Here is a 72,089-nt window from a genome sequence, read left to right as displayed (position 1 = left end):
AGTTTCTCCATTTTATTTCCCCAAAACTGAAAAAAAAAAAAGGTTTACTTCATTACAGAACAATAGCACAGTACTCTAGACACTGAAATACCAAACATCAGCAAACACACTTTAACACATTCACTGTATCTTTCCAGTACACTTTAGAATCATCACACATGCCCCTTGCCTCTCACTTTCTCCTTCGTGCTGGCTCTTTCTTACATGCAACATTTGACAGCACATTCATCACCTTCTCTATTTTTAGTGTTTTAATTAGCCCTGAACTTAAATCTGCTGTCACTGGGCCTATGCTGCTCGCAGTGCTCATGTCTAGAGGCGTTCATGCATGAGATCATATTTGAGTGTGTGCATGTGAGTAAGAAAAAGCCACTTTATCAGAGCCATGTGTACCTGTACAAAATGTACATATCAACTTGTTAAGTAAGTCCTGTTTAAATGAGTTATCCCTCCTGTCATTTATGATATGATACTGTTTTCTAATTCACTCCAGCAACTCATCTTTTATCTTCACTCTCTTGATAAACTCTGATATGTTTTTTTACATATGCACCTCAGTGAATATGAGTTGTGTTCAGCAGATGCTGAAGATCATTTTCTCTCTGCAAGTAGGAGACATGAACTAAACTCAAGCATCCTGCTGTGCACATGGGCTAAAGAATGCCAGAAAGAATGAAAGCAATGAAAGAATGAGCCAGAGTTTGTTTATGCAGCTGGCATATGTCTTCTTTATGTGACTGTGGCAACAAGAGAGAATTAGATGCAAAATGCCAGTCCTGCTAACAGATGACTGCTTCAGTATAAGGAACTGAAGTAAATTTGGGTAATGTAGTTAATGGAGCTACCATGCTCAGTGACATTTAGTCCTTTAAAGATCACCAAGTCAGTGTTGTAGTGTACCTCTGTGAACAAGACACACAACATAGTTCAAGGAGCAATTGTCTGCAATGTTAACTTTAATTTAGATTGCAGTTTTATGTTAGCAAAAATCTGAACTGTAAATAAAATGTGTGACTACTCCTGGTAGAACCTCAGCAGCAATCCCCTGGTTTAAAAATCCAGCTCTAGATTAATTGATGAATAATCGAATGAACGAATGGTCTTTGTTGTGTTGCATCTGAACAGTTTTGGTGGACTATAAATAACACTAGTGTAAGAGCACAAAGCCTGCTTCCTTGCAGCAGAAAATGGGTTAAATTGGTACAGCACAATGTTAATAGAGTGAGCTGCAAGCTTTAGTAAAGCCAGCATAATGAAGTCATATCACATATACCTCTAGGCCAATTGAGATTTTTTTCACTCTGAAATATGTGCACAAACATAGGAATGTGCCTGGTCACATGGAAAAACAGAATGGTAGAGCCTTCAGGCGGAATGCATGATTCACTCTGCTGGTATAATTAATCTCTACATTATGCATAATTGGTTGTAAAGTTAGTTAAGCATGAATTGAGGGGCAAGCCATTATCTGATAGCAATGGGGATGGAGTGTAAAAAGTCATCTTAGTCTAATTGTTCCAGCAATTGCTTGATTGTGTTCCCTTTTGTCCTTTAGTATGAAATCTTATGAATGTCATATTGGAAAGATCAGTTCCATAATGCTTAACAGGAAGAGAATATCAAATTGTTTATAATGTGAGTTCTTTGTTGTGAGTTCTATGGTTTATAATGGGAGTTGCTCAGCCATATAACTGAGAGACCACAATTTCACAAGGACAAAATATTTACAACAGAGATCTTTATGTTTGGATCCATCAACCATATATATAAATTACTTTTAATTAAGTTCAGACAGTCATTTCTGTTGTAATCCAACCATGATTAATGGTTAAAGCCATTTGCTTTTAATAAGGAACAATTTTCCAAATGGTTTTAAATGCCTTGAGCATTACATAAAGTATAGACATATGGTAAAAAAAAAAAAAAAAGTAGACCCCTGTCAGGGCCCGGACCACGCTGAGACAAAGAGAGTAACTATCATGTTTATTGATTTAAGGAACAACACCAGAGTCAGATAGAGTTACGAACCGTGAAGCGGAGTGAGGCCGGAAGCTGGGTAAGAGCCGCACATCGGGTATAATCCTTGGAATGGGGCTAATCCACGGAATGGGTATGATCCTCGGAAGGAGTATAATCCGCGGAACGTGGGTAATCCATGGAACCGAGATAATCTACGGAATGGGGGTGATCCACGGAATGGAGATGATCCACGAAATGGAAGTAATCAGAGTTGGAACCAGTGGGGAATGCTGGCAGTCGCTTCCTCCCAGTCCTGAGAGATCGCCATGTGTTGGTCCGCACGGACAATAGGTAGTAGAGGCCCTTCTCCACTCCGGAGCTCCCTCCACGAGGAGTTCGTACGCCGCACGATGGTGACTGATCGCGTCACGGTGTGAGCACCATGACTTGGACCCAGTTAACTGCCCGGTCGGTTCAGTTCTGGAGTTTTTGCAGGTACAGTTTGCCGCAGGGTTAACCCCTTCTACCCTGAGGGTTTCCGAGTTCGCTGGGTAGGTCCCATTGGTGACACGTTTCCTCCGTGGCGCCCGGAGGCTGAGGCCCGGGACGCGACTCAGAGTGCCTGTCTGGGACTTGGCAGTTGCCTCGTCCCGCCTGGAGTTGCCCCCTGGCATGGCCAGAGTGTTTCTTTACATGAGGCTGGGTGCTCCCACACGATGTGTCGTGTTACTGGCATTCTGCCCTCCTCTATTTATAGCCCCCGACCAGGGGTTACGACGCCCAGCTGTGTCCAGTGCGAGCACTGGGTGCTTATCTCCACAGGACGAGTCTTTGAAGGCGGTCGGTTCAGCTGTTTCGGTTGCGAGTCCTGGTCCCCGCTCCGATCGGGCCGATCGCCTGTCTATGACATCACGGCTTGCCTATTGGCTAGATTTCACACGTGGTTCAGAGCGCGGTCACGCAGGGGCGTTCCCATAGCGTTTCGACGCAGCGCCTCATTCCCTCTGGGAACTAGGGTTACGTTCGTAACCTAGAGACGTTATCAATCTTCATTTATGACTGATTATATCTATCAAACTTTGTTACAAAACTCAACTGTTCGTATACCCATTTGTGCAATTAACAATGCCAGTGGTGGCTCACTGGTTAAGGTTCTGGGCTTCTGAGTAGTAGTTTGTAAGAGCAAGGTCTTTAACCATTATTCTCAAGGGGTGCCATATCATATCATGCTTGATTTTACTGCCTTACCTGAACTTCAATCTGGGATATGCAAAGAAATAAATGCAATAAAAAATCTATGCGTTTTTGTATAAATGTAACAGCAAAAGGTTATTCTTAAGAAAACTATAGGACATAACATTGTTCTGTGAAATCTTTTGTATCATTTTGTTTCGGACCTGACTGAAGTATTTCTCAAGGAGTTACACATGGGGACCCTTCAGCAAAGTTAATATGATAGACTGGTAACAGAAAACCATTAACCTGGGGCAACACTATACAGGGTTGAATAAAAACAAACGGCTGACAAAGTTATTATGAATGTGTTGAAACAGAGTTGCAAGGTGAAAAGAAATGTAATGACATTTAGTGAATTTAGAGAAAATGCAAGGGAAAAACATGTTGAAAGATGGGGAGAGGGAAGGTCAACAGCCTGAGAGAGTATTGAGAGGGCATAGAGTCTTAAGATATGTAGAGGTGAAATGAAGCAGAAGATACAGCTTGGAAATCAAATACTGAAAAACAAACGCATCAAGTTGGAAATAAACATAATATAAACATTATTTACTATATAAAAACATGCGCTTCTTAGATGAACTAAAGTGTCTACTGCAAGTGTGTATTTCACATAAACGTATGACAAAGAAGGCTTTTGTGATGTTGATAGCATCTTAATGTAATGTATATTAGAATACTTGAGCAAACAAAGAAACAGAAAATGAAAAGAACAAAACAGCTAGCAAAGGCAAACATGATATCAGAAATATCTAAAATGTAGACGTAGGTTGTGTTTGTCTTTTTTTTACTGGTTTATTATTGGGGTATTTAAAGCAATAGCATAACAATAAAAGAAAAATTATTTTTTCACTCAATTTACAGTGAATTTAATTATGGATGAATTTCACAATTACACTATGGTTTACACTAGCAAAAACAGATGCACTACGCACAAATGTGTATTTATAGAGGTGTTGTTTATGATAATATAGGATAAGCAGTATGCTATGTGCAGGGTAAATTTATTTGTTGCATAAAAATAAGTTAAAAGTTTATATATTTAAACATATATACAACATATTTACAATGCTTTAACTCAGTCCTTCTCAAATAGTGTGGCGCGCCCCCGGGTGCGTGTGACCCCTGGCAACATACTTTTTTTTTGCTGCAGGGACTAGTGTTTTTTGCACCAAACAAGAGCATACAGGACAGAGCAGGAGGTATGCAGATAACAAACCCTTAAGAGACACCATGGAAAGATATTTAACAGGGATGAAAAGAAAGGCGGAGAGAGACAGAGATAATGAGACAAACGTAAGTTTTCCGAAAGCTAAGATGAGGAAATATGCCGAAGCGTATGTAGCGCTTGGCTTCACTGTGACTACGGTGGGAGATGAGGAAAGACTGGTATGTTTACTGTGTCTTAAAAATGTTTTGCAGCGGACTGCATGAAGCCAAATAAATTAAGGCATCACTTAAAGTAGCTCCTACATTTATACCAAAGACTGTTGAAAGAACATTTACTTATAATCTTATACTCCAGTGCTCATGTTAGTTCTCACTCTCTAGTGTTCTGTATTGTTGAAAGATTTATGATCAAACTCTTGATGTCACCCAAATGAGGATGGGTTCCCCTTTTGAGTCTGGTTCCTCTCAAGGTTTCTTCCTCATTACATCTAAGGGAGTTTTTCCTTGCCACAGTCGCCATGGCTTGCTCATCAGGGATAAATGCACACCATTCACCTTGACTGTTGATTTCTGTAAAGCTGCTTTGAGACAATGTCTGTTGTAAAAAGCGCTATACAAATAAACTTGACTTGACTTAAAGACATTACACCCCAATCACGCTGATAAGTCCCTTGAGTTTTTTCAGCAAAAACTGCTTTGTGAATGCTGCTTCAGTAAACCAGCGAGCACTGTTAGCATCATATAAGGTGGCGTACCAAATTGCTCAGTGCAAAAAAACCCACTCCACAGCAGAGAAGCTGATACTGCCTGCAGCATTAGACATGATCTCTGTCATGCTGGATGACGCAAGTGCTGCAAAAATAAAAACTATCCCTCTGTCCAATGACACTGTCGCCAGGCGTTTAAATGACATTGCTAACGATCTTAAAGAACTGGTAGATAAACACAAAGACAAACGTTTTGCCTTACAGCACTAAGTCTTTTCTGTTACAGACTAAAAAAATAATGTTAGTAAAGTTATTCTTTGTTGTAAGTTGATCTACATTTCTTTCTTTTTTCTTTTCTTTAATGTTAATAACGATACAATGTTATGCAGAGGTGTACTTATAACAATTTTATAGACAAATGATACTATTTACAGTCGCGGCAGAGAGTTGGGGGGGGGCGCAAAATGTTTACTTCTTCCTAGGGGAGGCGTAACAGAAACTAATTGAGAAACACTGCTTTAGCTGATGCACCAGCCTGATTTGTCAGCAGGCAAGCAAACTTTAGATCATTGCTCTTGCTGAGCTTGCATGTCATCATAGCATGAACCCTTACTTGTTAATGTAAAATAGGCATTTTTGCCCTGCTTAAGTCTTCTCAAAATTCAAGCCATCCTTGTTTCAGCTTTAACTTATAACTTATATTAACTTATATTATATATTGACTTAAGGTTAATTTTTTACCTGTCATTAAGTCATGAATCAGCATTCAGCAAACACTTAAACAGTCTATACATCAACATTTCCCATCTTTACTACTGAGCTTGCAATTAAGGTCCTGTTCACAACTGGTTTTCCAATCATAAGTGGTCAGCACTAAGTGGAGGTGTGAACAGGGTCAGATGCATCTCTAAGACAACATTCAATGATGGTCTGTGGGCACCACATTTGTAGTGTGTAAATCGGTTTTGATTCATCAGAAACAACATAATGCTTGTACCCATTGTCAGACAATATAATCAAAAGCGTACAATCATTGTGAAACTGCATGTAAATTAAACTGCATGGTTGAGCTTTCTGCCACTAGGTTAATAGATCTAGACAATGGTATAATAGAGGAGACAAAAGCAGATATTGTTTGTAGTTTCTAAGGTGCATTAGAGATGAACATTTGAAGCAGCCTAAAATATAGATTAAAATAAAATAAAAGATAGATAGATAGAGAGAGAGAGAGAGAGAGAGAGAGAGAGAGAGAGAGAGAGATAGAATGAATAAAATAGGATTTCTGGAAAAAAATTTGTTTAAAAATAAATATAGCAGAAGGGTGATGCAATAAAAGGTGCTTTCTCATGTGTAAATGATGTATGAAATCCAAATTCAACTGGTCACAGAAGAGACATTCTGTCTTCAGTCAAGACAGATATTAAACCAGGTATGAATTGGGTGTAAGAGCATACCAAATGTAGAAAGTAATTTGAGTGATGTGTGTCAATTCAAATTCATGACTGTATCCATAATTAAGGCTGTCCTCCATTAAGAAGGCTCACATGGCACATGCCTCGTGTCAAGCTTAATGTCAACCGAACAGCCTCACTGAACCATACAGTCAGGGAAGGAGTCAACTGATTCTTTTCATGATTAACTTTTAGCCCTAGCAACATTGGGTCATCCGTTTGGCTCATCTCTGTCTATTGGGACTGGCCACCAGAAGCCAATTATCCACATAAAAGACTATGCGGAGACCTTGCAATTACAGAAGCTTTCAGACAACCTGCAAACACTGTGTTTTATTCATAGATGACAACTGAAGTCTAACTAAAAAATAAATAAATAGCTTTCATTTTTACCTAGATGTCAAATGTTATTCGAGGTATTAGAAAAAGCAAGAGAGCTTTTTGTAAAAAAAAAAAAATGCATGAAGATAAAGTAGGTATAAAAAATTGCAGGTATTTTCTCAATGTCTGTGACATTATTTAAAAAACAATTATTATAAAAAAAACAAACAAATTATCCATGCTGATGGAAGAATTTTGCCAAGCCATGTGGTAAAATATGGCATGAACTTTAGAGACCAATGTATGATTCTAGAAGATCTAGATGGTGTAAAAACTACAGAATAAGAATACTTTATTGATCCCATAAGGATGTAGTTTGGTTGCAGTTGCTAATAGCAAAAGATAAGCTCAAGTAAAAAAAAAAAAAAAAAAAACAAATTCTACATATTAAGGTATATACAGTGAGGAAAATAAGTATTTGAACACCCTGCTATTTTGCAAGTTCTCCCACTTAGAAATCATGGAGGGGTCTGAAATTGTCATCGTAGGTGCGTGTCCACTGTGAGAGACATAATCTAAAAAAAAAAAAAAAAAATCCAGAAATCCCAATGTATGATTTTTTTTAACTATTTATTTGTATGATACAGCTGCAAATAAGTATTTGAACACCTGAGAAAGTCAATGTTAATATTTGGTACAGTAGCCTTTGTTTGCAATTACAGAGGTCAAACGTTTCCTGTAGTTTTTCACCAGGTTTGCACACACTGCAGGAGGGATTTTGGCCCACTCCTCCACACAGATCTTCTCTAGATCAGTCAGGTTTCTGACCTGTCGCTGAGAAACATGAAGTTTGAGCTCCCTCCAAAGATTCTCTATTGGGTTTAGGTCTGGAGACTGGCTAGGCCACGCCAGAACCTTGATATGCTTCTTACAGAGCCACTCCTTGGTTATCCTGGCTGTGTGCTTCGGGTCATTGTCATGTTGGAAGACCCAGCCTCGACCCATCTTCAATGCTCTAACTGTGGGAAGGAGGTTGTTCCCCAAAATCTCGCAATACATGGCCCCGGTCATCCTCTCCTTAACCTTCTGGAGTCTGAGGGTGTTTTTGGCCCCTTGAGAGATTTGGACATGCTCTTACATTTGGTTCTTTTTAGTTGCTTTTAAAATATATTATTGACAAAAGGCTTATTACACTGTATTCAGCACAAACTGGGCTACCATAATATGTAAACAACTTATATGTGTTTGTTTGTATTTTTGACAAAATAAGGTTTATGCGTGGTTTTTGAAAAAGCAAAAAAAACTCACTGAAATAAGGCCACAAAACCGATAGTAAACATGTTTCCCCAAGACTTTTTGAGAACAGAGCTTCTAATGTAGGTTTTTTTATTTTTAATCATGTGAAAATCATCCTGCCTGCTCATTCACCTTAAACAATACTTTGATTTAAAATTTAAAAAACACTTTCTACTTTGAAAGGCCATATGCGAAGAGGCGTCGACATGCTGTGACTGACAGCTTCGTAGACAATGGGTCGCATAATGAGCTGTCGATTACATAATGAGCTGTGGATCACTGAGCCAGGATCTGAGTGAGAAGTACAGTACTACAACAAGGAATGTGTTTCCTTTGTGGTTTATTAAAAATACACATTAGCAAGGACAGCATTAAAAAAGGGAATTGTGTAACAATAAAACAATACAGTACAGTATGTATAAAAAATAGAGAGTGCAACAAAAACACAATACATTACAGTAGGGTTCTGCAAATCCTAGCCTGTAGGGCTACAATACTATGCATTAAATAATAATAGTGTATCCATTTGAGGAATCAGCAAGAACAAACAACGTGAACCCCCACTTAGTTGGCTTGGCTTTCATGTACTGTGTCCTCCAAGTGTTAGCTTTGCATGCTACCATCCTCTCATCCACGGCTAAATGTCTTCTAGGATGATAAATTGCTTTGCAGGTCTTACGGATTGTGTCCATAAGCAGTTTCACTCTGAACAGACGGTCATGTTCAGATGTGCCCCTCTTTCTGTCATTTTCTTTGTCTGCATCTGGGTGACTCATGCGTACATTCCACGAAATTGTCCTGTATCTGTCCCTTGACATAATTGTTGCTGGAAAGGGAACTGTGAAAATACTGCTCTGTCGCCAGTAGTCTATGATGGAGGGCAACTTTATCATTGCCATGTTAAATAAGAGCCCAATGTAGTGATAGATCTCACTTACGGTTACATCTCTCCATTTGTATTTGCGTCACCTGGCTATTGACTTGGCAGCTTGAGCATTTGTGTTGTGGCACAAAGTTGACCGGGAAAAACATTTTAAATAGACTAAATAGAGAATGAGAGTCAGAAGACCTCAGTTGAGGTCCAGGTTCACGTGCGGGCAGGAATCGCAGAGTCTGTGGAACTGTGTCGTTATCTGTCTGATCCTTCCATGACATGGTGGACTGTGTGTGCTGCCTTTGCCCTTTTTGGAGCAGGTGCTTGATCACATCTGTTTATAAAACACACACACGAACATCAGTAATTGTGTCATTGGTAAAGTTGTTTGCATATGTCATACAATGCAATAATGATTTAAACTAAATATAATTTAAGAAAATATAAAATATGTACTTACTCAGGATGATTCTCGGTCAAACTGAAAATGGAGCGACGCCTGCGTGGCCTGGTGTGAGTTTCAGTGAAGGCAGGGGTGATGCAGCCACATTCCTGAAAATAATCAAACAATATATTTTAGGATGATGAATAAACTTGAACAATATATATTTGTTAGCATGCATTGTACAGCCTATAGGCCTATTTGTTGATGGGCAATAGGACAGATAAATGTTTGTTGATGGGCCATAGACCATAATGCATCTCAGACATTTACACCATCACCATTTACAGCTGAGCAAATAATATTGTCATTGATAAAGTTGTTTGCATATGACATACAATGCAATAATGATTCAAACTAAATATAATTTAAGAAAATATAAAATATGTACTTAGGATGATTCTCGGTCGAACTCAAAATGGAGCGACACCTGCGTGGCCTGGTGTGAGTTTCCAGTGAAGGCAGGGGTGATGCAGCCACATTCCTAAAAATAATAAAACAATATATTTTTCAGTATTTTTGATGAATACACTTGAACAATATATATTTGTTATCATGCATTGTACATATAGCATTTACACCTCAGCATTCGGGAACATCTCTGCTAGCTAACACTACATAACAGCCTTTCAGGATGATCAGTGACACTAACCAAAACTGAACTGAGGCTAAAATATAACTTTATATAACCTCAACAATATTTAGGGCATACAAACAGTTAATGTTACAAATGAGCAGATATTGGCGGATTTTTGTTGTAACATTAAAAGACAATGCTGACAAAAGCTAGGCAGAGAGGTCTACAAACAATATGAGTTTTATATGATCAGAATGTAAGACTAAATAACTTACTCATCGTAGCAACTTGCTGGAAAGTCCTCGCTCTTCAAAATGCAAACGCTCCTCGTCGGAATCGCAATCTTCTTCAGATGAAAAGGTAAATTCTCTGGCATTGTTTTATGCCACTGTCCGGGGCGTGTGTGTGTGTGTGTGTGTGTGTGTGACTCAACGTGTGAACTGTTTTACCTGTGAATAGCGGGGTGGGGTGGGGGTGTTAGGGGCGTGTCCGCGCGCAGCTCATTATCAGATAATGAGCTGCGGTGGAAAATCTGTGCCTCTACTTGGTTTTATATGATTTATTTTCATTGGGAACATATGTTTTTTATTTCACCGACTTATTCTAAAACTACACACTTTAAGCTGTCTAAAGATATATTTTTTATTTCCGTGTGTCAGCTATTGGCCGAGTTTCAGCGCTTTTTGATGACGTGTTTCTAAACAAAGTTTACGCAGACAAAGGCGACAGATGGCGCACCCTGACTATTTTATTCATTTAAAAAAAATACAACGTTTTGTTTATATAGTGAGCATACACAAATGAAAGTAGACCCTATACAGATTTAAATGATGTATTACTTTGACATTTTTGATCAAATATGACGGAGCAGTTTAAGCTCTTTTTGCTGGCATCTGAAAAAAAAAAAAAAAAAGCACGTTTGGGCGCCGGCAGCAATTCAGACTCCAGAGGGTTAATACAGTGCAGTCGCCCTATCCCATGTGCAGAAAAACACCCCCAAAGCATGATGTTACCACCCCCATGCTTCACAATAGGGATGGTGTTCTTGGGATGGTACTCATCATTCTTCTTCCTCCAAAAACGTTTAGTGGAATTATGACCAAAAAGTTCTATTTTGGTCTCATCTGACCACATGACTTTCTCCCATGACTCCTCTGGATCATCCAAATGGTCATTGGCAAACTTAAGACATGCCTGGACATGTGCTGGGGAACATTCCATGCCATGCATGATTTCAAACCATGACGTCTTAGTGTATTACCAACAGTAACCTTGGAAACGGTGGTCCCAGCTCTTTTCAGGTCATTTACCAGCTCCTCCCGTGTAGTTCTGGGCTGATTTCTCACCTTCCTTAGGATCATTGAGACCCCACGAGGTGAGATCTTGCATGGAGCCCCAGTCCGAGGGAGATTGACAGTCATGTTTAGCTTCTTCCATTTTCTAATGATTGCTCCAACAGTGGACCTTTTTTCACCAAGCTGCTTGGCAATTTCCCCGTAGCCCTTTCCAGCCTTGTAGAGGTGTACAATTTTGTCTCTAGTGTCTTTGGACAGCTCTTTGGTCTTGGCCATGTTAGTAGTTGGATTCTTACTGATTGTATGGGGTGGACAGGTGTCTTTATGCAGCTAACGACCTCAAACAGGTGCATCTAATTTAGGATAATAAATGTAGTGGAGGTGGACATTTTAAAGGCAGACTAACAGGTCTTTGAGGGTCAGAATTCTAGCGGATAGACAGGTGTTCAAACACTTATTTGCAGCTGTATCATACAAATAAATAGTTTAAAAATCATATATTGTAATTTCTGGATTTTTATTTTTTAATATTATGTCTCTCACAGTGGACATGCACCTACGATGACAATTTCAGACCCCTCCATGATTTCTAAGTGGGAGAACTTGCAAAATAGCAGGGTGTTCAAATACTTATTTTCCTCACTGTATTAATAAAATTGAATGTGTAGCAGCATGAAATGGAATTTGTAGCAGCAGTGAAAAAAAAAATGGCAGAAAAAGTCAGATAACAATAATAGTTATTAAAAGGTATTGCACAATTGTAACTTATTATTATTGCATCAAGATTATTGCATAGAATTGCACGATGTATAAACAATATGTGTGACATGTAAATCTATACATATAACAAATATATCTATACCGCATAAAATCTACATTGTGGAGCAGCTGTTTAACACTCAGAGGGAGGAGTTATATAGTTTGATGGCCATAGACAGAAATGATCTCCTGTGTTGTTCTGTGGTGCGTCATGGTTGTATGAGTCTGTCACTGAACATACTCCTCAGACTGACCAGTGTTTTATGTAGTATTTGGGAGGAGTTATCTCAGATGGAATGTACTTTGAATAGCAGCCTCCTTTTAGACACTATCGTTAGAGAGTCCAGCTTCTCTCAAACAACATCACTAGCTTTGCGGATCAGTTTGTTTTTGCCTGCTTCCCCAGCATGCCTCAGCATACAGGAGAGCACTGGCCACAACAGTCTCAAAAAACATCCTCAGCATTGTCCTGCAGATGTTGAAGTGCCTAAACTTTCTCAAAAAATAGAAGCGGCTCTGGTCCTTCCAGTAGAGTACCTCAGGTTTTTTTGGTCCAGTTTATTGTCTACGTAAACCCCCAGGTATTTGTAATCCTCCACCATCTCCACACCAACACCTCGAATGAAGACAGGAGTCACAGGTGCCACCTTCTTTCACAGGTCTACAACCAGCTCCTTTGTCTTGGCCAAATTTAGCTGCAGAAAAATTGTCATCACACCACTGTGACAAAATTCTCCAATACTGTGATGTACTCCTTTTCATCACTGTCACTGATACATCCCACTACTGCAGCATCATCTGAGAACTTCTGAAGATGGCAAGACACCGTCTGGTAGTTGATGTCTGTGGTGTAGACATTGAAGAGGAAGGGAGATAGCACTGTCCCTTGTGGGGCCCCGGTATTGCTGATCACCTTTTCTGACACACAGTGTTATAAACACACATACTGAGGTCTTCCAGTCAGGCAGTCTAATATCCAATACACAAGCAGGGAATTAACCTGCTTGCTGTCAGCTTCTGACCCAGAAGGGCTTGCTTTATGGTGTCAAAAGAACTGGAGAAGTCAAAGAACATGACCCTCACAGTACTTGCGGTTTATTCAAGTTTAAGTACATCTGGTTTAGCAGGTAGATTATGGAATCTTCAACTCCCAGTCTCTGTTGGTATGCAAACTGTAGTGGATCTGTACGTGGCCTGATCATGGTCCAAAGCTGTTGAAGGATGAGTCTCTCCAGGGTCTTCATCATAATCAAATGCAAACGTTTACCAGCCTAGAAGGGAAGATCATTTAGCATTGTTGCTTCAATACACTAAGTCCTTGATACAATTACAACAGTGCTCTCTGGCTCCCACTAATGGCAGAAGAAGATCTTGCAATGGTTTGGTTGCTCTCTGCCTCACTCTAGTGATGGAAAAAGTCTGAACTGACTGTTAGAAACAGTGGACTTGGAGAAGGTTGTGCACAAGAGCTCCCCTCATAGGTTTGATAGATCTGGAACATTGTTTTGGAGCAGGGTGGGGAGGAAAGAGTGGAATAAAATTGTCAAATCAAGATGTGCTGACAGTATGTGCCAAACATGATTTGGCAAATCAAATTGCTAGTCTCATACCCACATGGCTCAGTGCTGTATTATAACAAAGCATGAGCCTGGTTTCACTTATTTACATCATACAAACCTGCTATTTTTCAGGTATGTGGACCTTTTGTATCCCCTGTATATTTTCAAAAAGATAGTTAGCACTTAAATATATCAATATAGTCTAGTATATTGCTAATATATTGGTCCTAGTAATACTAATCACATGATTCACTAAAAAACCTTGTTTAATTTAACAAGATGGCTTCCAGCCTCATTATTCAAAAGGTTATAAAATATCACTTGATCCAGCACATCCTATTATTTCACATTTTAATTTTTATATCATGCTCTGACAGCATACTCCTGTGCACAATTTAATGAGGCCATGACATACTAAATCTAGGTCATGAAATGAGACAAGATTAGTTTGACTCAAACTCCACCCCATTTTATACAAGTATTAGTATATACACACGTGATATATTACACATTAAAATATGGCCATAGTAACAGTGCATTCACAGGGACTTGGTGGAGGCTCTATATAATCAATCCATAATCCAGAATCATTTTTTCTATAGCAATACTCCTCCCTGATTTTTCTAATTAAAATCTGCCTATTGATCTATTTTCCCTTTATTTATTACATTTCCAGTCACTTCATAAGTATGAGCATCAAAAGTATTTTCTAGCTGCTAACTGAAGCAGGACAGGGAAGTTAGCTAGCTTGATTTATAAACAACAAATATCAGAAATGAATGCAAATAAACAAAGAGAACTTTATTCTTTTGATTATACTGTTATTGGGGACCCCAAGCCATTCTGGTAGATTGAGATGTCAGTCATGTACAGTTTACTGATTTGCAGTTGGCTTTGAAATTCCACTCCCTTGAGAAGTCTTATAAATGAAAAAGAAATGACAAAGAGCTATTGTTTTAATTATGTTCAATTTATTTTTCGTGCACTGTATCCATTCCCAGTGAAGACAGCGGGTCCAGGCATACCTCTCAATTATGTGTTTTAACACCTGTTATCCAATAAGCATTTATCGCATTAAATCTCAATATACAAAAAAATAAAATTTCCCATAGGCAGCTATGTTTTCATTAAAGCTTTTGAGTTAAATTAACAAACAGTGTCATATTGCAGTGAAATATTTGATTGTTTATTCTATAAAATATTGATTTCCACCAAGAGTGCTGAATAATATGGATACTTTGGTAAACATTTCAGTGTTGCCATTTTAATTTGATGTATTTAAGGGGAAAAGCCTTAAGTGTAGTCTGTGCTTGTGAAGAATGGTCATGTCCTGATCTTGTACAGAAGCACAAACAGTGAAAGTACTCTATAAGATTCTATTCACTATTGTCGTTTCTGAAAATCACCGTCATGAGAATAGTGTGATTGATAGATTTGTTATGATAGATGTCTGTGAGTCACTAATGTGAATGAACTTGTGTTGGTCACTGCTATGGAATGTGGTAATACAGTTGCAGAAAATAAAAATGAGAATATCTCTATTGGTGATATAGCCTACATTTAGTATTGGGTTCTATAAGTCCTTCTCATAGTCATAAACATATTTTGGTTTCAAGCATCAGGCTTTGATCACTCTCTATTGTCCGGCTTCATCGATGCTTGGAAGAGCATACAGCCGAAGATCCTGCTCTGAATTACAAAAGGTTTGGAAAGTTCAACAGATCACAAATTATGAATTTAAAATACTATGACATTTGTTACACTGCAGCCACAGTACCCACACGGTTACACACCAACACAAGCAATAGGCCAGGTTATATAACATGCTGTGTAGAATAGTAATAAGTCAAAGGTTGAAATTCCTCAGTCATATGACATTGTGAGAATGTTAATAAATAGATTAATTAATTTATTAAAAATAAATCAAAGGCAAACATGACAATTTGACCATCCATGAGGAATCCATCATGGTCACAAAGTGAAGACTTTAATAATGATACGCACACACACACACACACACACACACACACACACACACACACACACACACACACACACACACACACCCCAAAAATGTATGCACTATTTCACTATAACATTTAGGATATAATTTTACTGATGTACTTTATTAATATCATTATTATTTATTTTACTCCTATTTATTGTATCCCAATATTTACTTTGTCAGTGTTAAGTTCCCCTTTTAAGTGTAGGTGCAAAAAAAAGTAACATGCAAGTATGTTGTGACGGTGTCTGCAGGGAGATAAAATAAATAAGACCAAAGAAATCATTTTATATTTTTACTTTTCAAATATTTATAATACAGTAGAAAAAATTGTAAGGTAAAACTACATACAATAACACAGCAGAAAAAGAAACAAAAATGGTAGCTTGATTAAGGGGAGAAAAAACTGCAAATAGCAGAAGTGGAAACATTTCATTAAACTAGTGGCCTGATACAGGACGCTCCCAAACAGAGGTGGATGAAATAATGGTGCCAAACAAATGAACAGAGCAAAACATCTAACCTGCCTATTCAAAACTAACCTATCCAAAAAATGGGACTTGCATCCAACTTAGTGTGTTGTTACAGAATTAATCTATGGGAAGGAATGTAGAATTGTGCCAAAACTACTTGTCCATACAAAGTATTTGTAGAAAAAAAATTGAGCAGACTAGAAGCAGATGTGTGCAAAGTTGGGAGTCTATCAGAGGGAGAACAAAAGGCACTTAGCTTTTAACCTGAGAGTATTCCAGTTATACAAACGTCCCAGAAAGCAACAAATCAGTGACCATTTGCTTTGTCACCACTCTTGCTTTTGTGATGGCAAACACTCTTGCTTTTATATGCAAAGCCTTGCCTTTCTTGGGCCATCAGCATTGCTATTTGTTGGCGCAAGTGAGCCCCAGGGACATGACTGTTGGTGAAATCTACACCTGTGTGTGTGAAAGAGAAAACAGAAAGAAGAAAAAAAAGACAACATGCTTTTCTGGCACATAACAGGCAGTCAGTCTAGTGTGTGTTCACCTATTCATTGCTACTTATTATTCATTTATTCAGCAATAATCATGAAGGTTTTTACTTTTATCATATGCTTGTTCAGGAAACACATTTATCTTTATAAAAGAAGACTAATATGAATCTGATATGAACACATAATGTGGCCGTTAGAATTACGGCATGCTTTTGACTCCATATAACTACGTTCTCCAAACATTTTGGCACCTTTGTTCCAAGTTGTCTGTCTGAGGCATAACTATTTCAGCGTTTGCTTTCATCTGTTCACCTATAAAAGTTCATCTAATTCGAACAAGGACAAAAAGGTACCTTTTTCCACACAAAGAAATATATTTTAACTTTTACTCACTGTAATGTATTTGAAATGTGTGTGAAAAAAAACATACTACTACTTTTTTCATGCAAATGCGTCTGTAGGGAATACAGTGGCTTCAGCATCTGATAATGAAAGAATTATACTTCAACATCCTGACTGCAGTGGGTAAAAAAAAAAAAAAAAATCTATGACTTGCAGGCACAATTAAAATGTTGTAATGGTTTACTCAGAACCATCCCACTTTCTTCCAGTAAACAAGCATTCATTCTTTGTAAAAAATAAATAAATAAATAAAATAATAAAGTAAAGTAATAATAAAATAAAGTATGTATTATTTAAATGTATGGGTGTTATATAGAATCAGATTATATCACGGGGACCTAAGGCAGTGTAGAATAAAGTGGACAGTAAGTGCCCAAAAATATAATAAAACACAAATGCTGCTGTAACTGTTGTACCAGTGCAACACACTAGAATCTACAACCACTACTAGGAATGGCCAACTAGCCATATAAACATTGCTCAGTGTTGGTCTTTGCTCTTTGGTGGTCTTTAAACTGTGTTTAGATGGACTAGATCTGCATATGGTCTAAAAGTTAGTAACTGCACACCTTTATATTAAACCTGTGTCTTTGGTAAACATGATAAACATGATATTATGCACTAATACATGCAAAGATACAAGCACTATATGAACAAAAGTTTATGGACACCTGACTATAAGAACTGTATGTGCTTTTTTGAACATCATTAGAAAACAACATTTTTCATTAACAAGGATGTTAATAAATTGAGGTACTGATGTAGGGTGAGGAGGTCTGAAGTGCAGCCAGTGTTACAATTCTTCCCAAAGGTGTTTAGTAGGCCTTAGGTAAAGCTATAGAGCTTCCACTCAAGATCTTCCTCTCCAACCCATGTAAACCATATGTTCATGGAGCTGGCTGCGTGCACTGTGGGCATTGTTGTGCTGGAACAGGGCTGGGTTTCCTGGTTAATACTTTGTGGTAACAGTTTGTGGAAGAACCACATGTTGCTGGAAAAGTCAGGTGTCCCAATACTTTTCTTTATATACTGTTACAGTGCTTGGCAAAGAGAAAAAAGAGTTCTGTGATGAAACTAATGCTTCATTAAACTTGACTCAATACTCAGTATGTGTATTGTGTTTCAGATTTATGCAAGTCAAATGTAAAGCAACTGGAGAAAAGTGTAGGTAAGCACTTAAAACTGATTTAAAATACATAAAAGTAGAGCAAAATAACAGTCAGGTTCGGCTTTCAGTTATGTTTTATACCAACACTTGTAAAACTACTGTATATCCTGCTGAGCACCAATGCCAAACAGATGAAAATCATTTCCTGTAATCTGTAATAACGTGTTTAATAACGTGTTAAATAACTTGCAAGACATTAAAATTACATTACATTATTACCAGAATAAAAAAATAAAATACAAAAATTATATATATATATATATATATATATATATATATATATATATATATATATATATATATATATATACACACACACACACACACACACACACACACACACACACACACACACACACACACACACACACACACACACACACACAGTGGAACCCGGTTATGTCGATGTCCAAAAAGCATCGAGGTAACCGATGATCGAGATAAACGAAAATCAAAATAGCGGCAATATATTAACGTGCTAGAAATTTCTTTATGTACATGATGTGCGTTAATAAATGAGAATGTGCATGCACGTGTTTTGGAGGTTTTAACACAACAGCGTTGCGCGATTTGTTTGATGAAGGCATGCTATAAAAATACATACAGTACATGTTTATCTGTCAGGAATCCACCTGCCACGCCCCTTCGGCCCCCTTCAGCGTGGCAGGTGTTTTCTCGGCCGCTTTCTCTGAAGCTCCCGGCTTCAATCACGCACATATGGTGCTCGTTTAGCATCATCACCAGCTCCTATTTAAACTTCCACACTCTCACTGTCCGTTATTGTTGGTATATGTTGGTTCACGCGGCGGTCGTTGTTATCGCGCATGCGTATCACGGTACGTGCCTTCCCACCGGCACTTTCTCAACGGCTGCACTTTTCTTCCCAAAACGCATCGCAGATTCCCCCCGATCCTGCCGGTGTTCATTCTATGATTTTGCTGCTCATCTCACGTTCCGCGTGAAACTTTCGCCTCCCGTTCATCGCATAACATTTAACAACAAAAGGCATATGTGCACTAACTAACAGCAGAGATTCACCAGTATACAATACAACACCTGTAGCAGCTGTAAGCCTTGATTTTTCCACCACTTCCGCGAGTTGCTCTGCGGCTGCACCGAGATAACCGACGTTAAATGGCAAATTTTTCCCCCCTTGTGCTCGAGATATTAGGGTTCGCGACATAAAAAAGTCGACATAACCGATAAAAATGCTTAGAAAAGCGAGAATTTGGCGGTTCCACTTCAAAACGTCGACTTAATAGGGTTGTTGAAGTAACCGGGTTCCACCTGTGTGTGTGTGTGTGTGTGTGTGTGTGTGTGTGTGTGTGTGTGTGTGTATGTATATATATATATATATATATATATATATATATATATATATATATATATATATATATATATATATATATATATATATATAAAAAGAAATTGCCTGAAAGCTCTGTTTGAAAACTAGGCATTTTTTTATTGTTGTCTGCTGACACTGAACATAGTTAACGCTATGTATTAAAGACAAGTTTAAAGACGCCTAACGCCAAAATCTATCACCACCTGAAGTACCAAAGGAATCAATTATCCGTGACTCAGAATGAGAGCAGCTCTGTCAATGCTGAATAAGAACAAGAAGGCATTCCAATTAAGAGGGTTTTTTTATTATATTTTATTATTTTCTAAGTATTCAGACTGAATGCATAATCAGGTGACTGAATAATTCAACACTGTGAACTCAGGTAAGGTGAAACACCTATTATTTGTTGTGTTTATTTCCTATTATATAGTAAAAACAAGCCCACATTGCAACTACTAAAGATCCACTATTCACTATGTTCTGTGAAGGCTACATAATTTACAGTGATAACTCTGAAGTGTGCAAATAAATGTAACTGCTATTTGAAAAGACTTAAGTGTAATTTTCAAATCACTTTTATAAAGCTGTAGCTCAAGTATTCTCTTTTCAATTAAAAAAGAAATGTGTATATAAATATAAAAAAAAGAACATTTTAGCCATGAATAGATAGACTTAACAGCAAATATTTCTTGTTTTATTTACAGTTACTAGTTTATTTCTATTTCTGTAAATAAGGCTATTTTACATAGGACTAATGCACAAAGTATGTTACCCGGATAGCAATTAAAAACACCAGAGATTCAAAAATAAAGCAGAGAGATTTCGCTGCTTTGGTTCTGTTACTACATAAAATGTTATCGATATTTATAGGTCAACATGCTGATGCATCCTTTTTATCAACAGTACAAATAATTTTAGTAGTAAAATGTCCATCAGTAATTCTCTTAAAAAGTCCCACTTCAAAATGGCTAGTTTGCAAAAATCCTTTTTATTTTTTCAGTTGAAGTGTAGTCCTCAAAAATTTAGTATGATACACACCACAAAAAGTAAATTAGCATCGAAAATCTATAAAAAAAAATTCAAATAATTATTACTACAATTCATTATGCAAGTCATGCTCTTTGGCATTTACATTAGTTTTGGAAACCACAACCTGCATTTCTTATTTTTTTTTAACAAATTTCGATTTTCTTTATTCTATTCACAAAGATGTTCCGGATTACCAGATATCATCAAAAAAATGTAATATTTTAGTATTGAGAAGTATAACTTAAATGTTTTCCTTTTACATTTTGTAACATTTAAGGTCCACAACTGAACATACTGTATACATCATTAACACGCTTTCATAATGATGTATTAATGCCTAGTTCAACATAAATAGCCACTGATAATGGTAGTGATTAATTATTAACATCTTGTTAATTCATTCTGTTAATTCAAATAATGTGTTGCAGTATTAATAAAGGTTTTAATTTTAAAGGATTTTAATGGTGGTTACATCAAATTATAGGCTCAGGCATTTTGAGAGTTTGAATGACCGAATACAGGGAGGGGAAATAAGTAAGTATTTGTTATGTAATCCACAGAATTTCCAGGGTCAGTTGTATATCCACTTTAAATGTTTACACTATAACTACATTGTACTTCTAAATACAGATGGAAAAAAAAAGATTTCAAAAAAAAAAAACAAAAAAAAACAAACAAAAGTATTTGGACTTTTTGTGTAATTATTTAAAATGTGGAGCAAAATCCAGTAAAGATATGTAATATTATGCCTAATGAAGCACAGAGGTCAGCAGCAGGAAAGAGCACACTGTAAATATTGAGGAAAGCATGTTGCTTTGAAACTTGCTTAAAACTTGAATATAATAAGGATGGTCTGGAGGTTCTTGAAAGTGGAAATCGAGTAATCTCGTTGAAATGTTGAAATGAAATTTTACTAAAGGAAATAGTATGCATAACATACTTAATTTTCATGTATGAACTTATAATCAACTAATAATTGTAATAATAATAATACCAATAAAATATGAATAATAGTAAGTCTTATTTTAACTGCAAAGCAACAATAACTCATTGTTCACACATTGTCAGCATACTAACATGAAAAGTGTACTTGGTATATGTATGTCTCTAAATCTAAAAGTGTCTCTGCTTTCATGAAAGATACAGTTAGACTGTATATGTAGCAGATAGATAAACTAAGGGCTGCTTTATACCTTATGATGACATTTCTATGCTAAAAAAGAAGGAGAACAAAAAAGAAGCATTGTTTAGAGATTGAATTTCAGTTTGAGGTTTTAGACACCTACTGGCTTCTGTTTCATGTTTAAATGGACCTTTTCTACTCAAGGCCACAGCTAAAGTACAGACAAAAACAAAGCACTGTAAACAAAACCTGAGGATGAGAACCAAAATACAATTAAGAAATATTGAAAGCATTCAAATAAAATAAGCATTTTAGTACAAGAGGTCCTAGAGAGCTGGAGATCTAAAGATAATGACTGACTTTCCCCCTGATCTCCTGATTATAGGCCTGCTGTGTTACTGTCATTTTGCTAAGTAGCGCTGCATAATTTAAAGCTAAAATATTATATGCTAATTAAACTGAGTCATGTTAGCTGTGATACTGCCTACGGCGTGATGTTCTGGGTACTGATCACAGATTTTAAGGATTGTAAGTGTTATACCTGTAAACCTACAAGCAGTGAGCATTATTTAGAAGGCTCCATAGGTTTCTACAACACTGACAAATATTAGACTTGTGCATAATCTTTATCATGTATAGTATTGGGTTCCTTTTGAACATACTCAGGTTGTATAACCTTATTACTATTTACACTATATATTACAAAGGTATTGGGACACCTGATTTTTAAAAGAAACAGGAGAATCCTTCACAAACTGTTACCACAAAGATGGAGGCACACAATTGCCTGTGGTAGCATTGAATTTTCCCCTTTCCTTGAAGTAGGGGACCAAACCTGTTCCAGCATGACAATGCCCCTGCACACCAGACAAGCCTCATGAAGATATGCTTTACACTGGATGGATTAGAAGATCTTGAGTGGCCTGCTATAGAGCTCCGCCCTCAACATTATTGACTGCTGGATGCACCCCAGGTCTCCTCACCTACATCAGTACCTGACATTACTAAGCACACTCCAAAACTTAGTGGTGTGTGTTCCCAAAGAGTGGAATTTATTATAACTAAATGTGGAATGAGATGTTCACATATTTTTTTCCCCCCCAGAGTTGATTACATGTACAAATGGTTTCTGTTCTCCAAATACATTGCTGAGAAGATGCAATATATGTTCTTATATGATTATATGCTACATATAAAAATCAAATAATAATAACTACTAATTCTGCATTTATTTGTGGAGAAAACTACATTATTCAGGAATAGAAAGGCATCACATATGTTATAAGAATATAAAAAAAATATTTCAATAGAATGAATAGACCGTACGACAAGTGCTTTTAAAAAAAAATTTGGTTTCTTCCGGGGCCCGACAATGTGTGTTTGACAAATTAAATTTTTAAACCTTTTAAAAGTACATAAAGTCTTTATTTTAGTTTGTTTAAAATGGCTACAAATTTACGTAACACTAAAGCTCTTCATACTGTACACAAGTCCAAAAACAGAAAAGTAGCATCGCTGATTCACCCCCAGCTCTTTTTTTAATGTGTATGTTTGTGTGCTGCTTTTCTGAGGTGTGTCTCTAACACCCCCATGTATGGCACCACAACAAAGAGAGCTCTGTGACCCCACGACCCCTTATGCAAATCAGTGAGAGCAAGTTTTCCAAGATAGCTCTGACAGACGACCTCGTTGCTGACCTCATCGCTGGACTGGCCTTGAGCAGAACCTGAACTTTCACACAGCGCAAACTAACTTAGCCATTATATAACAGCAGAACAAATCACTTGCTTAATCATGTGAGACAATGCTCTTAAAGCCACACAAATTCATTAGCAGTCTATAGTAAAAATCCTTCCCTGATGAAGCAAATGATCCAAGCGTGAAATAATTGTAATGATATTTATCATGTATAAAAAACTTTAGATAAATGATTAAATTTATGTATTTAAAAAAACTATAAGATCTTTTGTTTAGAATTACAGTGAGGTGACATTTGGCTCAACTGCATTGCTTTCTAACATTCAGACACATTTTCATTTATATATGTTGATAGAGTAGATAGAAGATAGTAGATAGTGGGTGGAGAAGAGTGAAAGGAGTGATTTGTGATAGTGGGGTATCTGCTAGAGTGAAAGGGAAAGTTTATAGGACTGTGGTGAGACCTGTGATGTATGGTTTAGAGACAGTGGCATTGAGTAAAAGACAGGAGGTGGAGCTGGAGGTAGCAGAGCTGAAGATGTTGAGATTTTTATTGGGAGTAACGAAGATGGACAGGATTAGAAACGAATTTATTATAGGGACAGTGCATGTAGGACGTTCTGGAGACAAGGTTAGGGAGGTGGGATTGAGATGGTTTGGACATGTGCAGAGGAGGTACATGGGGTATATCGGTAGAAGAATGCTGAGGATGGAGCTGCGAGGAAGAAGGAAGAGAGGAAGGCCAAGGAGGAGGTTTATGGATGTGGTGAGGGAAGACATGCAGATGTAGAGGACAGGGGGGTATGGAGACAGATGATCCGCTGTGGCGACCCCTAATGGGAGAAGCCAAAATAAGAAAGAAAGAAAGAAAGAAAGAATAGATAGATAGATAGATAGATAGATAGATAGATAGATAGATGTGCTGTTTTAGTTTTGCTGTAGTTGTAGTTTAAAACAAAAAAGTATGAAACCATTAAACAGTAGAGGATTAAATATTTAGAAAATAGAAACCAAAATACTTATCAAATGGTATGGAAAGTAAAATTAAAGACCTCAAAACAAAGAAATATAATACAAATACAACAAAAACCCAGGTCACAATATTTTACAGCCTATCAGAAGAACTCAGTTCTGTATGCAGTATATAGGAACCAACAACTCAGTCACATACACTAGTAGTGTTTTCGTTGGGGCTCAGTTGGTGCACATTCACAGTGTGAAGAGTTAAAGAAATCCTCTTAAGCAGAAACTTGGAAAACAGAAGCACTTACATCCATCCAAGATGAACCGCAAACAGCATCAACTCACGGTTAGCGTAGTGAATAATCCCCTCTGCGTGGAGAGTCAGGCCGATCCGAGCACAGTGTAACCCTGCGATCTTTACAGCAGCAACAACGCAAGACGTCCAGTCGCAAACAAAATCCCAGATCCAACTGGATCCCGTCTGCAGTCACTGTTCACACACGTTGCTAATGCGATAGCCGCTAGGCCTTGATTACACGTGATGGCGGAGATAATGTAATTTGGGCCGTAATATTTTCAAAAATATACTCCGAAAGAGGTTAAACTCCGTTTTCTTTAGCACACGCAGTCTCTTCTCGCCATGTGCGTTGCTCCTCTCTCCCGCGTTGTAACTCTCATGACCTTTAACCTTTTGGTCAACAGTCATTGGCCAACAATAATACATTTACATTTAAGAAATTAATTTACTGAATATAAAACAAACGCATATCTGAACAAAACAATGTGGCATGTAATATTACATTTTGAAATAAAAATAAAATAAATAAATTGACATCATAAAACGTTGGAAACAAAGCACATTTTTAAAGGTTCCTACACACACACACACACACACACACACACACACACACACACACTATATATATATATATATATATATATATATATATATATATATATATATATATATATATATATATATATATATATATATATACTACTGTAAAGGCATAGATGAGGAAGGTAGAAGAGTAATTTGTGTGAATGGAAAAGCAATTTGTTACCTTCATTACCTTTACGTTGCTATAGTCATCTGCTCTGCCAGAAACAGTTATAATTGAACTTTTGACCAGAGTCGATCAGCAGCGACACAGTCTGCCAGTGAAGGTAGTGAATAAAGCATAAAAAGCAGATCCTCATTTCACTGTACTTAACACAAGAATAGTGCTGCCATCTTGGATCTCGACTTTTCAAGCTGAGCTCAGTGATTAGAATTTTAAGTGTCAGATAAGATTTCCTGAAAAATGATGGCAATTTGTGTAGCACACGGTTGTAACCCCAATGTTTCATAGGGTTTTGAAAATGTGCCATTTCCATAGCACTTTTGTGCACTTCAAATCAGCACCGCTAAGATTCTTCACTTTTTTTCACCTCAGCTCTAGTTTCTCAAAAAGAACCTGTAATCGTCTGCCAGCCAAAATCATTTCTTGGTAACACTTTACAATACCGTTTAACACACCCTAGGTAACTATGGGGAATTTAAGGAACAAATAAATATTTTTTATTAACTCCTGTCATATAAAATAGTAAGTACATAATTGCTCACTAATATGTAAGTAAGAGTTTAGCTATTTAGATAATAATTCCGTAAGCAGTAGCAGTAATTACTAAGTCTTACATTTCTCCTGCACAACTAATAGGTAAATTTTGCTCTTTTGTAATAACTACAAACTAATTGTGCAATTAAATCATCTAGATAGTACTTTGTGTCAAACTTTGTGAAAAACAATATGTCCGTACAAACTCTATTTAAAGTCTAGCTATGACAGTGTTAGCAAAACGTATACCCAGAGGGTAACTCCAACCACCGTTCCCCCCACCCCACCCCCTTTGGTGTTGAATGCCTATATAAACTAAAACAATATTTTAAATACTAATCTACTAATACTAACTTGCACATTTTGACTTAAGGAGTATAAACTATTAAGATTATAATAGAACAACAGGTCAGACATGTACTGTGGATCTAAAATCTGCATATGATACAAGTCTGCAAAAAATTCAAAAATCATGGTCTACCAGAACATCATTACTGAAGAAATTCATTGCACCATGACCTGTCTATCATTATTCTGTATCTGTGTGTGTGTGTGTGTGTGTGTGTGTGTGTGTGTGTGTGTGTGTGTGTTCAATTAGACAGCATTCCAGAGTTGCCACAGTATTGCTCAACATCTTTGCTATCAAAGACCCATAAATTGGATGTAGCACCATGTTAATGGGAGAAAATATTGCTTGGTATAATTCATTTGCAAAAATTTAATTGGTATATTAAGGTCGTCTCGTTCCCCACCGGCAAGTGCATTGGCCCTGATAAGGGATTTTTCCATTAAGTTTTCTTGTTTACAATGCAATCAGTTTAGCTGCCTATTGTCTTACAGGAGAGGAGGCAAAGACAGCAGGTGGCTGGTGAGACTTCAGCTTTTCATAGCCTTAGCTCAGTCACAGATGAACCAGGCATTTTATTATAAAGGCATTTTCTTGTAATCTGTACATGTCAGCATACTGATAAATGAACAAGCAGTTTTGGAGTTTGAAAAGATAAATATGCTGATTTGAGGTTTAGGGGAAATGTTAGCTTTTCATTAAAAAATTGCATGTAGAGTAATATGTTGTTATAGTGTCTGCCAAAGTTGTATTTAATTTCTGTGTTAAGGACACAACAATTTAAGTATTTTAAACAGCATTTATTGTAAGGCATCTAAGATATGCATGATGCATATCCTCCAGTAAAGTTTACACTTAAAACTCTCTGTATTTTCCAAAAAAAACATTGGCACTCCTAGTTGTGTTTAAGTGCATGAGAAGTCAGTCACCCAGAGAGTAACAGTTCTGCAGACAAAAATGTCTTATTAAAGAGCAAAGTCAGAAGAGAACAACAAGGCTGTTTTAAGCTAACAAAACTACAGTAGCTCTCGAGAAGAGCTTCTCGAATGCACAACATGTTGAACCATCACATTGTCTAAAACAGCAGAAATCCATACTGGGTTCCATTACTATTTGCCAATACAGGGATATGCAGAAAAACAGTCTTGTCCAATTTGGGTTATTTTGGCTAACATTATTTTGTGGGGTACTGATAAATAAATCGAATGTATAAAATTCTTAAAAACTGTTTTGAATTGTGAGTTCATTAGAGATGGGCTCTGTTATAAAAATGTTATGCCTTTGGATAACATGAATGTCACAAAATATCTATATAAAAGTCACAAAATCACTAAAACTGATCATGTTTTTGTAGCTAGAATAGGAGACAGGTTCTTACAGTTGTAAGAAGTATACAAGTCTGCAGTTCTTATCTTAAATACAAAATAATGGCAATCAGAAACAAAACCAACGGGAATGCCTGCAAAGGTAAGGAAGAAAAATAAGAAATGTATATAGAAAACAAGAAGACAAAGACAGTACTGCCACCCAGTGGACCATTGGATACACACTATGCTCATGTTTATGCTGATCCTTTTAAGTGTGGGGCATCAAACAGGACCTTTCAAATAGTGCAACTACTAAAGAAATATTATATCACTTTAACAATGGATGAACAGTTGACAAAATCCAAACACTGAAGCTTAATCTTAAATAACATCTTATTGGTATTAGTTTAGTCCTACGAGTACATGGCCCTGCAAAGGTCTCTGCCCCAAACATCTAATGAAGAGTTTAATAACTGTCTGGAAAGTAGGAACAGATATTCTGGGAATTTGAAACCTTGAAATTTGACTGACAAAATGATTAAAACATGTACCATTTTTAAATATCTAATAAGGAGGAAGACAAGCCTTTGTCTTCCAAACACCATGAATCATGTTTTGCTGAAGCCCTGAATGGACTATTCATAGGGAAAAATATTTTCGGGTTCTTTGATGGATAATTGTTTAAAGTCTGCATTCGAGAACTTCCCATAAATGTCTAAAAATAGTGAATAGAGAGGACATGAAAGACATACTGGTCTTCATTAAACTGCTTGAATAAATGTAGCAGGATATTATTGTCCTGAAATATTTAACAAAAGAGTCTTACTGTAGGCACCATATCACATTAGCCATGGGGAAAGACAATATAATAGCACAGAATACGATATGCTTTTGTTCTATTCAGTTTTTGCCATTATTATTCCCGAAAACTTATTTGTGACTAAGGATAGAACAAATATTTAACACTAAATCATTGTAATTACAACACTTTTTCTTAATGTTATTAAACATCTTATATTAATTCATTACCAAACTATTAGCACTGGGGACAGAAACCATGAAGTGAACTTGGTGTTTTCACTCTTTAAGCGTCATTTATAAAATAAAAAAAAAAGAATGTAGTAAAACTGTATAAAAAAAATCTGTAAAAAAAAAAAAACTGTTATATATATTTTGCTAGTGGCAACATGTGTTGAAGACCTCCAGTAATATTAATACAGCCAATTGCACTACCTGGATCTACACAATTGTGTAGGAAATCTTTGGCTGCAGTAGCTGCAGTAGCATTATATTTTGCAGTAGCATTATATTTTCCTTCAATTGAACTAGGAGACTCAAATCTGTTCCAGCATGAGAATGCACCAGTACACAAAGCCAGCTCCATGAAGATATGTTTTACATGGGTTGGGGTTTGGAAGTATTCTGATATAGACCACCTGACTTTACTAACTTTTTAATGTAATTAATATAAAACAAAAAGCTTAAGACGTTTGAGAAATTACATACATTACAGTGTGTTGGGGAGTTATATATCTTTATATTTGTGAATTACATATGAGTTATCTTGACTATATCCATGCACTACATTAATTAGTCTTCTTATGTGTAAATTTACTCATGAGCACGAGATCTAATCTTTTATCTGAATCAGCTAGATTTTCAAAAATACCAAATTTCTTATGTAATTGCTACAATGAATGATTGCTGTATAATCCTGTAGGTATTCAGACAGTATTTGATTAGGTGGAATTAATACATGAAAACGCATTTCTTTATGCTGTAGAGCAAGACATATTCGGTGTAAAGACTTACTCGCTGCCATGTTGGATTACTTCATGTATTCTGAATTGAAACATAAGCCTTTTTACTACTACTCTAACACTCATTCACAAAACTTTGATTTTATTTATTATATTCAGACAAATCTTGGCAAGAGCTATCAAAGTGTGTCTATAACTCAGAAATTAAATCAATAGTTAAATCAGCGAACAATGCAGCAGATGAGGAAATGAAGTCTTATGGGGCATATGAAATACATTTTGAAATACTTTACATACACCATTTTTCAAGACTCCTAATGGGTAATCAATAAAAATAAATATATACATATATAATTTTAAATACGTACTGCTCCATGGGTAATTAGAAGCTACGTATAGGAAGTTATAACAAATTTTTACGAGGCCCAAATTGTTCTAATAAGAAGAGTACACTTCTGCTGAACATTTCAACTAAACCTTTACTACATAAGTAATAAGTACTTGCTGGAATTCTGGTGGATTTGTTCAAAAGATGTTTGCCATGTAAGATTCTGTGTGAAAATAACATCAGTTCTCTTTATTTTTCTTCTTTTAATTACATCTTCCCTCTTTCCTCTCCCTGTCTATTATTTTAACCGTTCCTCTCCACATATTTCCCCTCCCTCTCTTCACTTCACCACTCTTCTTGCACTCTTGTTCTCTTTTATCCTCTTGTTTATTACATTATCCTTACATTCAGCCTGCATCTCGACTGCATGGTGTTAGAGAGATTTATGAAATGATCTCACATGCACAAACATGGGCAAACATTTCTCTTATAGTCTCAAAGCAATAAAAATGGCTGGTGGTGTTTCTCTTTTAATAAGTCCCTTAGCCTCTGTAAAACAGCTTATAAGAGGCGAAAAATACATGCAATGGCTTTTCCACAACTAGCTCAAAAAATAGAAGACATGGAAACTAAAAGATACTTTTTTGGGGGGGTAAACATGACAAAAAACAATTATAATTCTTAATGAGAGCTGTAATGTTTAAAATTGAGAAAACACATCAAAGTCCAGCTCAGATACATCCTGTAACAATGTGCTTGAAAGTATTATGGTAGAAGACATACCTCTAAATTTTTAGTAAAGTCAGCACAGAGCCTTGCAATAATCAACCTTGTAAACAGCTTCTGACATAGAGAAGCCATTGTGATTATGAGTAGGGAATATCCACCATTTGAAAAAGAGTGGAACACGTGCACACACATACAGTAGAGGAATTATTTAATTTAATTTTTTAATGTAATTGTCATGTTTAAAAGCAAAAGCGGGGGGGGGTTTGTTTGTTTGTTTTTAAATAAAGAAAAATCATAAATATGTTACATAAAGTGATGTAACACAGTAAAATCTTCCCAATGTAATATCTTGATCGATTAGAATATAGAATTTGTATGAAAACTCAAGGTGGACCATGCATAAGAACCAGAATCATGACATTATACACCACAGTCTTATTTACTGCTTTCAGACTAATCCCTTTGGTGGGCTGCAGCACAACCCATGTTATAAAAATGTTCTTCCTCATGCAACTTCCAATAGTATTTTTTTCTACAAGTATGAACTCAACAATATTAGAGTTCATACAAAAACATGAGGTGAACATTCTTTCTTGCTTGCTTATTCTTTCTTGCTTTTTCCTTTTCTCTGCAAGCTTAGGTTGATTCTTAGTGGTCATTTGATGTGTGAGTAATGTCTGACTATGATCGATCTCATCTACAAAAACAAACAATTAGACACAGTTATTAGTTCTCTCTCTCTTTTATGGGTCTGTGAAGGCTTGGGCTAAAACAGTGATTTCTTTAAGTTATTAATGAGCCCCTTTGGGAGAGTTAATGCACCAAGAGCAGATTCTCTTCAGGCAAAATCCATTTAGTCAAAACAGTTGGTCTGTAATACTTCATTCTGGAATATTACGCTTTCAAAACACTGTTTAGAAGAAGTGAACCATTCATTATATGAGCTTTCAAAGTCATTTAATTATGTGCCTAACCTAGTAGTCATTCGTTACTTGTGGTGAAACGGAGAGAAATTTTTGTGCATTTTGCAATTTTTGCAATACATATTTAATTATAATACAAACATCAATTCTATTATCCATACAGCACTGAAACATAATGTTATGTCTCATGAAAATTTGGAAGCGTGATCTTGGAACAATTAGTGGCATCTCACAGGTGCCAAAAAAAACAATATGTTGGTTTTGACATAAAAAATGGGTGGTGGGAAGATAACGATTTATTATTAGATTTCCTGTCAACACCACAAACCAATGTGGTAAAAGAAAGCAGAAAGGAAAGAATTTAAAATATTATAACTGGTTTTCTGAATTCATCCGAAATATTTGACCCTAACTTTTAAATATTTATGAAAACACTTAAAAACAATTCTGTGAGGACCATGTGCTGGCTATTTGCAAGTATTTTTTAAGGTTCCTATATATGTGTGTGTGTGTGTGTGTGTGTGTGTGTGTGTGTGTGTGTGTGTGTGTGCGTGCGTGTGTGCGTGCATATATGAGGTATATTATTTCACTATTATTTTCCATGACATTTCTGAAGCAGCTTGAATAACCTTGATATCTATGGTGCAGGGGTGTAACTCATTCACTCCAATACCACAGCCTAATGTTCTGTACCTGACTGAACTCAGCACATGCACCTGACCCTGTGTTACCCGACTTGTAAGACTAGAACTGCTATAGAGGACAAAGCTTCCTCTTTTCTCAGAACACTGGGAACATACTGCAATTTGGAAAGTCAAGTGTTACAAAATAAACCCGCATGTGAGTTATGGGGAAGTTTCTCAATTCCACTTTCGCTGATGCTGAAGAATTTATAAATGTCATATTACATGACACGATAATCACGTGAGATTCACTTAGCCCATACTGCAGCTTTATCTGAGGGTTTAGGGCTTAGCTCTTTTTCATTTTGCTGATTTAGAAGGTCCATGATGGCTGGGCTCAGGTCATCAGCACTGATAACAGTTCTTATACTCACGTTTAGGAGCTATGAAGCAGTGACCCAGACTGGATCCTGCAGGCTTGTGTGTGACCCTTTCCAAGGCAAGGGCAGTACACATGAGCTGGGTGCAAATGGTTTGGTCATCCCATTGTCATCTTCTGGAGGGGGTCCTACAGGTCCTGCAGGGCCACCAGGAAAAGCAGGACCTCCAGGACCGCCTGGACCTAAAGGACAGGGATCTCTTGCAAAGGGACCAATAGCCTTTTATGTAGCACTGAAGGAAGACTTTGGGAAAGAAGACGTTCTGAAGTTCAGTACGGTGACGACGAATCTGGGTGGCCGCTATGACTCCTCCACTGGAACATTCACATGCAATTTAGCTGGCGTGTACCATTTTAGTTACCACATAGTGAAGAGTGGACTTAGCCTCAGAGCTGACCTGGTGCTTAATGACCACAAGGTAGGTAACATTCATCTTCTGTTCTAATTAGCAATAAACGTCATGATTTGTTTTTTGTTTTTTTAAAAGACAAATATAGATTATATTTATTAGAATGCATCCTTGCAATTATAATTAACATTAGTAAATATATGGACTAACCTGCCTGGAGCAAAATTTCATATAGAATTTGTGTAGAAAGAATATTCTACATTTAAAAAAATGCACAATGTGAACACAAAAGCATGCCTCTTAATCTAAAAGCTGTGTGCATGTGTTTGTGTGTGTGTGTGTGTGTGTGTGTGTGTGTGTGTGTTTAGATTGTGGCGAGTGCAGTGGCAGTAGATGCGCTCCACACTGACACAGCCAGTAACAGCGCAGTGCTGCAGCTCAGAGCAGGTGATCGGGTGTACGTGCGCCTGAATAAGAGTGACAGCACACTTAAGGACTCCCAGAACCTCTTCAGCACCTTTTCAGGCCACTTGCTATATGAGCTTTGAGACACACGCTTTTCTGATTGCTGAATCTCAAGCACATTCTATGTCTTTCCCCAACTATCTCTGCATTTGTGCTAGAAAGCATCTGTATTATTCTCTGAATAAAAGGAAAGCTTTGTCACCATGTTCTAAGACGTTTTTGTTGCTATGGTAGAATCAATTCTGCAATTGAGCTACAAGCCTGAGACCTTGGCAACACATTGGACAGAATGAGAACAGACATCACACACAAACGACATACTCACAAACACACAATTGTTCAATTGTCTGCAAAAGTTTCTAGACCAAGTCATTGATCACTGGCCTCTTCTACAGTATATTATAGGTGATATCTTGTGTAAACTCAAAAAGCACACAATGAAACATTCACTTACACAGAGATAGCACAGGCAACAAGGCAGGAATTCTACTTGTTGACAACGTGTGCTGGTAGTGGAAGCAATTCAACCCACCACAGCTACTGTTGCATTCCAGAATCACTCTACATATAGATTGCTTCTTAATAGTGTCATCACTCTTTAAACATAACAGCGGTTAAGTATGTGTGTGCTCTTCTCTGCCTTAATGAGCTCCTCTGAGCTCTGTGGCTTCACACTAAAGCAGGGCTTGAACCTGTGTTAATGGAAAAAGCTTATCCCTGATATTCGCCCACCTCTGACCCGCGGCTGTTATTTTGCATTCCACCCTCAATCATTTCACTCTGCTATAACTGAGCTCTCTGCTAATATTGAACATAATGAAAATTATTTTCAGAGCATGAACTAGCCATCAGTGGCCATGGCTGTGTTTACTGAAAGGGAGTTTTTCATTACAAGACTTTCTTCATCTACAAAAATGTCACCGCTATTTGTCATGTTTATTGCACAACAGGCTCAGCAAAGCACTTTATCCATGGCTTCTTCCTGTGTACACTTCACTTTAATATTCCAACACTGCTAGTAAGACTAACGGTCTTAGTCTGCTATCTAAATGAACTGCGGTTTCTCTTGTTGGAATAAAATAAATGCTAAACAAATATAACTGTGAAATTTTTTTTGTATTAACTGTTAGCATAAGGAACCTCGGACAAACAATTAAAAACTAAAACAAAAGATGACATTATTATACATAGTATTAATAACCAATAACTGTTCAAATTAAATTATATTAAGTTATATATAACCCTAACCCTAACCCTAGACTTATAAGATTCATATGTGCTTTTTGAACATACTACCGGTAGTCCCCATTTACTGTTATAAAAACCTCCACTCTTCTGGAGGGATGTTCCACTAGATTTTGGAGTGTACTTGTGGACTGTAAACTAATAAAGTTTACTGATGTAGATGAGGTGAAGAGGCCTGGGGTGCAGCATTCTAATTCTAATTCATCCCAAAAGTGTTTAATGGGGTTGAGGTCAGAGCTCTATTGCAGACCACATAAGATCCAACGCATGTACACCATATCTTCATTTTGTGCACAGGTATCCTGAAACAGATTTGGGTCTCCTAGTTCAAGTGAAGGTCAAATCTAATCCTACCACATCCAAATAAATCACCTGTGTGTCACTAACGTTTTGGTAACAGAACCATATATGGCTGGAAAAGACAGGTGTCCAAATACTTTTTCATTTTTTTAGTATGATACTGTTAGATTTTGTATGATACACAACTGAATTTCCAAATATCATGAGCTAATTCGTCAGCATGTCTATTTGGGATGATCTACAATAGAAAAATATATAAATCTCCACATCACCCTGTCAAAATGGGAGGTTTTTGTGAAATGTAACCTTGGTCAGTCGTGTCAGAACTTTGTCACGCTCTGTGTAAAATTTGTGTCTAAAAATGATATGAAAAACAAGCATACATTTTTGGACAAAAATAAAAAAACTTGAATGCCATTTTAAAATTAGGGGTGCATGTACGTACAGAATGAACCAATCGCATGCAATCTCATGTTCCAATCTAATTTTTATACTGTCATCAACACCATTATATGATTTTTCCACATCTTCAAGGTTTTAACTGACTTCTTTAGCCATGGTCTTCACAAGTCATGCTCAGCATCTCACTTGAAGAAAGGAATCGATCAGGAGAGGGGTATACAACAATTTTTAAAACATCAGATGTACTATGGAACACTGTAAAGGCCATTGTCAACATATAAAGACATTTTTCAAAATTTACAGGACAAGAAAAAACATACCAGGGAGGCTGCCAAGAGAGCTAGGGCAACATTAAAGGATGGTGGTGAGTCTTTAGTCAGAACTAGGGTTTTTTTCAAGGTGAAGGTAATCATGAATAGCTACAAATACCAGTTAATGTTTGTGAAAAACCTTTTTGTCTCATAGAAGATGAAAAGAAATTTCCCCTTTCAGCAGAACTACAATGGTCCAAAGAATACCTTTAAATCATTCAAATGATTTGTGTTTTTGAATGACCTCACTCACAGTAAAAATCTGTGGAGATGCCATTACACTTTGATCCATCTAGATTTTCTTTGTAGAAATGAGATTAGTCAAAAATGTCACACTGATTCTTACTGCAGGTTAATTACTGCTAAAAAAAAATCTTGAAAGCTGCTCCAAAAAGCATTGTACAACTAGTGTGTACACTGGATTTTTTATTTTTCATTATTTACCTAAAAACATTTACATTCTTTCTCACATGATTTATCTTGGTTTAAATCTTTTCACAATAACCATTTTAAGACGGTTATGTAGACTTTTTATATCCATTGCACAACGTTCATAAACTAACATTTAAAAAAGAATTAAATTTAATAAGAAATAAAATATATAATCATTTACATTTTTGTCTTCACTATTCTGCAACAGGAAAGTCGAGACAGAAGACTTTACATGTAAGGATTTCTCTGTAAGATGACAATCTGCATTTGTTCACTTCAACAGAGTGAAAACTAGAAGCTGGTAAAGAAACGACAGTTTATAGCTGCTATAGTGTAAGTGCTAACAGGGACTAACTTGACTATAAACAGACAAAATTGTAATTTATCAGTAAATTAGAAATGATTGAGAAAGTTGCTTTCATCTACCCCATCATTGTTCATTTTCTTATAGCATGCCGTGTTGTCAAGATATTTTTCAAATGAACCATATGCTAAATACTTTCCATCTGCTTTATCTCTCCCAAGCATGTTTTATTTTTATGATTTTAGCACAGTTTTAGTAAAAAAAAAAAGAAAAACATTTATTAATTAACTAAGATAAATAATAAAGTTACAGCCACTCACACAAAAGAATACTAGCGATGTATTGAGAACAATAGATAATATACAAGAGTGAAATGAATTTGGTCTGATGATTAGTTGGGATGCTGGAACACAAAAAGCAACTCTCTGTGAGAGAAAGTCTCAAAGACCAGCAGTCTCCATTAGTCCTGTTTACACTTATTGTCACTTCATTCTTAAGATACAAAATACAACTCCCAGTATTCTCATATTATGTTAAAATATTATATCAAATTGTGTAAAGAACCCAGCAGTCCCTTGGTAATACTCAGAACAACCATGACAGGGTTCTATTAGTCACTAGCAATATACCAGCACCAACATCCCCTAAAGAGACAACCTGTAAAACATGGAAAAATATGTCTCTGAAAGCTTTACATTCATTCAAGTTACAGCATGTTATAGTAGAAATATATATATAAATTGCTAGCAGTTTGTGAAAAATGCAATTTCAGAAATAGAAATCAAGCATTTTAGAGTCAGGTGGCATCAGCTACGCTTTTTGCAGGTGTTGCTGGTGCATCTTAGGGCTTGAAAGTCCCCTTAGAAATATTATATTACATAATACAACAGAAGAAAAAAAACATAGGCTTTTCCAGTGCTTTGACAATGAGATGCAGCTGATAGTAGTACACACAACAGCAAACCAATCAAATATAAAACACGCATACACGCATACTCACATACTCTACACACTTGATCTGAAAAAATAAAAGCAGTCCTTTTTCTGGCATAGACTCCAGAATGTAATACATAAGGTTTTAGTGTTTGGTGTCAGATTTCAGTGGCTAGTGTTCACAGATATCCAGGGTATACGTATTTTTTTTAATCTTAATCGCCACTCCTTTCACTTCCCTCCCCTCTGTGATTTGCTTGTGCATACATCAGCAAGAGTTTTGAACTTGGGTCCAAGCGAATCAAGGAAATCCAGTGACTCCGGTTCACCAAGGATACTACAGCACCCAACAGACCCTGCAGGAGAGCCCACTCCCTCATACCCATAAGGCCTCAGGATGTCGTCTGCAAATCGCCCATCTGTCTCTCCTCGAAAGTAGGCCAGTTTCTGCCACAAAGAAATGGCGTAATAAGGTGAAATGAAATTAAGTGAAAGGGTCACCAATAAGACACTAAAGAGCAAAGCTGTTCTTTAAAAGCCACTAAAGCAGCAAAAAATGTTTACAGATAGCAGAGGCGAAAGTGTTCCATGAAAAGCGAAAGACAACAGGATATAGTGTATGCTATACGATACTTAAAGGAGATACCTAATGCAATCCCAGAGCACAATCAGAACCGAGCGAATAACTTCATTCTGAGCTAAATAAGTTTTATAACGGATAGTAATTATTGACGTGTATTAGAGTATTTATAAGCTGATACAACGTTACCAGCTCCACTTACTGAATCAAGCTGAATCCCACTTTCCCTCCACATATCCATTGTTGACATGGTGGAGTGTTTCTTATAGGAGTTCCCGTACATGCCTGTGTTGTACTGCCCAGAGGACAATGTGTTGGTGGTCATGAGGCCCTGCATGTTGTTCTGGTACATGCCGCTTCCATAAGTTTGCTTCTGTCCAAAGGTTGCTCCGTTTGAGCTCATAATGGTGTGCTGCTCCAGGAAACCTCCTCCTTTAGAGCTGTCAATTATATCTGCCCCAGTGCTGGACATCAGTAACATTGCATCTTTCTGTGCATTGAAGCAAATGTATAATTATTTTAATATCATGAAATATTATATTATGCAGAAACATTTCTTTTACAATTGCATATAAAACATGGGCCAAAGTCTGTAGATTCCTAACTATTACACCAATATGCTGTTGAAAATCCCGTTCCAGATTCAATCACCTATTTCTGGTATAATAACCTCCACTGCACTGGGAACACTTTATACAAAATTTTTGAGGGAGGCTGTGGGAATTTGTGTTTGTTCAGCCCCAAGAACATTTGTGAGATCAGCCAATGATGTCAAGTGAGGAGATCCAGTGCAAGGGCTCTGTGCAAGACACCATGTTTTCATGGCTCTCATTTTGTGCACAAGGGCTCGGTCATGCTAGAACAGGCTTGGGCCTCTTAGTTCCAACGACCGGAAAATTGAAATGTTACACCAAAAATAATATTTTTTGAGGGCAGAACTACAAATATGTGTGATGTTAATTGTGTCCACGTATTTTCAGCTATTTGGAGTTACTGAAGTGCACTGCTAAGGATTTGCTCAGGCATTATGGCTATAACAATGAAATTCTTGGATCAGGTTGTATTCAGTGCAAGCATATACACTTATAACATTTAAAACATCTCCTAGCTGTAGGACAGAAGCTTAAAATATGTTCTCACCACTTCCTCTCCTGGAGCTTCTAAGTTAGATTTAAGCAGCATTCCACCGTTTCCATCATAGTCATCAGCCATGGCCAGTTTTTCTCCCTTTGTGCTGCACACAAAAATGCAAAGCAGACCTGTTCCAAAGAGAAAGGCCATTATTTACATTAATGAGTAATATAATGTAATTTCTGTTAAATCTTTCTTATTTTTGTATTGAACATAATCCTATGAATCAACTATACAAAGAAGACTAGCATAACGTAAATAAGAACACATTTATACACTTTTTTACTCTTTTTATACTAGCATGTAGTGTAACATACAAACTGGCTTGGTGGATAAAATGGGATGTCAAGTGACAATCAGAATAAGTATTATATATACAGTAGTTATATAATATTATATCTAAGTTATATATAGATTCCTGACTATAAAGAATGAAAGATTTACAAACAGCTGGCATTAGCTGGTGTCTGTTATGCCTTCTGTATTAATACAGTATTGTCAATAAAGCAGTGTGTCGGTAAGACCTATAGTGTTTGTAACCCATGGAATGGCCAGCACTTACAAAGAAGTAGAAGCAGCAGCAAGCCCAGCAGCATGGCGAGGACACCCCACACTCCCAGGGCAGTGGAAAAATGTTGAGGCATACAAACTCCCTCGTTTGTACAGTCACATATTCGCACGGACACCTTTTGTTCTTCCCCATTACCCTGGAGGTCCTTTATCAGTATTGGGACTTGATACAAATCATTAGGCAATTCCTTAGCTGGCTGCAGCATTACTGAGGTACCTAAACAACAAAAAAGTGGCTGCCTTAGACAAATTACACCAATACCTACTGTAACTGGCTGCCCTAAAATATTTTACTCTTGGCATACCTGTGGCGCCTGTCAACTTCCACTGTTCAGCATTCTCACCCTCCAGTTCAAAAGTGAATGGATCTGAGTATGGCTTCTGGTCAAGGTCCTTAGCTTCAATGAGTACAGAGCCCCCAGTACCACTTTTACTGCACAGGACCTGATCGGGTTTAGTAATAAATGGGACATTATCATTCACATCCTCAATGAGAATCAACACCGTCCCGGTGCCAGTCTTCTGACCTAGAAAAAAAATAGTAAATAGTAAATAGTAAATGTGTATTCAGGTTGTGGTGTCATAGCATTTGTTTAATTACTAGCAAGAGGCAATATGGCCAAACATTATTATCACTATCCCAGTTGATGTATGGCCTATATTTTGTATTTAAATGGAGGGCTTACTATTGAAGGAGAATGCTGAAATGGTGTTTACCTAATTATTGTACTATTACTATTGTACTATTGTATCACAAATACATATATACATATGGATATGGATCTCATATCCAGTGCATAAACTGTAAACACATGATGTCATATAGCTTATTTTATTTTTATTTTTTTTTCTATTACTATTGTTACTCTAAATAAACATGGACAAAAGTTGATCTATTCATAACCCAAAGACAGCAGTATAGGTCATAACCAAAAACATGATTTGTTATAATTCTGTGGCAGATGTACTCACTCGTATCTACTGCTTTGACAGTGATGTTATATGTATTATTATATACAAGTGGTGACTCTCTGTCAATGGTCATTGCTGTCTTCAGCTCGCCAGTGTTCTCCATCACATTGATCCAGGAACCCCGGTCAGTCAACTTATAGTATCTGTCAGAGTAGAACAATTTCAGATTATTTTCTCCATTATGTGAATTTCCTGAACTGCACATTATTACATCACAGTATGTATTACATTGTCTCTAAAACCTGCTCCAAAATATAGCCACCTATTTGAGTAATGGTGCTTTCATAGCCTATTGTTTTTTTTGTGTGTGAAACACTACATATATGTACATACATATTGCATACGTGAAAGTATGTGAAAGCCTGAGAAATCCCACTGTTAAGTGCTCTTACTTTATGTCCTTGCTGCTTTTGGTCTCTGGATCAGTGGCTGTATAGGTTCCAATTAAAGTTCCATTTGGTACATTCTCTTTTACTTTGAGCACAAGTACAGGTGCATAGAATTCTGGTCCTTCATCCTCATTTTCCACAGCGATCTCCACAGGCACTTTCTGCCAGGTGGAAGTGGTTCCTACAAGAGGGGCCTCATTGCGTGCCATCAAATCCAAGTTCGCTGTCTGCTGTTTCTCATAATCCAGAGGCTGTTTGCAAAAAAGAAAATCGAAAAAAGTACAATTTGGTTCAAAACATACAATAAAATTTGTGGTAGAGCATGTATAATGACAATAACACTTAAGGCTGTGTCTCATTTTGTGATTTCTTTTTTTTTTACCAAAAAAAATGCTGTTTGTTGTTATGTGTTTGTGTTATTTCAAATGCCTTCAGGAATACTTGCATACACGAAGCAGATAAAAAATGTAATCAGTTATTATGAGCTCTCCACAAGTATTAGCTTGCAGGTCTGAAAGCAGGGTGTGGCTGCGCCTTAGAAACACACAAACGTCTTACAGGGCAGTGCTTAACCAGTCTCTCTCACACCCTGCTCACCAACTGCAATCCCAACGCTGTAAATCTACTATAACTAATACTTTTAGAAACTTATAAAGGTCAAGTCATTGGTTTTTGAGAAAAAATACAATACAAATCAAACAAAGTAAAGACAAATGTATTTGAGTAAAAAAAAAAAATAAAATTACTTCAGAGAGGCTCATGCCAAGTACATAATTATGTATTGAATGGATTTAACAGATTTAAAATGTCCAAATAGCAAACTGACCTGAATTACAGAACGAAACAAAAAACCACCATCCCTTCCTGAGAGGTGGAACAAGATTACTACCTTCCATGCAAAACTTTTGATCAAATGAATTGTTTCTACACCTTATAGTTTGGGCTGTATGATTAGTGATACAGGAGGAATAGGTGAAGCAATATTAGACCACCTTCTGCCTTCAAATATATAATTTAAACATTCACTCTATCCTCTTACCTTTGTAACATACAGCAGCCCTTCATTTGTAATGGGATCTGTTTTGATCTCGAAGTTGCCGTTCTCGTTACCCTTGGTGATTTCGTACACTGCTTTCCAGTTAGGGGTGTTCTTCAAGTCCTTGTCTTCCACAGGTATCCTGAGGACCAGCAGATTTGCTTTGTTCTCCATCACCTTGCCTTTGTACTATTGCAGGAACATTAAAAAAATATATACTGTAAGACCATTATTGAATATTTATTTTAGCATTAAGGATATAAATTGTGCTTTGAGTTTGTGGCCTCCAAAGATTAAGTATGATGGTGGGCCAAGCCTGAGACCAGGTAGGGGCAGTGGTACAGTAGCATATGAGTGTGTACAGGTTAAATTTATGTCATTCAATAAAATTTGATTTAAAATTTCAATGCCTTAAATTTGTTTGTAGTTTATGCATATAAAACAAATTTGCTATTATTGAATGTATGCCTCAGGATTTTTTACAAGTTAATGATGAAGAATTATGAATTATCCACACTTTTATTATTTATTGGCAATGCACATACAACAGGTGAGCGATGAAAGCGCTTGTATTTGATGAGCTTTTGTTTAAACAATAAGGCGGAGTTAAGGACATTTAAACAATAGATTAACCTTTGCTCTATAGAACCCCTTTGTTTCAGCCGGAAGGGAGGAAATGCCTATAAATACAATATGCCTTCTTTCACATTTTGTTCATTATAGTCATTGTAATGGTGATATTCTCAATGCTTTTCACATAGGTGTTTCAGCCACTCTATGCAGAGGTTGTAAAAAAAAATATAAGGGCTTAATGTATAACATAATAAGGCAAAACCGCATAAATGTTTACAGCATAAAAGGTCAATCTGCTGGGTTCAAATGTGTTTATTTCAACTGGACATTTTAACATGAAAAATTTAAAAATTTGAATACAAGGAATAATGATAGCTGAACTTACCTGTGATTGTGTAAAGGTAGGTGGATTATCGTTGATATCACTCAGGGTCACCACAGCCCTCCCTGTGTTGAATAGCCCATTAGAGGCTCCATTCATGTCTCTGATCTCTGTTTCTAGAATGTACTTTTCTGCTGTCTGAAGGAAATTCCACAAATGCAATCATTTATAATGCTAATTGTAATAATGATAATATAATGATAATATATCATTAAAAACTGTCATTCAAATACATTGTTTTTGTGTCTGTATAAAATATTTCCTGACTTAATTGTTTTTCTTTTTCTGCTTCTGAGATGTAATTTTTCATAAGTATTATATTCTTGTAAAAATATTTCTATTTTTTATTTTCAAGATTTTGATCTTTTTCATTTTTTCCACCTTGGTTTTGTCACTTGTGGATAATTTACAAGCATTTCCCTTTTTTTAAGTTTTATTTTATAGTCTTTTTTATTTCATAAGGGAGAATCATGCCCTGCTGTATGCTCGTGCAAATTATATATATATATATATATATATATATATATATATATATATATATATATATATATATATATATATATATATATACACACATACAACTTGTGTGTAGAACTTTTTTTTGTGTACAGGGTGGGTGTATTTTTGACATAGAGAATACAATTTGCACGAGCATATGACAGGATTCCCTTATGAAGAAAAAATAGACTACATTAAAATAATATAAAAAAAAAGGAAATGCTTGTAAATTATGTAAATGAGTATTTATAGGTAGGCAATACCTCTCTGTCCAACATGTTGGTAGCAGCAGTAATAACACCAGATGAACCATCAATACTGAACAGGTTAGTGCCGTTCTTTAGACTGTACTTGATCTTGGTATGGAGGGTATTCGGTTCATCCCTATCTGTTGCCTCCACTTTACCTACAACAGTGCCTTAACACAGACCATAAAATAAAGTAAATTCTCGACCGTGATATATGTTAATCAGCATTCATTTTCATAATGCTGGTATCAAAGACATAATCTAACTGATTACATTACTTACCCATGGCGCATCGCTCCTGCACAGTAAAGTCCATAGGGCCAGAGAACTGTGGAGCATTGTCATTCTCATCCTCTATTATCACAGTGATTGGCAGAGAATCATCAGTCTCTTGATTATTGTAGCTGTTTAAGGCGTGGGCTCTAAACTAAGGGAGAAGACCAGTTTCTATGAGACTGTAGGATACACCATAATTGAACACACACACACACACATATATATGTGTGTGTGATTTTTTGAAGAAGTGTATGGGGAAAATATGGTTTACTTACTACAATGTTCGGGTACTGCTCACGGTCAACAGTGCCGTGGACTCTTAACAAGCCTGATTTTGGTACAACGGAGAACAGACCCACAGGTGTTTCAGTAACACCAGGTCCATTAATCTTGTAGTACACTGAGTAATTTACTGATGTGTCTGACGCAATCTAGTGAAAAAGAAACACAACATGAAAAATACATCCAAATGCTGTACAACGCAAAGAATTTGACTTATCAGAAAATGATGGGATGCTGGAAAAGGTAGAGAGGAGAAAGTGTGAGGTGCTATGAAGGTTAAGTGGAGAATGGAAATGCATTAATCACACTGCATTGGGCTTATTTATACAAGACAACCAGCAGGAGGTTGATAATGAAAATCTGAGAGTCTTACCATCTCCATATCCTTGGGGAAAGGACCATTGTCATTCTCTTTAATACTGAAAGGAGGAGGACTCCATCTTCGTTTGGCGCGTTTGAGAACTGCATTTTTGGACACCTACAATCATATTCAACAGAAAAGCTAATTCCAACTATGTTCCATCTGTCTGAGCAAGTGTGTCACGGTGATTACTTAAATCTTGATTACCAGTTGATTATCACATTACCTTTCTTGTGGTGGAAAGGCTGACATCCACGAACCAGTTGTGGCCCGTGTGGTCCTGCACAGTTATCCAAAAAGACCTGCCATCCCTTGGTACCACAATTACCCACACAACCAGTATAGTGCCGTCCGTTTGTACTGTGAAAGCTGGGTCACTGGAAATTAATTCCAGAGGCCCGTCCCCACAACCATTCAAATTCACTACAGAAAGAGCATACAGATATGATTAGAAATATTTAGGATATACGGAAACTTTCATAACTAAAATGCATCACTGCAATTACTCATATAAAAAAAAAAAAAAAAAAAAATTCTATTGTCAATAGCATTTAATTTGATGTACTAGAGAAGCTATTAGAAGTCGCTGTACCTTGAGAAACAACATAACCAGGTTCCAGCATTTTGGGAACCTGTGCTTCAATATGCTGCTGGACACATGACTCTGCATAAAAACATGTCAGCTGAGAAAGAAAAAAGAAAAGTGGAAATCAGGTCCATGTTTTGTTTCAAATGAGCAGCTACAATACAATCTGTCTCACATTTTACAGTAATCAAGGTACATGTTCCTCGCTTATCAGTTTTAAACAAGCTATCATTTTGGGTTCTGTAACTTTAACTATTGCTAAAATTTGCATTATGATGTGATGAGTAGAATGTTTTTTTTTTTTTTTTTATCACCACAAGGAAAGGCGTTTCCCAGTATTATCACTATGTGCTAATTGCATGGTTCACTGTTCATGGGCCCTGCATACACACTGCTGTTTGGCTTAAAACATGCAGGAAATGACACATTTCCATATAATCTGAGTAGTAATTTTCATTGTAGAACAACTCATCAATTTATACTATTGCTAAACACAAATAAACCGGTTTTGAAGCTTGAATCATCCAGATATAAAGAAAAAAAAGGTGAGCAATTAAAACTTAAACAACAAAACCAGATTTCGTCAAATTCTTTTTTTATTTTATTATTATTTTTTTTACAAGGTTTCTGATTCTGTTTATATCCAGCACAAAGCATGCTTTAAAAATCCAGCCATTTGAAGAGAAACATTAACAGATGTTTCTGCTTGTATAACCGCAGATGTCTGCCCCACAGTGTGGATATGTATTTGACTGGCACCTAATTATGGGATTATTAATCTACCAAACACTATTATAAACACCAAATCGAGTTATAAACCCTACAGTACTGTTCTAAAAAGTATGTCAGGATAGTATAAAATGTGGTACAGTTTGAATGACATTGAATACTCAGAAGATTTGGTAACTATTATTACTCTTTATCAGTCCAGCTGTGGCTCCCTTGTGAATTATTTTCACAGACAATGTAAAAAATAAATAATTGATTAAAAGCTATGGATACAATTGTCGCCCCTCTTTTTAGTGCAATGGCACTACTGCAGCTGTGTAAATCATGTGATACCAAATACAAGTCTGATACTGATAGCTTAGTAACCAGCTGACTATACAACAGGTCCTGTGTTCATATGTGTAATCTGTTTTGCCATTGCTGGTTAGTACCAGCCAAAATATGCAATGCTCAGCATCAGATAGGAGCATCTCTATCAAAATGCATTAGAACCCGCTTCATATGGTATTATATCTAACCAGATACAATTGAAAACATCACACTTAATTTGGATATCATAATTGAGTTTTGCTTTCAGTTTACTGTAAAATCAGATTTAACCTCATAATGCATGCTTACAGTACTCCTGCTTGGAGTCCAGCCAAATGTCTGGCCAAAACAATATCATTTCAATATCTCATACTCTGTGCTTTCTCGTCAATCGCTCTGTAATATCCGTTAATTGATAAAGCGGTGGTGTTGTTTGTTACAGATCTCATCCTGAGCTAAACTTCAGAGGTTTACTGTAAGGCCTAATGTAACAATACATGAAACTCACTAACCGGATTAGACAACCCAGGCATTTCCCCTGGTTATTCATTAACCCTGAGAGGGAGTGAACAGATAAAAGTTATGGCGATAAAAAAACATGTAATGTTTCTCTCTCAAGGTATTGTTAATAATTTCTGAAAATGTCTCAACGCTCTGAAAGGGGAGAATCATTAGAAATAATGTGTGTACAGATTTAACAGTCTTATCAGCACCATACTGCAAGGGGGTTAAACTCTGTGGGGCTTTGATACATTCCTAAACACTGCCTAGATAAACAACTGGTCAGATACAAGCATTCCTATTTTATATATATATATATATATATATATATATATATATATATATATAGAGAGAGAGAGAGAGAGAGAGAGAGAGAGAGAGAGAGAGAGAGAGAGAGACAGACAGACAGACAGATAGATAGATAGATAGATAGATAGATAGATCAGACAATGAAGACTTCTTGTATACACATCTGTTCTCTCCGTGTTTGTGTTGTGTATGTAAATAGAAATACACGAGCATGTACAGTAGTCCATTGCCAGGACTTATCGTAAACAGAATGGCCAACTTCACATAAACTTCATCGCGACTAATATTAGCGAATGAAACGACATGCTGCAATGAGTTTAACTTACCAGGAGAAGCAGGACGTGACAGAAAACCTGTAACATGTTGAACACCGAGTAGATCCTGAAGACCGGAAAAGAATGGCGAGCACTGCGGGGAGAAGTGAATGTCCTTTCTCTTGGGCGGGGACGGGGTGGAGACTGTGTGTGTGTCTGTTACCGGGCGTTGGCAATGTACGCGTTTAGTGCCTTTTTCATACAATACCGAAGGAATGGCTGTACACTTTTGCTAATGTATGTATCCATAATATCCGTAATAACACTAACACATACTATATACCATAACACGTGGTACTTCCCCAAACCTTGTGGCACAATTGTATAAAAAAAATATCTTTGTCTTCTGTAATTTCCCTTTACTCTTATGGGCCATAATCTGTTCCAGTATGACCTGTGAAGGATCAAAGTGAGGTCCAAGAACTTGAAGCAAGTTAGAAGGACTTCACCGTGCCCCACTTCGTATACCGATACCACAAACTGAACATATTTTTTTAACATTTTTGTGAAGAAAAAGTTTTGCGTGTCTACCAAAAGAGGATGCGAGTACTGGGACATTTTAGCACATCATGTAACAGAAGAAAATGCTGTTACAAACATTGTCACAACAGATTCATTGCTGTATGTCAGCTTCATTTATCACTATATACAGTTAGAGACCATCTGTAGGCCATCCAGGTGAAGGGATACTTTTTTTAACAGACTACAATAATCAAAATCAAATAAAATTTTATTCATCACATACACATACATACAGGGTATGACATGCAGTGAAATGCTTATTACGACGGTCCGGCATGAGGGAATAGGATGTGGAAAAAGAAAAAGAAGGCAGATAAATAAAGTACAAAAAACTATATAAAATAAAATATAAGAATATGAAGATATAAAAGATATATTTATGTGAGACAAAAAGAATGTTGTATATACAAAAAAAAATGCTTATGGCATACAGTGGAACAGTAAACAGTAAACAATAGTCAATATGGGATATGGGACATACTCATACTCAATATGGGACATACTCATTTTAATGTTGGATAAACGTATGAACGTATAAAGTTCAGCCCCACTAAACACTTTTGAAATGAACTGGAATAGCATCCACTTGGCAGGACTGACATCAGCGTCTGACCTCACTAATTCTCTAGTGCAGAGATCTTCAGTCTTAGCCTCAACAGGGTGGTGTGGCCACAAGCTTTCATTACAGCCAAATGTGAGGCACACTTGAGGAGAATAAGATGAACTCATTGAACATGAAATCTATTGCAAAGCATTCCCAGAAGAATGGATGTTATTATGACTGCTATCAGTGATTTACATATGGACTGGGAAGCTCAAACGCATATATATTTGTGCAATGCTCATGGATCCACAAACTCTTAGTCATTTAATGTATCAAGGCTTTTCAGGTATTCACTGTGTATGTGCATGTCTGTAGTTCTGTCTTAGTTTGGACTTGAATTTCAACCATTGATTGTAATCTATTTCAAGAATCAATGAAATCATGCAAGCTGTTCTTTTGTTTTTTTATTTTACAGTTGATGGGTCATAATGAGGTAAAGTTGGGAGTGTCCAGATTTTATGATATAAGTAGTTCATCTAGTAGAGCGCATGATGAGTACATTACTCATTGTTGGACACAGCTTCATCACCCAGACAGGTTGTTTTGCTTAACCATTTGATAAATCTAACATTTTGATTTTGCATTTTCCTCATTATTATCTTTCCCCATTCATTCCAGGACAAGAAGGGTCATCAGTGCTGAAATCAAATATCCACATATAAATAAGAGAGGGTACATAAACTGCTAAACGAAGTGATTGTGTACTGTCGGGCTGTCACTTGCATCCTCAACAAGAGGAGGGACAGAGCTGATGCAAGCATTACTGTGAAAATAAACAGCTTTTGAAAATAAAAATCATATGTCACTGTTTGGCAGAGTGTAAGGTGTTGAAATATGGTGAGCATTTCACACAGTATCAGTTCTGGTTAGCTGTGGAATTTAGTATGCCGCTGTGAGTAACACACCCCTGTCCAGGGCTCTTGCATGCCTGGTTATAGTCTGTAAAGGACAATGAGCCGTAAAGTGGTGCACACAAACAAAGAACCTCATTACTTCCTTCTAATCAGGATTAATTAACTATCCACCATGTGCTGATTAAATCCAGTTTTGGCTTTTCACATGAAAATGAATAAAAGAACATAAAATAACCAGGGACACAAAATCACACTGAAATACAGGTCTGGGTGTGTCAAGCTCGGCTTCAGGTACGCCTGGTTACACCCAAACACAGAATGTCCCATGATTACTACGATGTTGAGCCAGGTTGGCTTATTGAGCCTAAATCACTAGGAGACAGTATGCATGTTTGTGTATGTGTGAGAAAAGTGAGAGTGAGAGTGAGAGGAAATGTTGCACAATACATACTGTATATACAGTATGATCACATCATTATATTTTCAGTGTTGCTCTGTTTCCTTAAATATAAGTACAAATATTTGATATGATATTATATTGAATAAAAGGAATGTATTGTGGTGTTCCTTATATACCGTACAGAGTTGTAGTATAAGCCACAGAAGGTTAATAGAGATGTTGTAAATGAGCTGTTTAATAATAGGGTTTTACACCCTTTGGTTTTCTACCGCTCAAGCACTAATGTGTGCTGGGTAACTCTAGAGCCAAGACCTCAGCACTCTCTCTGTTTGCACATTCTCTCTTAGACCCATTTCTGAGCTCAGGTAACTGTGGCAGCTCGCATCAGCGATTCAAATAAAGGCCCCTTTCTATCCTCCTCTCACTACTGCTCAATGTGTTGTATGAGTGGACTGGGCACAAAGTCAAAAGTGATTCAGAGGTAGTGTGCGCTTTCAGCCCTCTTGGTCAGCCTGAAATAGAAGGGGGTAGAACAAGGGCAAGCAGATTAACTGGTTCTGTTGGTCAAATATGCTGAGATAAGTGGTCTAAAAATTCCAGACTTATGTAGGACTGTTCAAATTCCTCAAGATTACCCGAAAAGCCTTAGACCAGTTAACATGTCAGAAACGTTCTATCTAGTGAAAGATCTATGATTAATCAGCCCTCTGATCTGAGAGCTGAATTTTAAAAGCATTTACGTTAAACAGAGGGGTGTAATTGGACCCTAACAAGTGTTCTTTGATTTCTTGTTACCCTGGTTATGTTGTACTATAAAGTACACAAATTAAGCAATAATTATGGAAATAAATTTCTTATACTTGTGTAAATATCTCAAATGTAATATAACATTCCAAAAAGAGTGTCCGTATTTTGTATTAATAACGAATAACATATTTGCTACATTTACACTGTATGCATTTTCCCAGGAACTGCATCATATTTTCCTGGATTTTGCTCAAAATATTCAGATCAGCAAATTTCTACAACATATGAATGGTTTCTTTTTGGACATCCGGTATGTCATCGTATGTCACATACTCTACGTAATATTCCATTTGGGTGTAGCTCCATGAGATTAGTGACAGGTAAATGTACATGTGTATGGATGGGTGTGTATGTGAGTGTGTCAGTGGTGAAGAGCAGGAACAGGTGTGATCACAGACAGGTAGCCTACAGGCCTATGATAAACAAGATATTATCTAATGTGATCATGAAAATGCTCATGCATTCACAAACATTTTGTGTGACTCACAGTTTCTTAGTCATTAAAATGATGAATCACTGCCAGGCATTGAGACACTGGCGGGTTTTGTCACTTAAATGTATTTTTGAAAAATGCACATGAGATATTTGGTTTTATTCTTTTTCTTTTTACCGCTTGTTATTTAAAATTACATTTCCACAGTACTCATTCAGAACTTGGCTTAAAATAATCATAATTAAGAAAAAACCTTGGGGGGCTTAATGAAAGTTTAGTGAAAGTCTGTCTATTACACTGCATCACAATAAAATACACTCCCAATTTTTATTGCAATTTATGAACTGGCATAGATTTCCTTGTGTCATGTTTTTGTATCATTTTACAAGCTTTTACCATCTTTTGTTTTATTTTTATTTTCATTGAATTTAACCACATTGCGCAGTATGTTGGGTGTTAATAAATGACTACTTTTTAATTCTATGAGTTAAAGTAACCACAAAATTCTACCTCAGGAAACTACCCATGTAAAACATGTCAAGGGTCAAAATTTTAGCCATTCAGCCTTCTCTCTCTCTCTCTCTCTCTCTCTCCTCTCATTGTTACTCTCTCTTATCCACCCCCCAACCTTTCCCCTCCCCTATCTCACTGCTCAAGTTTCACTCCCTGCGGTTGCTATGGAGAGCTGGGTTGTTTTGTATAAAGTGGTGCTGTTAAAGTGACACACACAAACACACACGGAAAGGAAAGGAAAGGAAAGGAAAGGAAGAAAGAAAGAAAGAAAGAAAGAAAGAAAGAAAGAAAGAAAGAAAGAAAGAAAGAAAGAAAGAAAGAAAGAAAGAAAGACTACATGAATGAATGAATGAATGAAAGCAGGTCTGAGTGAATGGAAGTGGGAGAGATTCAGTATTTCACTATTTTTGATTGTTTGAAGTTTGAATATCATTAAAAAGATTTATTTCAGTAATTCAATACAAAAAGTGAAACTTGTATATTATATAGATTCATCACACAGACTAATATATTTCAAGTGTTTATTTTCTTTACATTTTGATGATTTTGGGTCACATTTAACAAAAACCCACAAATTCTCTATCTCAAAAACTAGAATACTTTAATAAGACCAATTAAAAAAAAAAAACATTTTTAGTAAATTGTTGGCCTTCTGGAAAGTATGTGCATTTACTGTATATGTACTCAATACTTGGTAGGCAATCACAAATAGGCAAAACGAATCTCCAAAACGGTTGTCTAGACAAAAAATCTACCATGATGACCTTAACTGCTTTTGTTATAAAATACTATGATTCCAAATCTTACTAAATTCTAGACCTACTCTCTTACCCTGCCCTGATCACATTCCTGAGCTTCTTCTTGCATTTACTCCCCTGCTATAATCTTTGCCGGAACTTAAATTAACTACAACTGGAAAAGGGAGAGTGAGAGACTGATTGCAGAGGGAGAGAAAGACAATGTTCCAGTGTCGGTACTAGTAAAGAGTCCAAAGAGACTCATAAACCAACATGCATTTTGCACACATAGATACGTCTAAAACAGTAGATTACATCAATACAACACGCTAACAAAGACTCTATTATCACTCTGATAAAAAAACATTTCACATTTACTGTGCATGCTGTCGTTAATGGTTAATCTACAAATAGTGTTACACACCGATGTGACCTTTCTGAAATCAGAACACATTGATTAGTAGGTTGTGGTATATTGTATATAATGTGTATTTATTTATTTGTTTGTTTGGTTGTTTGTTTGCTTGGTTATTTATGTATTCATTCTTCCAATCATTCGATGTGTTATTCACTGTTGCGGTTATGGTCTTAGACTGCTCTGTGCTTTGCCAATCTTCGTCATGCACCTGTAATGTCTGGTCCTGGATAAGTTACATGATGTGCCACAGATGAGGAAAAACAATGAAAAAAAACGACCTGACTTGCTTGTCGTGACTTGTATAACTGACTTCACAGTGTCCAGACAAAAAGTGATTATGTGCAGACAGATTTATAGCAAACCTCACTATCCAACTGACATTTAGGGGCCACCATCTGTCACAATCAGTTGGGGTGTAGCTGTGCACAGGAGGATGAACTAGAATAGTTATACAAGGAAGGTTTCATTTTGAAAGTTTTGGTACGAATCACTAAGCAAACAAGTGATTAAGTCTAAAACCAGTAAACCAAAACCCAACAAAGGATCTTGTACAGGCAAGTAATTTTAACTCCAGTGTTGGCAGATTGTATTAATTGTGAAGACCTGTCTGTGTGAGTTTAAATGTGAAAATTTTTAAGCACTTTAGGTCTTTTATACATGAAAACATGATGCAACTGTTACCACAAATATGTGATTGACATGGGATACATGTCCAGTATGTTATTAGAGCAACACCCTTAGACATACGCGTGCACACACACACACACACCCACACACACACACACACACACACACACACACACACACATACACCCAGCAAAAAGTCTCTTCTTGTGCCACACCCATTTTTGTACTTCTATGTTTCCCAGCCATAATCTATGAATCATTGCAACATTCTGAACATGTAAAAGGCATGTCTGTGCTGATGGCAATGGCAGGCCAGACGTGTTTGTGACTGTTTACCGCTCCAATGAGGGAGTTTCCTGACAGACTGGTTTTCTCGATACATCTTTGTCTGCTTTGTTTTCTTCTCTCTAAACTATCTTCCTTGTGTCTGTCTTGAAGTTAACTCTTGGAAAGCGATTTATGGCACATCAGCCCTGGTTAACATGCAGCTCGTGTTTAGTTTGTCCTCCCTCAGCTGTGTATTCTAATGGCTCTGCTGGGCAGGGTGAAACAAGTACACACGGACTGAGAGTGGGAAGCAAAATAAATATAGGTGTGTTTGTGCAATAGGGAAAATAGAGAGGGAGAGAAGAGAGGAAGGGAATGCAAAAAAAGTAAAAAGGTTCTGTCTCGGCATGCCTAAAGGCAGGGCAGGTGAATTAAAAGCCTCTTTCCTAGCTTTTACTTTTTTCTCTCCCCTTATCTGTTCTGCTTTTCTCCCTTGCCAGCCAAGTCCCTCCAGCAAGCAGACACCACCTAAATGCAGCAGGGCACGCCCTGAGCCGCACCCGTTCTCTCTCACACACAAAATCTCTTTGTCAGAATCTCTGTCGGTAACACACACACACACACACACACACACACACACACACACACACACACACACACACAGATTTATTTGTATTATTTCAAAATACATAGTCACATCAATAAATTAAGGTTTGATTAGATTTTTTTGGTGAAAGTACACAAGAATGTCTCATTACAATTCAATACAGATCACAGCGTGTCATGTTTCTGTGTGTATGTTGACACTGTGTCAGATGTCCCTGGTCCTAAAAAAGGCTGCTGATCAGTTACATGTGTTTAAAGTATAACATGAGCATTACATTTATAGCAATTTTCAGATGTCCTTATCCACAGCGACTGTATAATATATACTGTTATACAGCTGAGCAACTGCGGGTTGAGGGTTTTGTTCAAGGGCCCAGCATGTGTGTGTGTGAGACAAAGAGACAGAAGGAGAGGGAGTGAGAGAGAGAGAGAGAGAGAGAGAGAGAGAGAGAGAGAGAGAGAGAGAGAAAGAGAGAAAGTAAGTTTAAGAGAGTTTGCATTGCCTGTGGGGGGTCCTGTCCTAAGATTACCTGATGAGCACTAAAACAAAAATTCCATACGCGTGGCTAGAAAAATGAGGCTCCATAAAGTTGAAGACGTAGTCACTCATAAAACGCAAGCCATGTGTTTAAATACGTAACAGCACTGCCTTCTCAAAGTATGCTACACCTCATTAGCACTTTACTACAGGAGACAAAAGTTCAGGCAAATAGAGAGTACATCATTTTATCATTACATGCAGTGTAAAAAAATGTTGTTCTGTAAGTACTGTATGTTCTTACTAAAAAGCATAAAAAGCTGATATGAAGCACCTGATTGTACTGACTTACTGTTTTTTCCTTCAAAAACCCCCTGATGAGCCTAAAATGAAATAGAAACACCAAAAAAAAAAAAAAGGAAGCACAGATTCTAATATAAGATTACTAATCTTATTGTTGTAATATATGCTCTCCTTCATTCTAGACAATTGTAGTTTCATATTTTTGCATATGTATGTGTGGATTCGCTTCACCTGGGCAGGTGCAAAACCAACACTCTGTGAAGTCATGCTTTCTTAAAATGCATGAAAGCAACTCTTTGTTTACTGTATGACACTGTATGTACTTTTTATAAAAAATCTGATTGGGAGATCCTAGCAGAGATAATGCATAATTTCCCTTCCCAGTTTGTTTTATCAGTTGTTTGTTTATGGAATTATTAATCAACTGTTACAACACAAACTCAGGTGGGAAGGAATGAGCATATCATGCATGGAGAATTGTAGGTTTGCCACAGTGATCTGGGACTTTGAGAACAATATCAGTTATAAACAAATATCTCAATTAAATGTCAGTATGTCACCAACTGGATTTGCATTATATAACATTTATACACATATACAAAACCACCTACATAAAAATGCTCCTATACAGTAAAGAGTTCCCTTCATGGATCAAGACCTTGTTGTTGTGAAGGGGCTTTTATATATTAATGAATCTATGGGCAATATCACAGGGAGATTACACACCCAATGGCTCCACCTCTAATAACAAAAAAAGATTTTAGGGGAGAGGGCATGCTTTTTTTGCTGTCATGTGTGAAGGTGAGCATGAATGTTTGTCTGAAATATATATATTTAAAGCACATTCTGTCTGGATGGTTACTTGTTTGGTATAAGGCCTGTATCCAAGGTTCCTAGTGACCATGTGAGCAGGATGAATCAGGGAAGCAGGTGAACAGGTGCAATGCACTGCAGTTCACGCAGCAGTTATGTGAAGAATCCCCATTTATTTATTTATTTATTTATTTATTTATTTATTTATTTTTCTGTATGTCTGTATGTCTTTCTTTTTCTACTTACGGTGATTATCATCCCACAGTCGTTGCTTTTTGTTTTTTTTCTACTAATATAATTATGATTTCATATTTTGCTTGGGAACATACGGGGATTCCCTAAGAGGAACTTCCAGTAAACCAGTTGTGGCGGATGAAAATGTCTGGTCTTCAGACTGTTAGAGTCTTTGTGACCACAAACAGAGAAAAAAATGTAGGAAAGAAATTGAATTAATGGATGAATGAATGAACACAAGCTGTAAAAAAAAAAAAAAAAAAAATTCAAAAAAAGCTGCTTGGCTTTGGGTATGTAATATAGAATACTTTTGGATGTTAGAAAGAAGTTGTATTGGGTTAAATAATGGCACATGCTGGTATGTTTGTGTTTTGTCACTTGGATACGAGAGAAAGAGAGAGAAAGAGCGAGAGAGAGAGAAAGAGAGAGAGAGAGAGAGAGAGAGAGAGAGAGAGAGAGAGAAAGGGAGAGCTTTAGATCCTCCTCTACACTCCTTTAAAGGTGAGGGTGTGTCGTACTTTAGACTTCTGACTTCCTGCTGTCTTTCTGTATCCTTGTATCTCGCGCAGCACCTGTGCTGGACGTGTTCAGTCTTCTCCATACAAACAACAGAGTTTGCAAAAACCGAGTACTGATCTGGAAGCGAGCTCGCGCTCCGGAAATGGACCGGTTACAGCGTTCACAGTCACTTTTCCGCCTTGTTTTTGTCGTTATCTGGGTAAGTTTATACTCAATTATAATTTCGCTTTATTTCTTAAGAAGACTGCATGTGTATCGCCTGGGCACGTCTAGAAGAAAATCTCTATATTGCTAATTTATAAACAGCCTTCACAATATACTTTTACCGATTTAACATTTCATTATTTGTCGATCGACAACAAGCCGGTTCTATGAGTCGACTCTTTGTTTTTGGCTCTTTTTTTGGAGTCGACTCGCGTGGTTTTGTTAGGGGTTTTATTCTTTTGAACTCACTAGAAACCGAAACGGTAAATATGAGTCACATGTACGTTACAAATGGCAAAAAAATTAGAAACATTTTATCATCTGATTTGATCAAAAGTGACAGGGTTTTTTTTAGAAAAGAAACATATCAGTATATGTACCACTACTATAATAAAAGGTTAAGCTTAGATCCAGCATCACAATCAAATTAATACAGAAACTATTGCCTTAAGTATATTAGTAATCAATGCAAATATGTAGGCCATTGCAGTTTTACAATTATTTAAAATAGCAAAGACAATGAAAAGTATAATACTTTACAACTGATATGCAAAAAACAATAACATTAGATGGGTTTGGGGAAGTGAGAAAAAAGAAAAGTAAAAAAAAAAAACCAACAATAACAATCAATTAACCGAAAGTTCTTACTGACAGTTAAAATTGCCATAACCACACTGAACTATAGTATATAACTGACCTCCATTACGTTTTAGAACAATAATTTTCCATATAATTCATTTTCTTTGTATTTTGTCCAAGTGTATTTGAGTAGGGAGAATACAATACTTCTTTAGACCACAGGATTGATAAAAATATATAGTTTTTTTGTGTTGGCTTGTTCCTGTGGGATAAAAAGAATCCGACATGCAACCACAAAGAATGACATGCCAACTGATCTTGACAGCTCATTGGGCACCAGTGGGATTGAACTGGCTGAACAGCAAGCAACAAAACAATTCTGGTGAATTTATTATACAAGCCACAGCCTGTTTAGCTTTTGGCAATTTGATGACAACATAGTAATGGTAAAGTGATAGGATCCTCATGAATCCATTTTTGTATTGAGAATATAGTACAGTATAATAAAGTATAAAATAATTTAGAGGGTTCCAGGAATGTGTAAAGCTTATACAACAGAAATAAATTTAGTGTAAGACATGAATCTTTTTGCGAAGTTGAAACGACAGGAAAAATACAAATGACTCTTTCTTTCCTGATTCAGTTCACTTAAAACAAAGACAACAGATCTGTCTTTTAAAGTATATATTGTATATGTCTTTCTCAGTATGGTTTCACATTTGTAATTTTATACTAATCCTTATTACTCATTTTATATTGAAATTTAAAATGTTTTTCTCCTTTTTTCACACATAATTACAGACCAAATGACCAAATTAGACGACTGTGTGTGCCCACGCGAACATTTTTTTTTTCATCCGCATAGACACATCATTGATTTTGTATTTACATTTCACACAATTTTATGCTACATTCAGTTTTCTAGAAATAAATCATCACTTGCTTTGCTGTAAATTCTGTCCGTTTTAAAGGATTGTTGCAGCCAAATAAATACGCATGATAATAGGGCCAGGTGTCATGCAGTCATTCTTGTTTGCAGAAAAAAACAACATGACCAGATCTTGTCCATTTTGCCATGGGCTGTCATCGAAGAATTTTATCATAAATTTTGCAAGACTTTTTATCACAGAACTTTTAAAAGAGTGAAACCATAAAAGATAAAGCAATAGAATAAATTTATATATATATATATATATATATATATATATATATATATATATATATATATATATATATATATATAAATTTATTCTATTGCTTTATATATATTGGGAGGGTATGACTGTATATATATATATATATATATATATATATATATATATATATATATATATATATATATATATATATATATATATTGCTTTATATATAATATAGATCCCTAAAAAATATAATATTTTTAGATCCCTAAAAATATTTATATGAATTCCAGCCTATCTTGGTATTTGATATGACCTATTGTAGATCCATTCCAACTGTCAGGCAGCAGAGACAGCAAAAGTTGTTGAAAGTTGTTGTGCTGGCGAGGGCAATTTAATCCAAATTATAAAGCAAAGGTCTGAGTCCAGAAACAGGCATTAAAAATAGGTTATCAAAGAATGAGGCAAGGATCCCAGAATGAGAGAAAAAAAACATGGGTCAAAAACCGAATAAAGGTGCATCAAAAGGCGTTTGCACGAACTTGTGCAATGGCTAGTATTACAAACTTGCTTAAATTTTAATAGTGAGCTAGAAATCCCAGATTTTCCCTGTGGTCTTCGCTTCGCTTCACTGTATGTTGCTGGTATTTAAATTTAAAGAAATGGTTTTTAAAACTATTTTTTATGACATACTATATTCTCTTCATATTAAAACATATAACTGATATGCCTCTCTTAGGAAATATAACAACCATGGCTTTTTATTATGAATAAATATCAACTAAAATGTGAACATTAACACATATGTTCTTCATTAGTAAACAGGGAGCTGATTTTATAGTATTTCAACAGGTTTAGCAGTTTCTGAATAAGATTCTAAGTCTTGCTGTAAGAGACATTTGGATGAGTTGAACACAATGTTGTGATAGACAAATACCCAGTCACTTGTTTACACAGGACTGTAGCGGTTCTGGATTTGTCCGCCATTTCATGTCGGCGACTGAAACGCGTAATGCCGGCTCATGCACTTTAAACAAAATCTACATTTACAGCTCTAACAGCAGACGCACTAATGTCAGTAAAGCAGTTTTGCTGTATGATGAACAGAGAAGACTAACACAAACCTCACTATAAATAAAGGCTTCAGGCAACTGCATAAATCTGCTATTAAAAACAAACCAAAACAAGCATTCCTCTGTTTTTTTTCTTCTAGTGTGTGTTTGAAGCTAAAGCCAAAGCAGACCATGCTGTATCTCTTCAAAGACACAGGAGAGAATGGATTGTTCCTCCACAAGTTTTAGAGGAGAATGTCGACTACACTAAACAGAGCTCTATTGCTAGGGTGAGAATGCTCTCATGAATACATTTTAATCCATTTATTTATTTTTGTTTCCTTCTTTCATTTGTATCATTGCTATTCTTTTTGTTATGATTGCTTTTCTTTAGATACGGTCAGACAGGGAAGATGCGAGTAAAGGCCCCATAAGATATTCCTTGAAGGGCATCGGTGCAGACCAGCCACCCTATCACTTGTTTGTGGTGGAGCCTTCCACTGGCAATGTTCGAGTAACTGGAATCCTGGACCGAGAGGAAATTGGCCAATACAATGTGAGTAAAGAAACACTGAGAACTGTACCGACTGTAAACGGGATGATGATAGTAATGATCTGATGATGGGCTACGCAGCTCTCTGGAATTGCTACATACCCTGATGGCACAGTGGCAGAGGCTGATATCCAGCTGAGAATAAAAGTCAAAGATCAGAATGACAATGCACCCGTTTTCCTGCCCATCAGCACAGGATCTGTGAACGAGCTTAGCTCTATAGGCAAGTCCATAACACTACCATATTGTTTTGAAATCAACATCTCAGTAGGTCTGAAGATGTTCCATATAAAAAGCAAAGGATAACAGCATTAACCCTGCTAATGAAACGTTTAGGTACAACCGTCATGAAACTATCAGCAACCGATGCCGACGAACCAGGGAATATCAACTCTCAGATCTTCTATGAGATTGTTGATCAGAAGCCTCCCGGAGAAAGGATGTTTAGTATCAATCAGAAAGGAGAAGTGATTGTTGCCAGGGAAAACTTAGACCGAGAGGTAAGGCACCACACACTGAAAAAAAAAATTATATCGAGAAAGCCGTAAACAAATCTAATACAAGCAACACATTATACAATGCTAACATTGAACATCTATATTTTATGCCTTATAAATTACTCATAAATTGAAAACACCACACAGTTTGTATTAAAATGGAATTTGTGTTTTGTATAAGGAACATATTAATGCTGAGAATAAGACCATTTGAATTATATTTTACATCTCTTGTTACAGTCAATTGACCAGTATGTACTTACTGTAAAAGCCTCAGACCTCAACGGGGGTCCAGGTTGCAAGACCGGAATGGCAACGTTCAATATCCAGGTCATGGATGTCAATGATAACGTCCCAAAACTGGAACAAGAAGCTGTAAGTTAGCACCTGTTTCATCCCCGTGTTTCCTACTTGTTCCAGTGTTGTAAAATTAAACATTAGAATTATTTTTTTCTGAAATATGTAATAAAAAAATATATGTACATACCCTATAATGTGTAACAATATGGATGGTCCAGTGAAACTCTAATACCAAGGTTTCTTGTTTCATGTACAGTTTGAAGCAAGTATTGAGGAGAACACTGAGAACGTGGAGGTGATGAGATTTAAAACCATTGATAACGACTTGGCAAACACTGACAACTGGCAGGCTCAATACAACATCGTGTCAGGGAATGGGGGTGGCCATTTCAAGATCGTCACTGATCCAAAGACCAATGAGGGAGTCCTGATGCTTGTCAAGGTTGTCAATGTTCTATTTCACCAATTTTCTGATATTGGTCACCTTGCATATATAGCAATAACGTAATAAATTAGCTGGCTTAGTGTGACCTTGTGTCATGATGGAGTGTGAGTGTTTGCACTGTGCAGTAGAAGTAACCAATGTGCTTTGCTTTCAGCCTGTAGACTATGAGGAAGTGAAAGACATGAATCTGGGCATCACTGTGAGCAATGTGGCCCCATACTATTCAGGATCTGGGTCTCAATCTGTTTCCGGAGTGGTGATCGCACCAGGAGGAGGAGGAGGAGGAGGTGGAGGTGGAGGACAGGGCGGAGGGGCAGGATCAGGCGGAGGAACAGGTATAGGAGGAGGGGCAGGCACAGGAATAACAGGAATGGGAGGCAGTGGGACAGCAGGAGCGTCTGGTAAAATCTACAATATGCATGTTAATGTAAAGAATCAACCGGAAGGCCCAGGCTTCATTCCCAAAGTAAAGTCCATTCCGATTTCTGAAAATGGCAAGATGGTTGATATAACAAAGGTCCTCACAACGTACACTGCTACTGATTCAGATACAGGATTGCCTGCTGAAAGAGTAAAGTGAGTCACTGTTTTTATTTATTCCTACATTATTTTTAACAGGAGCTATGCTGATTATGCAAATAAGTATTAAAGTATTTTTCACCCATATCTGTATCTGAATTTATATCTGTGTTTCCTCTCTTAGATATGTGAAAGGCTCTGATCGAGACAACTGGCTATCCGTCGACGAGAAAACCGGTGAAATTAAATTGAACAAACTCCCAGATCGAGAGTCTCCATACCTGGTCAATGGGACTTACATGGCAGAAATCCTCTGCATTAGCCAAGGTTCCTATCTCACTTCAATAAACAACTGACTACAAATATTTTAATCTGCACACTATGGACTGTTGATATTTTGGTTCAAAATATCAAAAATTGCTTTAATTTAAGTATAATAAATATTCACTAATTAAAGGTTCTGTCTATTTTTAATTTCTTTTTAACCCAAACAAAATTTTACTCCATTAATATTTTAGAAATATTTGGGCCATACAGTTATATGATCACTAGGGGGAGCGATAGATCCTACAAACTACTGCAGTGTCTTACAAAAGCAGATTGCAGGCAATTGCATTGTCATGTATTGGGAGCAATTTATGTTATCTGACAAACTAATAATAGCAATAATATAGATAATAACATTGTGTAAAACTGACCCTTCTCTATTTGTACTTGTAAACGTAATAACTTGATAATGGTTATTAAGGCCAGTTATATAATAAATAGGAGCATAAATATATTTGCTATTGCAAATAGTGATGCAACTGTTGATTATGGCACCATTTGAACCTAAAAACATAGCTCACACATTAATAATAGTCAATTATTTCTCTTATCTTCTCTTATAATATGGTTTTTCAGTTTGTCAAGCCAGTTGATCATAATCTTTACTTTAATTGATATCTTTTGGAAAAACAGATCACCTATTTTATAAAGGGTCATAATGATGTGCTCTTCACAATGTACTACTTTCCATCTGTCATTATAGACATGCCCTCTAAGACTGCCACGGGCACAGTCGCCATCCAAGTGGAGGACTTTAATGACCACTGTCCTGTTCTAGTCAACAAAACACAGCCTTTGTGCACCACTCAGGAAGTTTTGTACGTCACTGCAGAGGACAAAGATGCTTTTCCAAATGCAGGTCCTTTTACATTCACCGTTATCCCTGAAGGCACTGATGGAAAATGGGAATTGGAGCATTTGAGTGGTATGTGTTTTTATAGTATTCCAAGGCAAAGTTTCAGACTTTGTGGTAAAAATGACCTTAAATGTGTAAGATCAGCATTATATCCTATAGATAATTTAATTTTGAATTAAATATGAATGATCTAATTACATATAATGAAGTGATGTCGTATTTGTTTTTTTTTGTAGACACAACAGCCATGTTGAAGCCCATCGAAGCACCGTGGCCAGGCCCTCGTCAGGTGACTTTGGAAATTTTCGACCAGCAGAAGGTGTCGTGTCCAGACAAGCAAGTGCTAAAAGTGAATGTTTGCACATGCGATAAATCAGGAGTGTGCGCCACGAAGGCGGGTGAAACCAAGGGCTCAAAACTTGGTGGTGCTGCAATTGGCTTGCTTTTACTGGGACTCCTCCTGTTATTACGTAAGCATACCAAGCTTATAAAATTTGAGACACAATTCTTCTAAATGTTTTATCAAAGTATTTTATTGTAATAAAACTCAGGAAAAAAAAACCAATATGAACATTTAAATGAATACCTAGATTATAATAATTTATTCTCATAGACCAAAATGGCTTTAAAGCAGTATTGATTTATGATGGAAACCAGTATACTGGGTTATATTGGTATACAATTGTAACCAAAGCTTTGTCACTATATTGATGCACCCTGTAGAATAAAGAACTTAGTAGATGGTTGCTATGTTTTAACATAGAGTGATAAATCCTCCTGTTTCTACAGTTATTCCACTTCTACTGCTGTTGTGTCAATGTGGAGCAGCCGGCATGGTTGGAGCCTTCACTGACATGCCTTTTGACACTAAAGAGCATCTGATTTCTTACCATACTGAAGGGCAGGGAGAAGACCGGGTAAGAAAGATAATGCTTTGGTTTTGATCTTTTGATAGAATTTCAAAGTTTGTTCTAGTAATGCTTTTAGTTTAACAGTTCAAAATAGACAAAATATGTCTACAACAACATCTATAGATGGCCATGAACCAGCCTAGAAACTGATTCTCAATAACAACGATTTATCCATTATATATCAGAATACCTAAACTGTTGGCATTGTTAGTATTTGCTGTTGGTTTGTAGAGCATTAAAACTGATTATGAAGTAAAATTATTTATTATTGATCGTAATTTGGTATTGGTATGATTAATGCAGTGATTAAAATCCTGCTGTGATACAAAACATCTAAATTACTGTTGCTACTCAAAATTTGTTTACTTACTTCAATTTCTAACTTCTTCAAATTATTCGAACTGACAGGATGTGCCCTTACTTCTGAGTGACATTGATGGTCCTGGAATGATCAACGCGGGCTCAAAAGGTGGCTTTGGGGCCAGCATGGCAGGTTTTGGTATTGGAGCTGCAGGAGCAGCAGGAGCGGCAGGAGTTGGCAGTTACAAGGTGTCCACCATGAACGGGGAGGTTACATGTATAATCAGATGGAAATGACTTCTATGGATCAGGGGATGAGCGGACACCTTGGGACGATGAGGGATGAGGGATTTTCCACGTATGACAGCGGAATGGCCCTTAATGACGACTTCTTGTTTAATTACTACTCAAATGTAAGTGGAGACATAGTACATGCATAAAAAAAAAATTTAATTAAATTGGACATCACCCAAAGTATGGATGCTAACCTCAGGAGTTGCAGGAGTTAGGGGTTCATGCCTCTTTTAGAATATGATATGCTTATTTGTCTCTTATTTGTCTCTTTCAGAAAAGCCAGGCCTTATATGCCACAACTGAAGACGATTTGCTGCAATTTGGGCTTGAGGGTCAGGGCTCACCAGCAGGTTCTGTAGGCTGCTGCAGCATCCTGGGATCAGATGATGATACAGAGTACCTGAATGACTTGGGACCAAAGTTCACTACCCTAGCTGAGATATGTAGAGGCAAAAAGTTCACAATGGAAGCTCCCACCCCTACTCCTTTTTTTCCTCCTTCTCCTCCAAAACCCATTGTAGAGCACACGGAATCAGTTTCCATGCAAACCAACATGGCTAACACTGTCAACATGGCTAACACTGTCAACATGGCTAACACTGTCAACATGGCTGCCAAAGTTGAAGCACCCTCTACCATGCACAGGGAGGAGAATGTGGTAGTTACAAACACCCAAGTAGTGTCAGATATGCAGCCGGTCCAGACTCTGCCTACCCAGACCCTGATGGTGCAGCAGCAGCCAATGTACTACATGGTGGAGCCGCAGGTCTCTAACACTGTGTTATTGGCCGAGAGGCCCACTATGGGACTGACCCAAGGGATGTATGTGTTGAATGGAGCTCCAATGAACGAAAGATTCCTGGTCCAGGGTGCTGTCCCATCACAAGCCACAATTGGTGGAGGCGAAAGAGTGATGTTTTTGGGAACACACGGAGGATCCACCACGGCACTAAACACAGGCCTGCTCCAGTCAGCCAACATGTCTGGATCCCAGCTGCTATTGGTTGATACGGGTGCACAAGGTGGCCAGGTCCTCCAAGGAACACTGCAGAGAGGGGGTATCGCTGGATCTCAAGGTATATATATGGTCGAAGGCCAAGGAGGGTCCGCAATTCACGGAACCCTCCAAAGAGGCGTAGCTGGAGGATCTGAGAGTATGGTGCATATCCTGGAACAACAAGGGGGAACGTCAGGAATCACACATGGAACCCTGCAAGGGGGGATAACATCCAGTGTTTTCTCCCAAAATGGGACTATTGGAGTGAACACAAGCACTGCACATGGACTTCCCAGCTCACGTCAAGTTCTGGTCCAAGAGAAGAAGGTTGTGAAAACCAACCTGTAATGATGGATACATTTTTCTCAATGCAATACAACACCAGTAGTCGGAGGTAACACTCTCAATGCTTTAACAAGCTTTTTGATTCTAAAATGGTCTTATATTCATTAGTGCATATACTGTCTTATTTTTTTCTAAACATAGCTGTGTATTTGGTCATTTTGGTGTTTTTGTTTTGTTTTTGTTTTTGTTTTATTTTCCATTAAGTTCAAAGTGGTTGTTAGGGTTAATGTGTTTCTTTGGTATTAATATGCACTTAGAAGTCATATCGCAAGAAACACTACTGAAAGGCTGTATCAATATGTCAACTATACAAATTCAGTGTTTCAATTTATATTAAAAAAAAAAGTAGATTATTTAATTTTGTATTGTCAGAGCATATTACATAAAGAAATGTCATTCTTTTTACAAAAACAAACTGGAATTCCATGCTTTAAAAGTAAAGGCTAGCCCCTCCATTACATTAAGAGGTGGTAGTCTATGCTTGAAGGGTTTCTTTTACTGATATACCCGCCTTTTATCTCAAAAAGAAAAACTAATAAAAAATGCAGAAAAAAAAAACTGTTGATCAGTTTAGGGTTTTTTAGAAAGTCACTTTATCATAGAGGTCTGAAATATGTGTACTAACTTTGGATATTTTTAAATAAAATAATAAGAAAAATGTTTTGTAATTGCACAGAGGACGAGTTACTTTTGCTCCCAATTTTGAGGACATCTTATGTAAGCTTGTCGAAAGTATTGTAATGTTAAATGACATCAAAACAATTTAAGGTAGCAACATGAACACATTATGCATGTGCTCAAACACAATATACAACAAAAACTCATACACTACACTATTATCAGCTTTTATACAACTCCATATTTACAATATGGAGTTGTATTTCTAAGAGAAAGGAGCAGTGTACTGCAGCCTTAGATTTGATGTCTTACATTTGATGTCTAGCTCTTCCAACCTTTCATAATGTTGTTCTGATGTGTCATTTCTTTTTTTTTTTTATATCTGAATGTAAAGTCTTTTTTTTAACATAGTATGTTAGTTCATTTGTATCTTCCTTTTTCTGTTACGAATGACTGTACAGTTACAGTAACTCCTTTCTCTAACGGGTTTCCATTTATACTTGAGAGATAAAGCGATATTGGGTATTGGAATAATATGGGAATACAGTAGTACCTTGGGTTACGGATTCGTTCCGGAACACCATTCACACCCTAAAAAATTCGTATATACCAATATGAATTTCCCCATAAGGAATAACGGAAAGTGGGATCATTTTTTCTGAACGACCCCAAATATTCGTATAAAAATACAACCAATATGGACTAATATTATTTAGTATTTAGCATTTAATAATGGTGCCTTAACATCTAAAAGAGGAAAACAGTATCTTAACTTGGTACTTTACCTTTTAGAAGAGTGAATGCTGGAGAATTATTGTTTGGAAAGAGAATCTCCACTACTATAATAGCGTATACGATACTGTTCAGTAATGACTACTGTATTGTAGTAATAACGCAACAAAGACACAACGATAAACAGGGCTAAGACGGTGCTATCACAATGAATTCTGAACTTTCTGACGTGGGAAAGCGTGCAGGTTGCGTGTCGGATGATCCAACGTCCCCTCAAAATCTTTTCGAATGATTCGTATCCTGAATTTATGCGTAAATCGATACGCACATTTTGGGCGAATTACGTTCGTATCCCGAGGTTCCACTGTACCGAAATATGTCTTGAGATCATATAATAGTTGTTAATATTTTTTTTTTACGGAGAGTTTTATCTCAACAATGGTTCTACTGTATTTTTTTTTTTTTTTGCGTATAGATTTTCAATTGCATCAGCGAAATGAATGTGCTTAGTTATTAACTGCCATTTGCGACAAGAGAGAAAGCTTTAGCTTTGAGCTGTGGGTATTAAACTGAAACCACTTGGATTTCATTTCTCATTTTGTTGCAGATTTTAAAACAATAAACTGATAAACAATAATGCTTGATAAATATTTTTATTTAAATGCCTCATTTAGTATTATGATGTTAAGCCACAAAAACAAAGAAAATCAAACACTAAATGTTGTTTTTGACTATAAATTAGTCCTTGTGTAATATTATTTCGGTTAAAGTATTAAACAATGAATGTTGTATAATCAATTGTTTTAAAAAAGTGACACGTACACACAGTCATACACTCTTATACGCAATAACACTCACTCAACAACAGTCCAACCCTACCATCATAATCTCTTTCACACGCACTATCAAACCTTTTTCTATCATAAAAAACATATTAGTTGCTGTGTTGCACAAACAATATCATGAGTCTGAGTCAAAGGTTTCATAGACTAGGCAGTTTAAAGCTAATTAATTCATCCCACACCCTATTGTCTCTCTGAATTTCCATTTCAAAGTACTCCATTAGCATAATTGCTTTCATATGATATTGGCAAAGTGTCATTGGAAGGGATGGAGACAAAAAAACAAAACAAGAAAAATAGAATATAAAAATAATAACAAAATTAAATTAATAATTGAAATAAGATTGAATAAAAACCGTGACAAAATTAACCGAAGTAGGACAAGGTGCAGGACAAAGGTAGAAAAGTATAAAAGTCTCTTTTTATCTCTTTAACCCACACACACCATCAAACGCTTTTATACACACTATTATAATCTCATACAACCTGTTACACTCTCTGTCTCTCTCATGCACACACAAACATACACACACTATTCACTATCCTATCCTATGAACACTTATAAGCTCACATAACTTACTAAAGTCTCATCTCTAACTTTCTTTCTCAACCACTTACTCACACACACACACACACACACACACACACACACACACACACACACTGCCTAACCCTTAAACCTTCACATACACACAATTACAGTCTCACACATCCTGTTACAATTTTTTTCCCATGCACCTACACAAACATAATCTCTCTTTCTCTTTCTCTTTAAACTCTAAACTTTCAGTTCAATTCAAAACTCATACTGTAGACTATCATATAACTTTACACTATAATATCCTTTCACTCTTTCTAATATGCTTCATATTCTCTCACACACAATATAATACATAATGTGGAGACCATGTACATTTAAACCCTGAGCAGCCAATTCATTCATAGCCCCCTTCCTGACAAAAAGCCAGCACCGTTTGTAAGCATAGGCAAACTAGGCGGTCGCCTAGGGGCTCAACCAGCTGGCCCCCTGCCCCACCGCTGCCCTCACCCATTTAAATAATTTTCCTGTTTTCTGTTTAATATACAGAATATGTTTTCATACTCGAATTCAGGCAATTCTGCAATGATTATTAAATGTGCTTAACCTTTATAATGGACGGTTGTTAATGATTTGTATGGTGTGGGGTGGAGCATTGTGGGAGGGGGGGCGGAAAAGGGAGTGACAATAGCAATCTATTACTAGGGATCCGAAACGGCTAGAAACGACCCTGCAGCAAACAGAACAATCACAAATCCAGATCATTGATTCAACAACAAAATATTTAAACTGTTAGCTTTTCGCAACCTGCTTGAGACGCTTATATCTGAAATGAGGATGAAACTAAAACAAAATAAGTGGCCTAAACAACACGGCAGCTCCCCTTCCCATTAGCCAGAATCGATCAAAATCATTTGCTAGAATCTGCCTCGAACAGATGCTTTACGTGTTTTTTCAAACCAATTTGAGGAAAAGATAAATAGCCTACAGTGATGGGATGCATGTTTTCCGTGTGCATCTGCGATAGTGTGCATGCTTTGACCTCTTGTCATCACCAAGCGATGGAAACAAAAAAAGAGCAGATAAAAGAGCTAGACAAAAAAGCTTTTTTTTTCCTGGAATGGGAATAGATAATGAGAGGCTGTTGATATCACATGCAGAAGGCACGACTGATGTTGGTGAGAAACCTACAAGCTTTCAGGAACTCTTTATGTCTTGATGCCTTCCTCAAAATAGAACAGGCGGAATCACTGGTAGCATTAGGTGATATTATAAATGGTGCTAAAAAAAGTGAATCCGTATTTCTTTCTGCAAACCACAGGTAATAGTTAGTGCAGCAGAAGTCCAAAAGGGCTCCTTTAAAATGTTTGGTGGAAAAAAATAACTGGTGACAGGAGTTATGTAATGATTTCCTGACAGATGCAGGAAGTGCAGCTTTAATAGGAAAAGGCAAACGAATGCTGAAATCAATGTGATCGTTTTTGATGCAATCAACAGACAGGGTTCACTAAACAAGACTATGGCAAACACGTATAGAACTGTTTAGGCAGAATTTATAAACATATGATAACATCAGTTGCACAAAGACCAACCATAGATTTTGCATCGCAATGCTGGAAAGGATTCCCTTTATACTGTGCTTTGTGTGGTTTGGCAGTACTTATCTACTAGGGATGATAAGATTCACCGATTCGCATCGGTGCATTGGCATAAAAGTTAACGATGTAATGTTTAAAGTGTGTATTGGATACAAGTTATGAAGTTACTATTTGTACCATATTGAATTTCATAGCATCTTTTTTTCATTGCATATTGCATCGAATTGCATTGTGTTGAATCAAAACAAAATTGGATTTTTAACTCCTTCATAATAGGGGTGAATTGGATCGGATCGCTTCGGTAGCTGCTTCACACGCTTCTTTAACATATCGTATCAAGATGCAAATCTTATCAGCCTCGGTTATGGAGGAGTTGAACTGTTGCAAAAGTTGAGCTGAGTTTGAGCCAAATTTTGGCAAATTCCCTGTGTATGGTCCGACATATGCAAGCAGATGCTCTTCAAGAATCACATCAGAATTCTGAATTTGGATTGTTTACACATTTTAAACATAAAACACATAAAATAAGCAATTTTGAATGCCAATAGACCAACCCTCAAGAAACGTTATTAGTTTTTTAGAACATAAGGCCAATTTTGAACAGATTTATAATGTCTGCAGTCAACTCCACTTGTGTTCTTTTTACAGGTGATTATATTCAGACCCATCTTACACCTTCCACATATACCTAGCCAGTAGTTTCTCCTCGGCTTAAGAATTTGATTGGGAGAACCATATCACTAATATTCAGATCCTCTGTTTTTCCAGGATTCCCAATCCCCTGTTTTTGTGGTTCCTGTCATACATGGGCCAAAAATAGATCTCTTCTTGCAATGCCTTGCCCTTGGACTAGACTCACATTCCAAGTGTATTACTGTCTAATGTCCAGTGTTCATCGGAAAGACTTTAGTTCCTCTATAATGGTTACTGCTTCTGAGTGATGAAGTGCTCATGGAAAAATTGGCAGAAAAATCTGTCTGCCATGATGAGTAATAGACAGAGTGTTAGAGGAGACAGTATACGGTGATCTTGAGCTAAAGAGAGGACAGTGGCTGTGATTGTTATAATACAATCACATCTGGAATGGACACTTCTGGACTGTCATGGAAAGCTTAAAAAAATAAATATAAATAGGTTATGATTGTAATATGCATTTTGCTGGGGCAATTTGGGCATGGCTATTTCACATTGGCAAATATATTGTAGATTTACCTCGTAGACTCTTTTTTGTCAGCTTCGGTCTCTATCTCTGTAGACTAGTGCTGCACGATTAATTGTATCGCAATCGCGATGTCAGCTAGTGCGATTATATGTTGCAATTTAAAAAAAACTACTTTCTGAGAACAGTTTGTAGATTTTCGGTGCCGATAACAAAACTAAAAAACCCCCAGATTGTCTCAGTTTAGGCAGTGCATGTGTGGTGTGTGGTCACATGACTTTCCAGTGTGCAGCGTGGGGTGCAAGATGAAGGTGAAGATGGATGCCGAGCGGACCGACACTGAACTGGTAGCCAAAATAAACCCTACCTCTGTTATATGGTGATAGTTTTGCTTTAGGATCACCAACACTGAGCAGAGGGAGGAACTGTGCAAGATTTGCCAAATGAAAGTTACTACATCACTTTGCAATATGACAAATGTGTAACAGATCTCACCTGGTTCTCACTGGTTCCTGGTTGGAAGAAAGAGTCGACAGGTGCTGGTTTTCTCTCTCTCTCTCTCTCTCTCTCTCTCTCTCTCTCTCTCTCTCTCTCTCTCTCTCTGTCTCTGAAGAAACTATTTCGCTGAACTGCGTTTGAGATCCCCCTTTGTACATGATCAAGCAGAGCAACATAAACTCCTTACTCTAACAAACACACTACAGAGACAATCATTATTTATTTACAGATTTACATAAAATATAGGAAATAATGTATAAACTCAAAAATCTGCTGAATTTTTTTTAGTAAATTAGTGAAGTTTTTTAAATGTGTGTAAGCAGTTTCATATTTACAGCATTTGGCAGATGCACTTATCGAGAGTGACTCATTTATAGAATTATTGTTAAGGGCCTTGCTCAAAGAACCAGGAGTGGAGCATCTTAATGATACTGGGATTTGAACTCAAAACCTTCCAATCA

General features: G+C 36.8%; 3 protein-coding genes across 3 annotated transcripts; 2 read left to right on the top strand and 1 right to left on the bottom strand.

The window, feature by feature from the left end:
- The first annotated feature begins 32,283 nt into the window (after positions 1-32,283).
- si:dkey-5n18.1 (uncharacterized protein LOC570444 homolog) lies at positions 32,284-33,421 on the top strand. Its single transcript, XM_046836479.1, has 2 exons — positions 32,284-32,821; positions 33,121-33,421. The coding sequence occupies exons 1-2, from the start codon at positions 32,348-32,350 to the stop codon at positions 33,298-33,300; spliced, it is 654 nt and encodes a 217-aa protein (XP_046692435.1). The 5' UTR covers positions 32,284-32,347; the 3' UTR covers positions 33,301-33,421.
- Positions 33,422-35,861: 2,440 nt separating this feature from the next.
- dsc2l (desmocollin 2 like) lies at positions 35,862-47,350 on the bottom strand. Its single transcript, XM_046836615.1, has 16 exons — positions 47,203-47,350; positions 45,035-45,125; positions 44,669-44,865; positions 44,455-44,559; positions 44,075-44,230; positions 43,806-43,950; positions 43,539-43,693; positions 42,781-42,915; positions 41,826-42,011; positions 40,790-41,037; positions 40,398-40,540; positions 39,731-39,952; positions 39,418-39,642; positions 38,865-38,983; positions 37,927-38,214; positions 35,862-37,591 (listed from the first exon to the last, which is right to left on the bottom strand). Exons 1-16 carry the CDS (start codon positions 47,236-47,238, stop codon positions 37,376-37,378), a joined length of 2,667 nt encoding a protein of 888 aa, XP_046692571.1. The 5' UTR covers positions 47,239-47,350; the 3' UTR covers positions 35,862-37,375.
- An 8,987-nt stretch (positions 47,351-56,337) lies between these two features.
- On the top strand, positions 56,338-67,630 carry dsg2.1 (desmoglein 2, tandem duplicate 1). The gene is made up of 14 exons (XM_046835911.1): positions 56,338-56,524; positions 59,461-59,589; positions 59,694-59,855; positions 59,934-60,075; positions 60,189-60,352; positions 60,590-60,724; positions 60,906-61,091; positions 61,249-61,670; positions 61,798-61,940; positions 62,644-62,865; positions 63,033-63,266; positions 63,586-63,713; positions 64,116-64,298; positions 64,576-67,630. The coding sequence occupies exons 1-14, from the start codon at positions 56,468-56,470 to the stop codon at positions 65,644-65,646; spliced, it is 3,378 nt and encodes a 1,125-aa protein (XP_046691867.1). The 5' UTR covers positions 56,338-56,467; the 3' UTR covers positions 65,647-67,630.
- Positions 67,631-72,089: the final 4,459 nt, after the last annotated feature.

Source organism: Silurus meridionalis, chromosome 23 (assembly GCF_014805685.1).
Source record: "Silurus meridionalis isolate SWU-2019-XX chromosome 23, ASM1480568v1, whole genome shotgun sequence".
Lineage (NCBI taxonomy): Eukaryota > Metazoa > Chordata > Actinopteri > Siluriformes > Siluridae > Silurus > Silurus meridionalis.
This window is presented reverse-complemented; position numbering and strand designations above follow the sequence as displayed.

Excerpts from the sequence above, each read along its gene's own strand:
- si:dkey-5n18.1 (XM_046836479.1), top strand. The coding sequence starts at position 32,348 with ATGATGGCTGGGCTCAGGTCATCAGCACTGATAACAGTTCTTATACTC. Across the intron at positions 32,822-33,120 it reads TGGTGCTTAATGACCACAAG|ATTGTGGCGAGTGCAGTGGC; the intron begins GTAGGTAACATT and ends GTGTGTGTTTAG.
- dsc2l (XM_046836615.1), bottom strand. The coding sequence starts at position 47,238 with ATGTTACAGGTTTTCTGTCACGTCCTGCTTCTCCTG. Across the intron at positions 40,541-40,789 it reads AAAAGCAGCAAGGACATAAA|ATACTATAAGTTGACTGACC; the intron begins GTAAGAGCACTT and ends CTACTCTGACAG. Across the intron at positions 39,643-39,730 it reads GAAGTTGACAGGCGCCACAG|GTACCTCAGTAATGCTGCAG; the intron begins GTATGCCAAGAG and ends TTTGTTGTTTAG.
- dsg2.1 (XM_046835911.1), top strand. The coding sequence starts at position 56,468 with ATGGACCGGTTACAGCGTTCACAGTCACTTTTCCGCCTTGTTTTTGTC. Across the intron at positions 59,856-59,933 it reads AGGAAATTGGCCAATACAAT|CTCTCTGGAATTGCTACATA; the intron begins GTGAGTAAAGAA and ends TGGGCTACGCAG. Across the intron at positions 64,299-64,575 it reads TTACATGTATAATCAGATGG|AAAAGCCAGGCCTTATATGC; the intron begins AAATGACTTCTA and ends TGTCTCTTTCAG.